Below are 72,089 nucleotides of genomic sequence, written 5' to 3'. Positions count from 1 at the left end.
AATGCCGAAGTGTCCGATACTTTAGTCCATCCATGTACTTAGCATATAGTGTGCTACAATAGTCATGTTTTTATGGTAATATGTTTTCATCTCTTTCAGTTATTTACTGTATTCATCACAGTATGCAATTGCATATGTCAATTACTCTCGAGATAAATTCAAGTTCGTTCATTTAGAGAACCATTTGTCTTAGGTGTCATCACCTAATATGTATCAATTTTAAGATGCAGCTAATGGCTTTGTAGGTCTCAGTGACCGTCACATATCCTCCATTGCATGTTTTATGTCAGTGTACTGAAATGTATTAGGAAGTTTGTTTGTGTTGTTAGAGTCGTTTGTGTAAGTTAATCTTCTCTCTTCATGTTTGGAAATCTTCTTTCTTGATTCATCATGTAATTTCATTTTTGGTGTTTTTAATTTTGTATTGTGTAAATAGTGTGTAAAATAGTTCTGTAGTATGAATGCTTTGTGTTGCTGTGCCTGTGTCCAGTTGAGATAATTGAAGTGTGTTTGATGAATTGTATTAATGCTGTATTTCGGAGACATATTTCTTCATGTGTGGTGCTCTTCTCTCTTGATTCTTCATGTCATTTGTCTGAGAAGTATTTAAAATGAGTGTAATTGTGTTTATGGTATCATATGTAGAGTGATGTAAAGTTGTGTTCTGATCTGTTTGTGTGAGTGGGTTTGTTGTGTAGCTTATATAGTGTTTTGTAGAGACATATATCTCCATGAGACAAAATCTTCTTTCTTCATTCTTCATGTAGTGTTAGTGTAAATGGTTTGATATGTGGAGTGTGAGTGTTGAAAAGGTGTTGTATTACAGTTATCTGTAGAGAAATATACGAGTATGTATGGAGGATATGTGGTATAGATGGTTGTGCCATTTTTACATCGTACATAGAGTTCTATATGTATCTGGAGATTTAGACTTGGATTTATTCTGTCATTGAACTTTGTCGATAATTAACAGCTTGCACATTTGTTTCTGGAAACATGGTAACAATGGTTTTTTACACATAGAGAGTTTTCTGTCAAACTTTTATACTGACATAATAGGAATTCAGATGTTTAGGGTTATTAGGTTTTTCCCATTTCATTTGTAACTAATACATGCCAGAATTGTATACATCATAAATGGTAATCCGTTTCAATGCCGAGGTGTCCGATACTTTAGTCCATCCATGTACTTAGCATATAGTGTGCTACAATAGTCATGTTTCTATGGTAATATGTTTTCATCTCTTTCAGTTATTTACTGTATTCATCACAGTACGCAATTGCATATGTCAATTACACTCGAGATAAATTCAAATTCGTTGATTTAGAGAACCATTTGTGTTAGGTGTCATCACCTAATATGTATCAATTTTAAGATGCAGCTAATGGCTTTGTAGGTCTCAGTGACCGTCACATATCCTCCATTGCATGTTTTATCTCAGTGTACTGAAATGTATTAGGAAGTTTGTTTGTGTTGTTAGAGTCGTTGTTTGTGGAAGTTAATCTTCTTAACAATTTTGTATTAATCTTCTCTCTTCATGTTTGGAAATCTTCTTTCTTGATTCATCATGTAATTTCATTTTTGGTGTTTTTAATTTTGTATTGTGTAAATAGTGTGTAAAATAGTTCTATAGTATGAATGCTTTGTGTTGCTGTGCCTGTGTCCAGTTGAGATAATTGAAGTGTGTTTGATGAATTGTATTAATGTTGTATTTCGGAGACATATTTCTTCATGTGTGGTGCTCTTCTCTCTTAATTCTTCATGTCATTTGTCTGAGAAGTATGTAAAATGAGTGTAATTGGGTTTATGGTATCATATGTAGAGTGATGTAAAGTTGTGTTCTGATCTGTTTGTGTGAGTGGGTTTTTTGTGTAGCTTATATCGTGTTTTGTAGAGACATATAGCTCCATGAGACAAAATCTTCTTTCTTCATTCTTCATTTAGTGTTTATGTAAATGGTTTGATATGTAGAGTGTAAGTGTTGAAAACGTGTTGCATTACAGTTACCTGTAGAGAAATATACATGTATGTATGGAGGATATGTGGTATAGATGGTTGTGCCATTTTTACATCGTACATAGAGTTCTATATGTATCTGGAGATTTAGACTTGGATTTATTCTGTCATTGAACTTTGTCGATAGTTAACAGCTTGCACATTTGTTTCTGGAAACTTTGTAACAATGTTTTTTTACACATAGAGAGTTTTCTGTCACACTTGTATACTGACATAATAGGAATTCAGATGTTTAGGTTTATTTGGTTTTTCCCATTTTCATTTGTAACTAATACATGCCAGAATTGTATACATCATAAATGGTAATCCGTTTCAATGCCGAGGTGTCCGATACTTTAGTCCATCCATGTACTTAGCATATAGTGTGCTACAATAGTCATGTTTTTATGGTAATATGTTTTCATCTCTTTCAGTTATTTACTGTATTCATCACAGTACGCAATTGCATATGTCAATTACACTCGAGATAAATTCTAGTTCGTTCATTTAGAGAACCATTTGTGTTAGGTGTCATCACCTAATATGTATCAATTTTAAGATGCAGCTAATGGCTTTGTAGGTCTCAGTGACCGTCACATATCCTCCATTGCATGTTTTATGTCAGTGTACTGAAATGTATTAGGAAGTTTGTTTGTGTTGTTAGAGTCGTTGTTTGTGGAAGTTAATCTTCTCTCTTCATGTTTGGAAATCTTCTTTCTTGATTCATCATGTAATTTCATTTTTGGTGTTTTTAATTTTGTATTGTGTAAATAGTGTGTAAAATAGTTCTGTAGTATGAATGCTTTGTGTTGCTGTGCCTGTGTCCAGTTGAGATAATTGAAGTGTGTTTGATGAATTGTATTAATGTTGTATTTCGGAGACATATTTCTTCATGTGTGGTGCTCTTCTCTCTTGATTCTTCATGTCATTTGTCTGAGAAGTATGTAAAATGAGTGTAATTGGGTTTATGGTATCATATGTAGAGTGATGTAAAGTTGTGTTCTGATCTGTTTGTGTGAGTGGGTGTGTTGTGTAGCTTATATAGTGTTTTGTAGAGACATATAGCTCCATGAGACAAAATCTTCTTTCTTCATTCTTCATGTAGTGTTAGTGTAAATGGTTTGATATGTGGAGTGTGAGTGTTGAAAAGGTGTTGAATTACAGTTACCTGTAGAGAAATATACGAGTATGTATGGAGGATATGTGGTATAGATGGTTGTGCCATTTTTACATCGTACATAGAGTTCTATATTTATCTGGAGATTTAGACTTGGATTTATTCTGTCATTGAACTTTGTCGATAATTAACAGCTTGCACATTTGTTTCTGGAAACATGGTAACAATGTTTTTTTTACACATAGAGAGTTTTCTGTCACACTTGTATACTGACATAATAGGAATTCTGATGATTAGGTTTATTAGGTTTTTCCCATTTTCATTTGTAACTAATACATGCCAGAATTGTATACATCATAAATGGTAATCCGTTTCAATGCCGAGGTGTCCGATACTTTAGTCCATCCATGTACTTAGCATATAGTGTGCTACAATAGTCATGTTTTTATGGTAATATGTTTTCATCTCTTTCAGTTATTTACTGTATTCATCACAGTACGCAATTGCATATGTCAATTACACTCGAGATAAATTCAAGTTCGTTCATTTAGAGAACCATTTGTGTTAGGTGTCATCACCTAATATGTATCAATTTTAAGATGCAGCTAATGGCTTTGTAGGTCTCAGTGACCGTCACATATCCTCCATTGCATGTTTTATCTCAGTGTACTGAAATGTATTAGGAAGTTTGTTTGTGTTGTTAGAGTCGTTGTTTGTGGAAGTTAATCTTCTTAACAATTTTGTATTAATCTTCTCTCTTCATGTTTGGAAATCTTCTTTCTTGATTCATCATGTAATTTCATTTTTGGTGTTTTTAATTTTGTATTGTGTAAATAGTGTGTAAAATAGTTCTGTAGTATGAATGCTTTGTGTTGCTGTGCCTGTGTCCAGTTGAGATAATTGAAGTGTGTTTGATGAATTGTATTAATGTTGTATTTCGGAGACATATTTCTTCATGTGTGGTGCTCTTCTCTCTTGATTCTTCATGTCATTTGTCTGAGAAGTATGTAAAATGAGTGTAATTGGGTTTATGGTATCAGATGTAGAGTGATGTAAAGTTGTGTTCTGATCTGTTTGTGTGAGTGGGTTTGTTGTGTAGCTTATATAGTGTTTTGTAGAGACATATAGCTCCATGAGACAAAATCTTCTTTCTTCATTCTTCATGTAGTGTTAGTGTAAATGGTTTGATATGTGGAGTGTGAGTGTTGAAAAGGTGTTGAATTACAGTTACCTGTAGAGAAATATACGAGTATGTATGGAGGATATGTGGTATAGATGGTTGTGCCATTTTTACATCGTACATAGAGTTCTATATTTATCTGGAGATTTAGACTTGGATTTATTCTGTCATTGAACTTTGTCGATAATTAACAGCTTGCACATTTGTTTCTGGAAACATGGTAACAATGTTTTTTTTACACATAGAGAGTTTTCTGTCACACTTGTATACTGACATAATAGGAATTCTGATGATTAGGTTTATTAGGTTTTTCCCATTTTCATTTGTAACTAATACATGCCAGAATTGTATACATCATAAATGGTAATCCGTTTCAATGCCGAGGTGTCCGATACTTTAGTCCATCCATGTACTTAGCATATAGTGTGCTACAATAGTCATGTTTTTATGGTAATATGTTTTCATCTCTTTCAGTTATTTACTGTATTCATCACAGTACGCAATTGCATATGTCAATTACACTCGAGATAAATTCAAGTTCGTTCATTTAGAGAACCATTTGTGTTAGGTGTCATCACCTAATATGTATCAATTTTAAGATGCAGCTAATGGCTTTGTAGGTCTCAGTGACCGTCACATATCCTCCATTGCATGTTTTATCTCAGTGTACTGAAATGTATTAGGAAGTTTGTTTGTGTTGTTAGAGTCGTTGTTTGTGGAAGTTAATCTTCTTAACAATTTTGTATTAATCTTCTCTCTTCATGTTTGGAAATCTTCTTTCTTGATTCATCATGTAATTTCATTTTTGGTGTTTTTAATTTTGTATTGTGTAAATAGTGTGTAAAATAGTTCTGTAGTATGAATGCTTTGTGTTGCTGTGCCTGTGTCCAGTTGAGATAATTGAAGTGTGTTTGATGAATTGTATTAATGTTGTATTTCGGAGACATATTTCTTCATGTGTGGTGCTCTTCTCTCTTGATTCTTCATGTCATTTGTCTGAGAAGTATGTAAAATGAGTGTAATTGGGTTTATGGTATCAGATGTAGAGTGATGTAAAGTTGTGTTCTGATCTGTTTGTGTGAGTGGGTTTGTTGTGTAGCTTATATAGTGTTTTGTAGAGACATATAGCTCCATGAGACAAAATCTTCTTTCTTCATTCTTCATGTAGTGTTAGTGTAAATGGTTTGATATGTGGAGTGTGAGTGTTGAAAAGGTGTTGAATTACAGTTACCTGTAGAGAAATATACGAGTATGTATGGAGGATATGTGGTATAGATGGTTGTGCCATTTTTACATCGTACATAGAGTTCTATATTTATCTGGAGATTTAGACTTGGATTTATTCTGTCATTGAACTTTGTCGATAATTAACAGCTTGCACATTTGTTTCTGGAAACATGGTAACAATGTTTTTTTTACACATAGAGAGTTTTCTGTCACACTTGTATACTGACATAATAGGAATTCTGATGATTAGGTTTATTAGGTTTTTCCCATTTTCATTTGTAACTAATACATGCCAGAATTGTATACATCATAAATGGTAATCCGTTTCAATGCCGAGGTGTCCGATACTTTAGTCCATCCATGTACTTAGCATATAGTGTGCTACAATAGTCATGTTTTTATGGTAATATGTTTTCATCTCTTTCAGTTATTTACTGTATTCATCACAGTACGCAATTGCATATGTCAATTACACTCGAGATAAATTCAAGTTCGTTCATTTAGAGAACCATTTGTGTTAGGTGTCATCACCTAATATGTATCAATTTTAAGATGCAGCTAATGGCTTTGTAGGTCTCAGTGACCGTCACATATCCTCCATTGCATGTTTTATCTCAGTGTACTGAAATGTATTAGGAAGTTTGTTTGTGTTGTTAGAGTCGTTGTTTGTGGAAGTTAATCTTCTTAACAATTTTGTATTAATCTTCTCTCTTCATGTTTGGAAATCTTCTTTCTTGATTCATCATGTAATTTCATTTTTGGTGTTTTTAATTTTGTATTGTGTAAATAGTGTGTAAAATAGTTCTGTAGTATGAATGCTTTGTGTTGCTGTGCCTGTGTCCAGTTGAGATAATTGAAGTGTGTTTGATGAATTGTATTAATGTTGTATTTCGGAGACATATTTCTTCATGTGTGGTGCTCTTCTCTCTTGATTCTTCATGTCATTTGTCTGAGAAGTATGTAAAATGAGTGTAATTGGGTTTATGGTATCAGATGTAGAGTGATGTAAAGTTGTGTTCTGATCTGTTTGTGTGAGTGGGTTTGTTGTGTAGCTTATATAGTGTTTTGTAGAGACATATAGCTCCATGAGACAAAATCTTCTTTCTTCATTCTTCATGTAGTGTTAGTGTAAATGGTTTGATATGTGGAGTGTGAGTGTTGAAAAGGTGTTGAATTACAGTTACCTGTAGAGAAATATACGAGTATGTATGGAGGATATGTGGTATAGATGGTTGTGCCATTTTTACATCGTACATAGAGTTCTATATATATCTGGAGATTTAGACTTGGATTTATTCTGTCATTGAACTTTGTCGATAATTAACAGCTTGCACATTTGTTTCTGGAAACATGGTAACAATGTTTTTTTTTACACATAGAGAGTTTTCTGTCACACTTGTATACTGACATAATAGGAATTCTGATGATTAGGTTTATTAGGTTTTTCCCATTTTCATTTGTAACTAATACATGCCAGAATTGTATACATCATAAATGGTAATCCGTTTCAATGCCGAGGTGTCCGATACTTTAGTCCATCCATGTACTTAGCATATAGTGTGCTACAATAGTCATGTTTTTATGGTAATATGTTTTCATCTCTTTCAGTTATTTACTGTATTCATCACAGTACGCAATTGCATATGTCAATTACACTCGAGATAAATTCAAGTTCGTTCATTTAGAGAACCATTTGTGTTAGGTGTCATCACCTAATATGTATCAATTTTAAGATGCAGCTAATGGCTTTGTAGGTCTCAGTGACCGTCACATATCCTCCATTGCATGTTTTATCTCAGTGTACTGAAATGTATTAGGAAGTTTGTTTGTGTTGTTAGAGTCGTTGTTTGTGGAAGTTAATCTTCTTAACAATTTTGTATTAATCTTCTCTCTTCATGTTTGGAAATCTTCTTTCTTGATTCATCATGTAATTTCATTTTTGGTGTTTTTAATTTTGTATTGTGTAAATAGTGTGTAAAATAGTTCTGTAGTATGAATGCTTTGTGTTGCTGTGCCTGTGTCCAGTTGAGATAATTGAAGTGTGTTTGATGAATTGTATTAATGTTGTATTTCGGAGACATATTTCTTCATGTGTGGTGCTCTTCTCTCTTGATTCTTCATGTCATTTGTCTGAGAAGTATGTAAAATGAGTGTAATTGGGTTTATGGTATCAGATGTAGAGTGATGTAAAGTTGTGTTCTGATCTGTTTGTGTGAGTGGGTTTGTTGTGTAGCTTATATAGTGTTTTGTAGAGACATATAGCTCCATGAGACAAAATCTTCTTTCTTCATTCTTCATGTAGTGTTAGTGTAAATGGTTTGATATGTGGAGTGTGAGTGTTGAAAAGGTGTTGAATTACAGTTACCTGTAGAGAAATATACGAGTATGTATGGAGGATATGTGGTATAGATGGATGTGCCATTTTTACATCGTACATAGAGTTCTATATTTATCTGGAGATTTAGACTTGGATTTATTCTGTCATTGAACTTTGTCGATAATTAACAGCTTGCACATTTGTTTCTGGAAACATGGTAACAATGTTTTTTTTACACATAGAGAGTTTTCTGTCACACTTGTATACTGACATAATAGGAATTCTGATGATTAGGTTTATTAGGTTTTTCCCATTTTCATTTGTAACTAATACATGCCAGAATTGTATACATCATAAATGGTAATCCGTTTCAATGCCGAAGTGTCCGATACTTTAGTCCATCCATGTACTTAGCATATAGTGTGCTACAATAGTCATGTTTTTATGGTAATATGTTTTCATCTCTTTCAGTTATTTACTGTATTCATCACAGTACGCAATTGCATATGTCAATTACACTCGAGATAAATTCAAGTTCGTTCATTTAGAGAACCATTTGTGTTAGGTGTCATCACCTAATATGTATCAATTTTAAGATGCAGCTAATGGCTTTGTAGGTCTCAGTGACCGTCACATATCCTCCATTGCATGTTTTATGTCAGTGTACTGAAATGTATTAGGAAGTTTGTTTGTGTTGTTAGAGTCGTTGTTTGTGGAAGTTAATCTTCTCTCTTCATGTTTGGAAATCTTCTTTCTTGATTCATCTTGTAATTTCATTTTTGGTGTTTTTAATTTTGTATTGTGTAAATAGTGTGTAAAATAGTTCTGTAGTATGAATGCTTTGTGTTGCTGTGCCTGTGTCCAGTTGAGATAATTGAAGTGTGTTTGATGAATTGTATTAATGTTGTATTTCGGAGACATATTTCTTCATGTGTGGTTCTCTTCTCTCTTTATTCTTCATGTCATTTGTCTGAGAAGTATGTAAAATGAGTGTAATTGGGTTTATGGTATCATATGTAGAGTGATGTAAAGTTGTGTTCTGATCTGTTTGTGTGAGTGGGTTTGTTGTGTAGCTTATATAGTGTTTTGTAGAGACATATAGCTCCATGAGACAAAATCTTCTTTCTTCATTCTTCATGTAGTGTTAGTGTAAATGGATTGATATGTGGAGCGTGAGTGTTGAAAAGGTGTTGAATTACAGTTACCTGTAGAGAAATATACGAGTATGTATGGAGGATATGTGGTATAGATGGTTGTGCCATTTTTACATTGTACATAGAGTTCTATATTTATCTGGAGATTTAGACTTGGATTTATTCTGTCATTGAACTTTGTCGATAATTAACAGCTTGCACATTTGTTTCTGGAAACATGGTAACAATGTTTTTTTTACACATAGAGAGTTTTCTGTCACACTTGTATACTGACATAATAGGAATTCAGATGATTAGGTTTATTAGGTTTTTCCCATTTTCATTTGTAACTAATACATGCCAGAATTGTATACATCATAAATGGTAATCCGTTTCAATGCCGAAGTGTCCGATACTTTAGTCCATCCATGTAATTAGCATATAGTGTGCTACAATAGTCATGTTTTTATGGTAATATGTTTTCATCTCTTTCAGTTATTTACTGTATTCATCACAGTATGCAATTGCATATGTCAATTACTCTCGAGATAAATTCAAGTTCGTTCATTTAGAGAACCATTTGTCTTAGGTGTCATCACCTAATATGTATCAATTTTAAGATGCAGCTAATGGCTTTGTAGGTCTCAGTGACCGTCACATATCCTCCATTGCATGTTTTATGTCAGTGTACTGAAATGTATTAGGAAGTTTGTTTGTGTTGTTAGAGTCGTTTGTGTAAGTTAATCTTCTCTCTTCATGTTTGGAAATCTTCTTTCTTGATTCATCATGTAATTTCATTTTTGGTGTTTTTAATTTTGTATTGTGTAAATAGTGTGTAAAATAGTTCTGTAGTATGAATGCTTTGTGTTGCTGTGCCTGTGTCCAGTTGAGATAATTGAAGTGTGTTTGATGAATTGTATTAATGCTGTATTTCGGAGACATATTTCTTCATGTGTGGTGCTCTTCTCTCTTGATTCTTCATGTCATTTGTCTGAGAAGTATTTAAAATGAGTGTAATTGTGTTTATGGTATCATATGTAGAGTGATGTAAAGTTGTGTTCTGATCTGTTTGTGTGAGTGGGTTTGTTATGTAGCTTATATAGTGTTTTGTAGAGACATATATCTCCATGAGACAAAATCTTCTTTCTTCATTCTTCATGTAGTGTTAGTGTAAATGGTTTGATATGTGGAGTGTGAGTGTTGAAAAGGTGTTGTATTACAGTTATCTGTAGAGAAATATACGAGTATGTATGGAGGATATGTGGTATAGATGGTTGTGCCATTTTTACATCGTACATAGAGTTCTATATGTATCTGGAGATTTAGACTTGGATTTATTCTGTCATTGAACTTTGTCGATAATTAACAGCTTGCACATTTGTTTCTGGAAACATGGTAACAATGGTTTTTTACACATAGAGAGTTTTCTGTCAAACTTGTATACTGACATAATAGGAATTCAGATGTTTAGGGTTATTAGGTTTTTCCCATTTCATTTGTAACTAATACATGCCAGAATTGTATACATCATAAATGGTAATCCGTTTCAATGCCGAGGTGTCCGATACTTTAGTCCATCCATGTACTTAGCATATAGTGTGCTACAATAGTCATGTTTTTATGGTAATATGTTTTCATCTCTTTCAGTTATTTACTGTATTCATCACAGTACGCAATTGCATATGTCAATTACACTCGAGATAAATTCAAGTTCGTTCATTTAGAGAACCATTTGTGTTAGGTGTCATCACCTAATATGTATCAATTTTAAGATGCAGCTAATGGCTTTGTAGGTCTCAGTGACCGTCACATATCCTCCATTGCATGTTTTATGTCAGTGTACTGAAATGTATTAGGAAGTTTGTTTGTGTTGTTAGAGTCGTTGTTTGTGGAAGTTAATCTTCTCTCTTCATGTTTGGAAATTTTCTTTCTTGATTCATCATGTAATTTCATTTTTGGTGTTTTTAATTTTGTATTGTGTAAATTGTGTGTAAAATAGTTCTGTAGTATGAATGCTTTGTGTTGCTGTGCCTGTGTCCAGTTGAGATAATTGAAGTGTGTTTGATGAATTGTATTAATGTTGTATTTCGGAGACATATTTCTTCATGTGTGGTGCTCTTCTCTCTTGATTCTTCATGTCATTTGTCTGAGAAGTATGTAAAATGAGTGTAATTGGGTTTATGGTATCATATGTAGAGTGATGTAAAGTTGTGTTCTGATCTGTTTGTGTGAGTGGGTTTGTTGTGTAGCTTATATAGTGTTTTGTAGAGACATATAGCTCCATGAGACAAAATCTTCTTTCTTCATTCTTCATGTAGTGTTAGTGTAAATGGTTTGATATGTGGAGTGTGAGTGTTGAAAAGGTGTTGTATTACAGTTATCTGTAGAGAAATATACGAGTATGTATGGAGGATATGTGGTATAGATGGTTGTGCCATTTTTACATCGTACATAGAGTTCTATATTTATCTGGAGATTTAGACTTGGATTTATTCTGTCATTGAACTTTGTCGATAATTAACAGCTTGCACATTTGTTTCTGGAAACATGGTAACAATGTTTTTTTTACACATAGAGAGTTTTCTGTCACACTTGTATACTGACATAATAGGAATTCAGATGATTAGGTTTATTTGGTTTTTCCCATTTTCATTTGTAACTAATACATGCCAGAATTGTATACATCATAAATGGTAATCCGTTTCAATGCCGAGGTGTCCGATACTTTAGTCCATCCATGTACTTAGCATATAGTGTGCTACAATAGTCATGTTTTTATGGTAATATGTTTTCATCTCTTTCGGTTATTTACTGTATTCATCACAGTACGCAATTGCATATGTCAATTACACTCGAGATAAATTCAAGTTCGTTCATTTAGAGAACCATTTGTGTTAGGTGTCATCACCTAATATGTATCAATTTTAAGATGCAGCTAATGGCTTTGTAGGTCTCAGTGACCGTCACATATCCTCCATTGCATGTTTTATGTCAGTGTACTGAAATGTATTAGGAAGTTTGTTTGTGTAGTTAGAGTCGTTGTTTGTGGAAGTTAATCTTCTCTCTTCATGTTTGGAAATCTTCTTTCTTGATTCATCATGTAATTTCATTTTTGGTGTTTTTAATTTTGTATTGTGTAAATAGTGTGTAAAATAGTTCTGTAGTATGAATGCTTTGTGTTGCTGTGCCTGTGTCCAGTTGAGATAATTGAAGTGTGTTTGATGAATTGTATTAATGTTGTATTTCGGAGACATATTTCTTCATGTGTGGTGCTCTTCTCTCTTGATTCTTCATGTCATTTGTCTGAGAAGTATGTAAAATGAGTGTAATTGGGTTTATGGTATCATATGTAGAGTGATGTAAAGTTGTGTTCTGATCTGTTTGTGTGAGTGGGTTTGTTGTGTAGCTTATATAGTGTTTTGTAGAGACATATAGCTCCATGAGACAAAATCTTCTTTCTTCATTCTTCATGTAGTGTTAGTGTAAATGGTTTGATATGTGGAGTGTGAGTGTTGAAAAGGTGTTGAATTACAGTTACCTGTAGAGAAATATACGAGTATGTATGGAGGATATGTGGTATAGATGGTTGTGCCATTTTTACATCGTACATAGAGTTCTATATTTATCTGGAGATTTAGACTTGGATTTATTCTGTCATTGAACTTTGTCGATAATTAACAGCTTGCACATTTGTTTCTGGAAACATGGTAACAATGTTTTTTTTACACATAGAGAGTTTTCTGTCACACTTGTATACTGACATAATAGGAATTCTGATGATTAGGTTTATTAGGTTTTTCCCATTTTCATTTGTAACTAATACATGCCAGAATTGTATACATCATAAATGGTAATCCGTTTCAATGCCGAGGTGTCCGATACTTTAGTCCATCCATGTACTTAGCATATAGTGTGCTACAATAGTCATGTTTTTATGGTAATATGTTTTCATCTCTTTCAGTTATTTACTGTATTCATCACAGTACGCAATTGCATATGTCAATTACACTCGAGATAAATTCAAGTTCGTTCATTTAGAGAACCATTTGTGTTAGGTGTCATCACCTAATATGTATCAATTTTAAGATGCAGCTAATGGCTTTGTAGGTCTCAGTGACCGTCACATATCCTCCATTGCATGTTTTATGTCAGTGTACTGAAATGTATTAGGAAGTTTGTTTGTGTTGTTAGAGTCGTTGTTTGTGGAAGTTAATCTTCTCTCTTCATGTTTGGAAATCTTGTTTCTTGATTCATCATGTACTTTCATTTTTGGTGTTTTTAATTTTGTATTGTGTAAATAGTGTGTAAAATAGTTCTGTAGTATGAATGCTTTGTGTTGCTGTGCCTGTGTCCAGTTGAGATAATTGAAGTGTGTTTGATGAATTGTATTAATGCTGTATTTCGGAGACATATTTCTTCATGTGTGGTGCTCTTCTCTCTTTATTCTTCATGTCATTTGTCTGAGAAGTATTTAAAATGAGTGTAATTGTGTTTATGGTATCATATGTAGAGTGATGTAAAGTTGTGTTCTGATCTGTTTGTGTGAGTGGGTTTGTTGTGTAGCTTATATAGTGTTTTGTAGAGACATATATCTCCATGAGACAAAATCTTCTTTCTTCATTCTTCATGTAGTGTTAGTGTAAATGGTTTGATATGTGGAGTGTGAGTGTTGAAAAGGTGTTGTATTACAGTTATCTGTAGAGAAATATACGAGTATGTATGGAGGATATGTGGTATAGATGGTTGTGCCATTTTTACATCGTACATAGAGTTCTATATGTATCTGGAGATTTAGACTTGGATTTATTCTGTCATTGAACTTTGTCGATAATTAACAGCTTGCACATTTGTTTCTGGAAACATGGTAACAATGGTTTTTTACACATAGAGAGTTTTCTGTCAAACTTGTATACTGACATAATAGGAATTCAGATGTTTAGGGTTATTAGGTTTTTCCCATTTCATTTGTAACTAATACATGCCAGAATTGTATACATCATAAATGGTAATCCGTTTCAATGCCGAGGTGTCCGATACTTTAGTCCATCCATGTACTTAGCATATAGTGTGCTACAATAGTCATGTTTTTATGGTAATATGTTTTCATCTCTTTCAGTTATTTACTGTATTCATCACAGTACGCAATTGCATATGTCAATTACACTCGAGATAAATTCAAGTTCGTTCATTTAGAGAACCATTTGTGTTAGGTGTCATCACCTAATATGTATCAATTTTAAGATGCAGCTAATGGCTTTGTAGGTCTCAGTGACCGTCACATATCCTCCATTGCATGTTTTATGTCAGTGTACTGAAATGTATTAGGAAGTTTGTTTGTGTTGTTAGAGTCGTTGTTTGTGGAAGTTAATCTTCTCTCTTCATGTTTGGAAATTTTCTTTCTTGATTCATCATGTAATTTCATTTTTGGTGTTTTTAATTTTGTATTGTGTAAATAGTGTGTAAAATAGTTCTGTAGTATGAATGCTTTGTGTTGCTGTGCCTGTGTCCAGTTGAGATAATTGAAGTGTGTTTGATGAATTGTATTAATGTTGTATTTCGGAGACATATTTCTTCATGTGTGGTGCTCTTCTCTCTTGATTCTTCATGTCATTTGTCTGAGAAGTATGTAAAATGAGTGTAATTGGGTTTATGGTATCATATGTAGAGTGATGTAAAGTTGTGTTCTGATCTGTTTGTGTGAGTGGGTTTGTTGTGTAGCTTATATAGTGTTTTGTAGAGACATATAGCTCCATGAGACAAAATCTTCTTTCTTCATTCTTCATGTAGTGTTAGTGTAAATGGTTTGATATGTGGAGTGTGAGTGTTGAAAAGGTGTTGTATTACAGTTATCTGTAGAGAAATATACGAGTATGTATGGAGGATATGTGGTATAGATGGTTGTGCCATTTTTACATCGTACATAGAGTTCTATATTTATCTGGAGATTTAGACTTGGATTTATTCTGTCATTGAACTTTGTCGATAATTAACAGCTTGCACATTTGTTTCTGGAAACATGGTAACAATGTTTTTTTTACACATAGAGAGTTTTCTGTCACACTTGTATACTGACATAATAGGAATTCAGATGATTAGGTTTATTTGGTTTTTCCCATTTTCATTTGTAACTAATACATGCCAGAATTGTATACATCATAAATGGTAATCCGTTTCAATGCCGAGGTGTCCGATACTTTAGTCCATCCATGTACTTAGCATATAGTGTGCTACAATAGTCATGTTTTTATGGTAATATGTTTTCATCTCTTTCGGTTATTTACTGTATTCATCACAGTACGCAATTGCATATGTCAATTACACTCGAGATAAATTCAAGTTCGTTCATTTAGAGAACCATTTGTGTTAGGTGTCATCACCTAATATGTATCAATTTTAAGATGCAGCTAATGGCTTTGTAGGTCTCAGTGACCGTCACATATCCTCCATTGCATGTTTTATGTCAGTGTACTGAAATGTATTAGGAAGTTTGTTTGTGTAGTTAGAGTCGTTGTTTGTGGAAGTTAATCTTCTCTCTTCATGTTTGGAAATCTTCTTTCTTGATTCATCATGTAATTTCATTTTTGGTGTTTTTAATTTTGTATTGTGTAAATAGTGTGTAAAATAGTTCTGTAGTATGAATGCTTTGTGTTGCTGTGCCTGTGTCCAGTTGAGATAATTGAAGTGTGTTTGATGAATTGTATTAATGTTGTATTTCGGAGACATATTTCTTCATGTGTGGTGCTCTTCTCTCTTGATTCTTCATGTCATTTGTCTGAGAAGTATGTAAAATGAGTGTAATTGGGTTTATGGTATCATATGTAGAGTGATGTAAAGTTGTGTTCTGATCTGTTTGTGTGAGTGGGTTTGTTGTGTAGCTTATATAGTGTTTTGTAGAGACATATAGCTCCATGAGACAAAATCTTCTTTCTTCATTCTTCATGTAGTGTTAGTGTAAATGGTTTGATATGTGGAGTGTGAGTGTTGAAAAGGTGTTGAATTACAGTTACCTGTAGAGAAATATACGAGTATGTATGGAGGATATGTGGTATAGATGGTTGTGCCATTTTTACATCGTACATAGAGTTCTATATTTATCTGGAGATTTAGACTTGGATTTATTCTGTCATTGAACTTTGTCGATAATTAACAGCTTGCACATTTGTTTCTGGAAACATGGTAACAATGTTTTTTTTACACATAGAGAGTTTTCTGTCACACTTGTATACTGACATAATAGGAATTCTGATGATTAGGTTTATTAGGTTTTTCCCATTTTCATTTGTAACTAATACATGCCAGAATTGTATACATCATAAATGGTAATCCGTTTCAATGCCGAGGTGTCCGATACTTTAGTCCATCCATGTACTTAGCATATAGTGTGCTACAATAGTCATGTTTTTATGGTAATATGTTTTCATCTCTTTCAGTTATTTACTGTATTCATCACAGTACGCAATTGCATATGTCAATTACACTCGAGATAAATTCAAGTTCGTTCATTTAGAGAACCATTTGTGTTAGGTGTCATCACCTAATATGTATCAATTTTAAGATGCAGCTAATGGCTTTGTAGGTCTCAGTGACCGTCACATATCCTCCATTGCATGTTTTATGTCAGTGTACTGAAATGTATTAGGAAGTTTGTTTGTGTTGTTAGAGTCGTTGTTTGTGGAAGTTAATCTTCTCTCTTCATGTTTGGAAATCTTGTTTCTTGATTCATCATGTACTTTCATTTTTGGTGTTTTTAATTTTGTATTGTGTAAATAGTGTGTAAAATAGTTCTGTAGTATGAATGCTTTGTGTTGCTGTGCCTGTGTCCAGTTGAGATAATTGAAGTGTGTTTGATGAATTGTATTAATGCTGTATTTCGGAGACATATTTCTTCATGTGTGGTGCTCTTCTCTCTTTATTCTTCATGTCATTTGTCTGAGAAGTATTTAAAATGAGTGTAATTGTGTTTATGGTATCATATGTAGAGTGATGTAAAGTTGTGTTCTGATCTGTTTGTGTGAGTGGGTTTGTTGTGTAGCTTATATAGTGTTTTGTAGAGACATATATCTCCATGAGACAAAATCTTCTTTCTTCATTCTTCATGTAGTGTTAGTGTAAATGGTTTGATATGTGGAGTGTGAGTGTTGAAAAGGTGTTGTATTACAGTTATCTGTAGAGAAATATACGAGTATGTATGGAGGATATGTGGTATAGATGGTTGTGCCATTTTTACATCGTACATAGAGTTCTATATGTATCTGGAGATTTAGACTTGGATTTATTCTGTCATTGAACTTTGTCGATAATTAACAGCTTGCACATTTGTTTCTGGAAACATGGTAACAATGGTTTTTTACACATAGAGAGTTTTCTGTCAAACTTGTATACTGACATAATAGGAAATCAGATGTTTAGGGTTATTAGGTTTTTCCCATTTCATTTGTAACTAATACATGCCAGAATTGTATACATCATAAATGGTAATCCGTTTCAATGCCGAGGTGTCCGATACTTTAGTCCATTCATGTACTTAGCATATAGTGTGTTACAATAGTCATGTTTCTATGGTAATATGTTTTCATCTCTTTCAGTTATTTACTGTATTCATCACAGTACGCAATTGCATATGTCAATTACACTCGAGATAAATTCAAATTCGTTGATTTAGAGAACCATTTGTGTTAGGTGTCATCACCTAATATGTATCAATTTTAAGATGCAGCTAATGGCTTTGTAGGTCTCAGTGACCGTCACATATCCTCCGTTGCATGTTTTATGTCAGTGTACTGAAATGTATTAGGAAGTTTGTTTGTGTTGTTAGAGTCGTTGTTTGTGGAAGTTAATCTTCTCTCTTCATGTTTGGAAATCTTCTTTCTTGATTCATCATGTAATTTCATTTTTGGTGTTTTTAATTTTGTATTGTGTAAATAGTGTGTAAAATAGTTCTGTAGTATGAATGCTTTGTGTTGCTGTGCCTGTGTCCAGTTGAGATAATTGAAGTGTGTTTGATGAATTGTATTAATGTTGTATTTCGGAGACATATTTCTTCATGTGTGGTGCTCTTCTCTCTTAATTCTTCATGTCATTTGTCTGAGAAGTATGTAAAATGAGTGTAATTGGGTTTATGGTATCATATGTAGAGTGATGTAAAGTTGTGTTCTGATCTGTTTGTGTGAGTGGGTTTTTTGTGTAGCTTATATCGTGTTTTGTAGAGACATATAGCTCCATGAGACAAAATCTTCTTTCTTCATTCTTCATTTAGTGTTTATGTAAATGGTTTGATATGTAGAGTGTAAGTGTTGAAAACGTGTTGCATTACAGTTACCTGTAGAGAAATATACATGTATGTATGGAGGATATGTGGTATAGATGGTTGTGCCATTTTTACATCGTACATAGAGTTCTATATGTATCTGGAGATTTAGACTTGGATTTATTCTGTCATTGAACTTTGTCGATAGTTAACAGCTTGCACATTTGTTTCTGGAAACTTGGTAACAATGTTTTTTTACACATAGAGAGTTTTCTGTCACACTTGTATACTGACATAATAGGAATTCAGATGTTTAGGTTTATTAGGTTTTTCCCATTTTCATTTGTAGCTAATACATGCCAGAATTGTATACATCATAAATGGTAATCCGTTTCAATGCCGAGGTGTCCGATACTTTAGTCCATCCATGTACTTAGCATATAGTGTGCTACAATAGTCATGTTTTTATGGTAATATGTTTTCATCTCTTTCAGTTATTTACTGTATTCATCACAGTACGCAATTGCATATGTCAATTACACTCGAGATAAATTCAAGTTCGTTCATTTAGAGAACCATTTGTGTTAGGTGTCATCACCTAATATGTATCAATTTTAAGATGCAGCTAATGGCTTTGTAGGTCTCAGTGACCGTCACATATCCTCCATTGCATGTTTTATGTCAGTGTACTGAAATGTATTAGGAAGTTTGTTTGTGTTGTTAGAGTCGTTGTTTGTGGAAGTTAATCTTCTCTCTTCATGTTTGGAAATTTTCTTTCTTGATTCATCATGTAATTTCATTTTTGGTGTTTTTAATTTTGTATTGTGTAAATTGTGTGTAAAATAGTTCTGTAGTATGAATGCTTTGTGTTGCTGTGCCTGTGTCCAGTTGAGATAATTGAAGTGTGTTTGATGAATTGTATTAATGTTGTATTTCGGAGACATATTTCTTCATGTGTGGTGCTCTTCTCTCTTGATTCTTCATGTCATTTGTCTGAGAAGTATGTAAAATGAGTGTAATTGGGTTTATGGTATCATATGTAGAGTGATGTAAAGTTGTGTTCTGATCTGTTTGTGTGAGTGGGTTTGTTGTGTAGCTTATATAGTGTTTTGTAGAGACATATAGCTCCATGAGACAAAATCTTCTTTCTTCATTCTTCATGTAGTGTTAGTGTAAATGGTTTGATATGTGGAGTGTGAGTGTTGAAAAGGTGTTGAATTACAGTTACCTGTAGAGAAATATACGAGTATGTATGGAGGATATGTGGTATAGATGGTTGTGCCATTTTTACATCGTACATAGAGTTCTATATTTATCTGGAGATTTAGACTTGGATTTATTCTGTCATTGAACTTTGTCGATAATTAACAGCTTGCACATTTGTTTCTGGAAACATGGTAACAATGTTTTTTTTACACATAGAGAGTTTTCTGTCACACTTGTATACTGACATAATAGGAATTCAGATGATTAGGTTTATTTGGTTTTTCCCATTTTCATTTGTAACTAATACATGCCAGAATTGTATACATCATAAATGGTAATCCGTTTCAATGCCGAGGTGTCCGATACTTTAGTCCATCCATGTACTTAGCATATAGTGTGCTACAATAGTCATGTTTTTATGGTAATATGTTTTCATCTCTTTCAGTTATTTACTGTATTCATCACAGTACGCAATTGCATATGTCAATTACACTCGAGATAAATTCTAGTTCGTTCATTTAGAGAACCATTTGTGTTAGGTGTCATCACCTAATATGTATCAATTTTAAGATGCAGCTAATGGCTTTGTAGGTCTCAGTGACCGTCACATATCCTCCATTGCATGTTTTATGTCAGTGTACTGAAATGTATTAGGAAGTTTGTTTGTGTTGTTAGAGTCGTTGTTTGTGGAAGTTAATCTTCTCTCTTCATGTTTGGAAATCTTCTTTCTTGATTCATCATGTAATTTCATTTTTGGTGTTTTTAATTTTGTATTGTGTAAATAGTGTGTAAAATAGTTCTGTAGTATGAATGCTTTGTGTTGCTGTGCCTGTGTCCAGTTGAGATAATTGAAGTGTGTTTGATGAATTGTATTAATGTTGTATTTCGGAGACATATTTCTTCATGTGTGGTGCTCTTCTCTCTTGATTCTTCATGTCATTTGTCTGAGAAGTATGTAAAATGAGTGTAATTGGGTTTAAGGTATCATATGTAGAGTGATGTAAAGTTGTGTTCTGATCTGTTTGTGTGAGTGGGTTTGTTGTGTAGCTTATATAGTGTTTTGTAGAGACATATAGCTCCATGAGACAAAATCTTCTTTCTTCATTCTTCATGTAGTGTTAGTGTAAATGGTTTGATATGTGGAGTGTGAGTGTTGAAAAGGTGTTGAATTACAGTTACCTGTAGAGAAATATACGAGTATGTATGGAGGATATGTGGTATAGATGGTTGTGCCATTTTTACATCGTACATAGAGTTCTATATTTATCTGGAGATTTAGACTTGGATTTATTCTGTCATTGAACTTTGTCGATAATTAACAGCTTGCACATTTGTTTCTGGAAACATGGTAACAATGTTTTTTTTACACATAGGGAGTTTTCTGTCACACTTGTATACTGACATAATAGGAATTCAGATGATTAGGTTTATTTGGTTTTTCCCATTTTCATTTGTAACTAATACATGCCAGAATTGTATACATCATAAATGGTAATCCGTTTCAATGCCGAGGTGTCCGATACTTTAGTCCATCCATGTACTTAGCATATAGTGTGCTACAATAGTCATGTTTTTATGGTAATATGTTTTCATCTCTTTCAGTTATTTACTGTATTCATCACAGTACGCAATTGCATATGTCAATTACACTCGAGATAAATTCAAGTTCGTTCATTTAGAGAACCATTTGTGTTAGGTGTCATCACCTAATATGTATCAATTTTAAGATGCAGCTAATGGCTTTGTAGGTCTCAGTGACCGTCACATATCCTCCATTGCATGTTTTATGTCAGTGTACTGAAATGTATTAGGAAGTTTGTTTGTGTTGTTAGAGTCGTTGTTTGTGGAAGTTAATCTTCTCTCTTCATGTTTGGAAATCTTCTTTCTTGATTCATCATGTAATTTCATTTTTGGTGTTTTTAATTTTGTATTGTGTAAATAGTGTGTAAAATAGTTCTGTAGTATGAATGCTTTGTGTTGCTGTGCCTGTGTCCAGTTGAGATAATTGAAGTGTGTTTGATGAATTGTATTAATGCTGTATTTCGGAGACATATTTCTTCATGTGTGGTGCTCTTCTCTCTTTATTCTTCATGTCATTTGTCTGAGAAGTATTTAAAATGAGTGTAATTGTGTTTATGGTATCATATGTAGAGTGATGTAAAGTTGTGTTCTGATCTGTTTGTGTGAGTGGGTTTGTTGTGTAGCTTATATAGTGTTTTGTAGAGACATATATCTCCATGAGACAAAATCTTCTTTCTTCATTCTTCATGTAGTGTTAGTGTAAATGGTTTGATATGTGGAGTGTGAGTGTTGAAAAGGTGTTGTATTACAGTTATCTGTAGAGAAATATACGAGTATGTATGGAGGATATGTGGTATAGATGGTTGTGCCATTTTTACATCGTACATAGAGTTCTATATGTATCTGGAGATTTAGACTTGGATTTATTCTGTCATTGAACTTTGTCGATAATTAACAGCTTGCACATTTGTTTCTGGAAACATGGTAACAATGGTTTTTTACACATAGAGAGTTTTCTGTCAAACTTGTATACTGACATAATAGGAATTCAGATGTTTAGGGTTATTAGGTTTTTCCCATTTCATTTGTAACTAATACATGCCAGAATTGTATACATCATAAATGGTAATCCGTTTCAATGCCGAGGTGTCCGATACTTTAGTCCATCCATGTACTTAGCATATAGTGTGCTACAATAGTCATGTTTCTATGGTAATATGTTTTCATCTCTTTCAGTTATTTACTGTATTCATCACAGTACGCAATTGCATATGTCAATTACACTCGAGATAAATTCAAATTCGTTGATTTAGAGAACCATTTGTGTTAGGTGTCATCACCTGATATGTATCAATTTTAAGATGCAGCTAATGGCTTTGTAGGTCTCAGTGACCGTCACATATCCTCCGTTGCATGTTTTATGTCAGTGTACTGAAATGTATTAGGAAGTTTGTTTGTGTTGTTAGAGTCGTTGTTTGTGGAAGTTAATCTTCTCTCTTCATGTTTGGAAATCTTCTTTCTTGATTCATCATGTAATTTCATTTTGGTGTTTTTAATTTTGTATTGTGTAAATAGTGTGTAAAATAGTTCTGTAGTATGAATGCTTTGTGTTGCTGTGCCTGTGTCCAGTTGAGATAATTGAAGTGTGTTTGATGAATTGTATTAATGTTGTATTTCGGAGACATATTTCTTCATGTGTGGTGCTCTTCTCTCTTGATTCTTCATGTCATTTGTCTGAGAAGTATGTAAAATGAGTGTAATTGGGTTTATGGTATCATATGTAGAGTGATGTAAAGTTGTGTTCTGATCTGTTTGTGTGAGTGGGTTTTTTGTGTAGCTTATATAGTGTTTTGTAGAGACATATAGCTCCATGAGACAAAATCTTCTTTCTTCATTCTTCATTTAGTGTTTATGTAAATGGTTTGATATGTAGAGTGTAAGTGTTGAAAACGTGTTGCATTACAGTTACCTGTAGAGAAATATACATGTATGTATGGAGGATATGTGGTATAGATGGTTGTGCCATTTTTACATCGTACATAGAGTTCTATATTTATCTGGAGATTTAGACTTGGATTTATTCTGTCATTGAACTTTGTCGATAATTAAACAGCTTGCACATTTGTTTCTGGAAACATGGTAACAATGTTTTTTTTACACATAGAGAGTTTTCTGTCACACTTGTATACTGACATAATAGGAATTCAGATGATTAGGTTTATTAGGTTTTTCCCATTTTCATTTGTAACTAATACATGCCAGAATTGTATACATCATAAATGGTAATCCGTTTCAATGCCGAGGTGTCCGATACTTTAGTTCATCCATGTACTTAGCATATAGTGTGCTACAATAGTCATGTTTTTATGGTAATATGTTTTCATCTCTTTCAGTTATTTACTGTATTCATCACAGTATGCAATTGCATATGTCAATTACTCTCGAGATAAATTCAAGTTCGTTCATTTAGAGAACCATTTGTGTTAGGTGTCATCACCTAATATGTATCAATTTTAAGATGCAGCTAATGGCTTTGTAGGTCTCAGGACTGTCACATATCCTCCATTGCATGTTTTATGTCAGTGTACTGAAATGTATTAGGAAGTTTGTTTGTGTTGTTAGAGTCGTTGTTTGTGGAAGTTAATCTTCTCTCTTCATGTTTGGAAATCTTCTTTCTTGATTCATCATGTAATTTCATTTTTGGTGTTTTTAATTTTGTATTGTGTAAATAGTGTGTAAAATAGTTCTGTAGTATGAATGCTTTGTGTTGCTGTGCCTGTGTCCAGTTGAGATAATTGAAGTGTGTTTGATGAATTGTATTAATGCTGTATTTCGGAGACATATTTCTTCATGTGTGGTTCTCTTCTCTCTTTATTCTTCATGTCATTTGTCTGAGAAGTATGTAAAATGAGTGTAATTGTGTTTATGGTATCACATGTAGAGTGATGTAAAGTTGTGTTCTGATCTGTTTGTGTGAGTGGGTTTTTTGTGTAGCTTATATCGTGTTTTGTAGAGACATATAGCTCCATGAGACAAAATCTTCTTTCTTCATTCTTCATTTAGTGTTTATGTAAATGGTTTGATATGTAGAGTGTAAGTGTTGAAAACGTGTTGCATTACACTTACCTGTAGAGAAATATACGTGTATGTATGGAGGATATGTGGTATAGATGGTTGTGCCATTTTTACATCGTACATAGAGTTCTATATGTATCTGGAGATTTAGACTTGGATTTATTCTGTCATTGAACTTTGTCGATAGTTAACAGCTTGCACATTTGTTTCTGGAAACTTGGTAACAATTTTTTTTTACACATAGAGAGTTTTCTGTCACACTTGTATACTGACATAATAGGAATTCAGATGTTTAGGTTTATTAGGTTTTTCCCATTTTCATTTGTAGCTAATACATGCCAGAATTGTATACATCATAAATGGTAATCTGTTTCAATGCCGAGGTGTCCGATACTTTAGTCCATCCATGTACTTAGCATATAGTGTGCTACAATAGTCATGTTTTTATGGTAATATGTTTTCATCTCTTTCAGTTATTTACTGTATTCATCACAGTACGCAATTGCATATGTCAATTACACTCGAGATAAATTCAAGTTCGTTCATTTAGAGAACCAATTGTGTTAGGTGTCATCACCTAATATGTATCAATTTTAAGATGCAGCTAATGGCTTTGTAGGTCTCAGTGACCGTCACATATCCTCCATTGCATGTTTTATGTCAGTGAACTGAAATGTATTAGGAAGTTTGTTTGTGTTGTTAGAGTCGTTGTTTGTGGAAGTTAATCTTCTCTCTTCATGTTTGGAAATCTTCTTTCTTGATTCATCATGTAATTTCATTTTTGGTGTTTTTAATTTTGTATTGTGTAAATAGTGTGTAAAATAGTTCTGTAGTATGAATGCTTTGTGTTGCTGTGCCTGTGTCCAGTTGAGATAATTGAAGTGTGTTTGATGAATTGTATTAATGTTGTATTTCGGAGACATATTTCTTCATGTGTGGTGCTCTTCTCTCTTGATTCTTCATGTCATTTGTCTGAGAAGTATGTAAAATGAGTGTAATTGGGTTTATGGTATCATATGTAGAGTGATGTAAAGTTGTGTTCTGATCTGTTTGTGTGAGTGGGTTTGTTGTGTAGCTTATATAGTGTTTTGTAGAGACATATAGCTCCATGAGACAAAATCTTCTTTCTTCATTCTTCATGTAGTGTTAGTGTAAATGGTTTGATATGTGGAGTGTGAGTGTTGAAAAGGTGTTGAATTACAGTTACCTGTAGAGAAATATACGAGTATGTATGGAGGATATGTGGTATAGATGGTTGTGCCATTTTTACATCGTACATAGAGTTCTATATTTATCTGGAGATTTAGACTTGGATTTATTCTGTCATTGAACTTTGTCGATAATTAACAGCTTGCACATTTGTTTCTGGAAACATGGTAACAATGGTTTTTTACACATAGAGAGTTTTCTGTCAAACTTGTATACTGACATAATAGGAATTCAGATGTTTAGGTTTATTAGGTTTTTCCCATTTTCATTTGTAGCTAATACATGCCAGAATTGTATACATCATAAATGGTAATCCGTTTCAATGCCGAGGTGTCCGATACTTTAGTCCATCCATGTACTTAGCATATAGTGTGCTACAATAGTCATGTTTCTATGGTAATATGTTTTCATCTCTTTCAGTTATTTACTGTATTCATCACAGTACGCAATTGCATATGTCAATTACACTCGAGATAAATTCAAGTTCGTTCATTTAGAGAACCATTTGTGTTAGGTGTCATCACCTAATATGTATCAATTTTAAGATGCAGCTAATGGCTTTGTAGGTCTCAGTGACCGTCACATATCCTCCGTTGCATGTTTTATGTCAGTGTACTGAAATGTATTAGGAAGTTTGTTTGTGTTGTTAGAGTCGTTGTTTGTGGAAGTTAATCTTCTCTCTTCATGTTTGGAAATCTTCTTTCTTGATTCATCATGTAATTTCATTTTTGGTGTTTTTAATTTTGTATTGTGTAAATAGTGTGTAAAATAGTTCTGTAGTATGAATGCTTTGTGTTGCTGTGCCTGTGTCCAGTTGAGATAATTGAAGTGTGTTTGATGAATTGTATTAATGTTGTATTTCGGAGACATATTTCTTCATGTGTGGTGCTCTTCTCTCTTGATTCTTCATGTCATTTGTCTGAGAACTATGTAAAATGAGTGTAATTGGGTTTATGGTATCATATGTAGAGTGATGTAAAGTTGTGTTCTGATCTGTTTGTGTGAGTGGGTTATTTGTGTAGCTTATATCGTGTTTTGTAGAGACATATAGCTCCATGAGACAAAATCTTCTTTCTTCATTCTTCATTTAGTGTTTATGTAAATGGTTTGATATGTAGAGTGTAAGTGTTGAAAACGTGTTGCATTACAGTTACCTGTAGAGAAATATACATGTATGTATGGAGGATATGTGTTATAGATGGTTGTGCCATTTTTACATCGTACATAGAGTTCTATATTTATCTGGAGATTTAGACTTGGATTTATTCTGTCATTGAACTTTGTCGATAATTAAACAGCTTGCACATTTGTTTCTGGAAACATGGTAACAATGTTTTTTTTACACATAGAGAGTTTTCTGTCACACTTGTATACTGACATAATAGGAATTCAGATGTTTAGGTTTATTAGGTTTTTCCCATTTTCATTTGTAACTAATACATGCCAGAATTGTATACATCATAAATGGTAATCCGTTTCAATGCCGAGGTGTCCGATACTTTAGTCCATCCATGTACTTAGCATATAGTGTGCTACAATAGTCATGTTTTTATGGTAATATGTTTTCATCTCTTTCAGTTATTTACTGTATTCATCACAGTACGCAATTGCATATGTCAATTACACTCGAGATAAATTCAAGTTCGTTCATTTAGAGAACCATTTGTGTTAGGTGTCATCACCTAATATGTATCAATTTTAAGATGCAGCTAATGGCTTTGTAGGTCTCAGTGACCGTCACATATCCTCCATTGCATGTTTTATGTCAGTGTACTGAAATGTATTAGGAAGTTTGTTTGTGTTGTTAGAGTCGTTGTTTGTGGAAGTTAATCTTCTCTCTTCATGTTTGGAAATCTTCTTTCTTGATTCATCATGTAATTTCATTTTTGGTGTTTTTAATTTTGTATTGTGTAAATAGTGTGTAAAATAGTTCTGTAGTATGAATGCTTTGTGTTGCTGTGCCTGTGTCCAGTTGAGATAATTGAAGTGTGTTTGATGAATTGTATTAATGCTGTATTTCGGGGACATATTTCTTCATGTGTGGTTCTCTTCTCTCTTTATTCTTCATGTCATTTGTCTGAGAAGTATGTAAAATGAGTGTAATTGTGTTTATGGTATCACATGTAGAGTGATGTAAAGTTGTGTTCTGATCTGTTTGTGTGAGTGGGTTTTTTGTGTAGCTTATATAGTGTTTTGTAGAGACATATAGCTCCATGAGACAAAATCTTCTTTCTTCATTCTTCATTTAGTGTTTATGTAAATGGTTTGATATGTAGAGTGTAAGTGTTGAAAACGTGTTGCATTACACTTACCTGTAGAGAAATATACGTGTATGTATGGAGGATATGTGGTATAGATGGTTGTGCCATTTTTACATCGTACATAGAGTTCTATATGTATCTGGAGATTTAGACTTGGATTTATTCTGTCATTGAACTTTGTCGATAGTTAACAGCTTGCACATTTGTTTCTGGAAACTTGGTAACAATGTTTTTTTACACATAGACAGTTTTCTGTCACACTTGTATACTGACATAATAGGAATTCAGATGTTTAGGTTTATTAGGTTTTTCCCATTTTCATTTGTAGCTAATACATGCCAGAATTGTATACATCATAAATGGTAATCCGTTTCAATGCCGAGGTGTCCGATACTTTAGTCCATCCATGTACTTAGCATATAGTGTGCTACAATAGTCATGTTTTTATGGTAATATGTTTTCATCTCTTTCAGTTATTTACTGTATTCATCACAGTACGCAATTGCATATGTCAATTACACTCGAGATAAATTCAAGTTCGTTCATTTAGAGAACCATTTGTGTTAGGTGTCATCACCTAATATGTATCAATTTTAAGATGCAGCTAATGGCTTTGTAGGTCTCAGTGACCGTCACATATCCTCCATTGCATGTTTTATGTCAGTGTACTGAAATGTATTAGGATGTTTGTTTGTGTTGTTAGAGTCGTTGTTTGTGGAAGTTAATCTTCTCTCTTCATGTTTGGAAATCTTCTTTCTTGATTCATCATGTAATTTCATTTTTGGTGTTTTTAATTTTGTATTGTGTAAATTGTGTGTAAAATAGTTCTGTAGTATGAATGCTTTGTGTTGCTGTGCCTGTGTCCAGTTGAGATAAATGAAGTGTGTTTGATGAATTGTATTAATGTTGTATTTCGGAGACATATTTCTTCATGTGTGGTGCTCTTCTCTCTTGATTCTTCATGTCATTTGTCTGAGAAGTATTTAAAATGAGTGTAATTGGGTTTATGGTATCATATGTAGAGTGATGTAAAGTTGTGTTCTGATCTGTTTGTGTGAGTGGGTTTGTTGTGTAGCTTATATAGTGTTTTGTAGAGACATATAGCTCCATGAGACAAAATCTTCTTTCTTCATTCTTCATGTAGTGTTAGTGTAAATGGTTTGATATGTGGAGTGTGAGTGTTGAAAAGGTGTTGAATTACAGTTACCTGTAGAGAAATATACGAGTATGTATGGAGGATATGTGGTATAGATGGTTGTGCCATTTTTACATCGTACATAGAGTTCTATATTTATCTGGAGATTTAGACTTGGATTTATTCTGTCATTGAACTTTGTCGATAATTAACAGCTTGCACATTTGTTTCTGGAAACATGGTAACAATGTTTTTTTTACACATAGAGAGTTTTCTGTCACACTTGTATACTGACATAATAGGAATTCAGATGATTAGGTTTATTAGGTTTTTCCCATTTTCATTTGTAACTAATACATGCCAGAATTGTATACATCATAAATGGTAATCCGTTTCAATGCCGAGGTGTCCGATACTTTAGTCCATCCATGTACTTAGCATATAGTGTGCTACAATAGTCATGTTTTTATGGTAATATGTTTTCATCTCTTTCAGTTATTTACTGTATTCATCACAGTACGCAATTGCATATGTCAATTACACTCGAGATAAATTCAAGTTCGTTCATTTAGAGAACCATTTGTGTTAGGTGTCATCACCTAATATGTGTCAATTTTAAGATGCAGCTAATGGCTTTGTAGGTCTCAGTGACCGTCACATATCCTCCGTTGCATGTTTTATGTCAGTGTACTGAAATGTATTAGGAAGTTTGTTTGTGTTGTTAGAGTCGTTGTTTGTGGAAGTTAATCTTCTCTCTTCATGTTTGGAAATCTTCTTTCTTGATTCATCATGTACTTTCATTTTTGGTGTTTTTAATTTTGTATTGTGTAAATAGTGTGTAAAATAGTTCTGTAGTATGAATGCTTTGTGTTGTTGAGTCTGTGTCCAGTTGAGATATTTGAAGTGTGTTTGATGAATTGTATTAATGTTGTATTTCGGAGTCATATTTCTTCATGTGTGGTTCTCTTCTCTCTTGATTCTTCATGTCATTTGTCTGAGAAGTATGTAAAATGAGTGTAATTGGGTTTATAGTATCATATGTAGAGTGATGCAATATTCTGTTCTGATATATTTGTGTGAGTGGGTCTGTTGTATAGCATGTATAGTGTTTTGTAGAGACATTTTTCTCCATGAGACAAAATCTTTCTTCATTCTTCATTTAGTGTTTATGTAAATGGTTTGATATGTAGAGTGTAAGTGTTGAAAACGTGTTGCATTACACTTATTTGTAGAGAAATATACGTGTATGTATGGAGGATATGTGGTATAGATGGTTGTGCCATTTTTACATCGTACATAGAGTTCTATATTTATCTGGAGATTTAGACTTGGATTTATTCTGTCATTGAACTTTGTCGATAATTAACAGCTTGCACATTTGTTTCTGGAAACATGGTAACAATGTTTTTTTTACACATAGAGAGTTTTCTGTCACACTTGTATACTGACATAATAGGAATTCAGATGATTAGGTTTATTAGGTTTTTCCCATTTTCATTTGTAACTAATACATGCCAGAATTGTATACATCATAAATGGTAATCCGTTTCAATGCCGAGGTGTCCGATACTTTAGTCCATCCATGTACTTAGCATATAGTGTGCTACAATAGTCATGTTTTTATGGTAATATGTTTTCATCTCTTTCAGTTATTTACTGTATTCATCACAGTACGCAATTGCATATGTCAATTACACTCAAGATAAATTCAAATTCGTTGATTTAGAGAACCATTTGTGTTAGGTGTCATCACCTAATATGTGTCAATTTTAAGATGCAGCTAATGGCTTTGTAGGTCTCAGTGACCGTCACATATCCTCCGTTGCATGTTTTATGTCAGTGTACTGAAATGTATTAGGAAGTTTGTTTGTGTTGTTAGAGTCGTTGTTTGTGGAAGTTAATCTTCTCTTTTCATGTTTGGAAATCTTGTTTCTTGATTCATCATGTACTTTCATTTTTGGTGTTTTTAATTTTGTATTGTGTAAATAGTGTGTAAAATAGTTCTGTAGTATGAATGCTTTGTGTTGTTGAGTCTGTGTCCAGTTGAGATATGTGAAGTGTGTTTGATGAATTGTATTAATGTTGTATTTCGGAGTCATATTTCTTCATGTGTGGTTCTCTTCTCTCTTGATTCTTCATGTCATTTGTCTGAGAAGTATGTAAAATGAGTGTGATTGGGTTTATAGTATCATATGTAGAGTGATGCAATATTCTGTTCTGATATATTTGTGTGAGTGGGTCTGTTGTATAGCATGTATAGTGTTTTGTAGAGACATTTTTCTCCATGAGACAAAATCTTTCTTCATTCTTCATTTAGTGTTTATGTAAATGGTTTGATATGTAGAGAGTAAGTGTTGAAAACGTGTTGCATTACACTTACCTGTAGAGAAATATACGTGTATGTATGGAGGATATGTGGTATAGATGGTTGTGCCATTTTTACATCGTACATAGAGTTCTATATGTATCTGGAGATTTAGACTTGGATTTATTCTGTCATTGAACTTTGTCGATAGTTAACAGCTTGCACATTTGTTTCTGGAAACTTGGTAACAATGTTTTTTTACACATAGAGAGTTTTCTGACACACTTGTATACTGACATAATAGGAATTCAGATGTTTAGGTTTATTAGGTTTTTCCCATTTTCATTTGTAGCTAATACATGCCAGAATTGTATACATCATAAATGGTAATCCGTTTCAATGCCGAGGTGTCCGATACTTTAGTCCATCCATGTACTTAGCATATAGTGTGCTACAATAGTCATGTTTTTATGGTAATATGTTTTCATCTCTTTCAGTTATTTACTGTATTCATCACAGTACGCAATTGCATATGTCAATTACACTCGAGATAAATTCAAGTTCGTTCATTTAGAGAACCATTTGTGTTAGGTGTCATCACCTAATATGTATCAATTTTAAGATGCAGCTAATGGCTTTGTAGGTCTCAGTGACCGTCACATATCCTCCATTGCATGTTTTATGTCAGTGTACTGAAATGTATTAGGAAGTTTGTTTGTGTTGTTAGAGTCGTTGTTTGTGGAAGTTAATCTTCTCTCTTCATGTTTGGAAATCTTCTTTCTTGATTCATCATGTAATTTCATTTTTGGTGTTTTTAATTTTGTATTGTGTAAATAGTGTGCAAAATAGTTCTGTAGTATGAATGCTTTGTGTTGCTGTGCCTGTGTCCAGTTGAGATAATTGAAGTGTGTTTGATGAATTGTATTAATGTTGTATTTCGGAGACATATTTCTTCATGTGTGGTGCTCTTCTCTCTTGATTCTTCATGTTATTTGTCTGAGAAGTATGTAAAATGAGTGTAATTGGATTTATGGTATCATATGTAGAGTGATGTAAAGTTGTGTTCTGATCTGTTTGTGTGAGTGGGTTTGTTGTGTAGCTTATATAGTGTTTTGTAGAGACATATAGCTCCATGAGACAAAATCTTCTTTCTTCATTCTTCATGTAGTGTTAGTGTAAATGGTTTGATATGTGGAGTGTGAGTGTTGAAAAGGTGTTGAATTACAGTTACCTGTAGAGAAATATACGAGTATGTATGGAGGATATGTGGTATAGATGGTTGTGCCATTTTTACATCGTACATAGAGTTCTATATTTATCTGGAGATTTAGACTTGGATTTATTCTGTCATTGAACTTTGTCGATAATTAACAGCTTGCACATTTGTTTCTGGAAACATGGTAACAATGTTTTTTTTACACATAGAGAGTTTTCTGTCACACTTGTATACTGACATAATAGGAATTCAGATGATTAGGTTTATGAGGTTTTTCCCATTTTCATTTGTAACTAATACATGCCAGAATTGTATACATCATAAATGGTAATCCGTTTCAATGCCGAGGTGTCCGATACTTTAGTCCATCCATGTACTTAGCATATAGTGTGCTACAATAGTCATGTTTTTATGGTAATATGTTTTCATCTCTTTCAGTTATTTACTGTATTCATCACAGTATGCAATTGCATATGTCAATTACTCTCGAGATAAATTCAAGTTCGTTCATTTAGAGAACCATTTGTCTTAGGTGTCATCACCTAATATGTATCAATTTTAAGATGCAGCTAATGGCTTTGTAGGTCTCAGTGACCGTCACATATCCTCCATTGCATGTTCTATATCAGTGTACTGAAATGTATTAGGAAGTTTGTTTGTGTTGTTTAGAGTCGTTTGAGGAAGTTAATCTTCTCTCTTCATGTTTGGAAATCTTCTTTCTTGATTTATCATGTAATTTCATTTTTGGTGTTTTTAATTTTGTATTGTGAAAAAAGTGTGTAAAATAGTTCTGTAGTATGAATGCTTTGTGTTGCTGTGCCTGTGTCCAGTTGAGATAATTGAAGTGTGTTTGATGAATTGTATTAATGTTGTATTTTGGAGACATATTTCTTCATGTGTGGTGCTCTTCTCTCTTGATTCTTCATGTCATTTGTCTGAGAAGTATGTAAAATGAGTGTAATTGGGTTTATGGTATCATATGTAGAGTGATGTAAAGTTGTGTTCTGATCTGTTTGTGTGAGTGGGTTTGTTGTGTAGCTTATATAGTGTTTTGTAGAGACATATAGCTCCATGAGACAAAATCTTCTTTCTTCATTCTTCATGTAGTGTTAGTGTAAATGGTTTGATATGTGGAGTGTGAGTGTTGAAAAGGTGTTGAATTACAGTTACCTGTAGAGAAATATACGAGTATGTATGGAGGATATGTGGTATAGATGGTTGTGCCATTTTTACATCGTACATAGAGTTCTATATTTATCTGGAGATTTAGACTTGGATTTATTCTGTCATTGAACTTCGTCGATAATTAACAGCTTGCACATTTGTTTCTGGAAACATGGTAACAATGTTTTTTTTACACATAGAGAGTTTTCTGTCACACTTGTATACTGACATAATAGGAATTCAGATGATTAGGTTTATGAGGTTTTTCCCATTTTCATTTGTAACTAATACATGCCAGAATTGTATACATCATAAATGGTAATCCGTTTCAATGCCGAGGTGTCCGATACTTTAGTCCATCCATGTACTTAGCATATAGTGTGCTACAATAGTCATGTTTTTATGGTAATATGTTTTCATCTCTTTCAGTTATTTACTGTATTCATCACAGTATGCAATTGCATATGTCAATTACTCTCGAGATAAATTCAAGTTCGTTCATTTAGAGAACCATTTGTCTTAGGTGTCATCACCTAATATGTATCAATTTTAAGATGCAGCTAATGGCTTTGTAGGTCTCAGTGACCGTCACATATCCTCCATTGCATGTTCTATATCAGTGTACTGAAATGTATTAGGAAGTTTGTTTGTGTTGTTTAGAGTCGTTTGAGGAAGTTAATCTTCTCTCTTCATGTTTGGAAATCTTCTTTCTTGATTCATCATGTAATTTCATTTTTGGTGTTTTTAATTTTGTGTTGTGTAAATAGTGTGTAAAATACTTATGAGTGTAATTGGGTTTATAGTATCATATGTAGAGTGATGCAATATTCTGTTCTGATATATTTGTGTGAGTGGGTCTGTTGTATAGCATGTATAGTGTTTTGTAGAGACATTTTTCTCCATGAGACAAAATCTTTCTTCATTCTTCATTTAGTGTTTATGTAAATGGTTTGATATGTAGAGTGTAAGTGTTGAAAACGTGTTGCATTACACTTACCTGTAGAGAAATATACGTGTATGTATGGAGGATATGTGGTATAGATGGTTGTGCCATTTTTACATCGTACATAGAGTTCTATATGTATCTGGAGATTTAGACTTGGATTTATTCTGTCATTGAACTTTGTCGATAGTTAACAGCTTGCACATTTGTTTCTGGAAACTTGGTAACAATGTTTTTTACACATAGAGAGTTTTCTGTCACACTTGTATACTGACATAAGAGGAATTCAGATGTTTAGGTTTATTAGGTTTTTCCCATTTTCATTTGTAACTAATACTTGCCAGAATAGTATACATCATAAGTGGTAAGCCGTTTCAATGCCGAGGTGCCCGATATTTTAATCCATCCATGTACTTAGCATATAGTGCGCTACATTAGTCATGTTTTTTTGGTAATATCATTTCATCTCTTTCAGTTATTTACTGTATTCATCACAGTACGCAATTGCATATGCCAATTACACTCGAGATAAATTAAATTTTGTTCATTCAGAGAACCATATGTGTTAGGTGTCATCACCTAATATGTATCAATTTTAAGATGCAGCTAATGGCTTTGTAGGTCTCAGTGACCGTCACATATCCTCCATTGCACGTTTTATGTCAGTGTACTGAAATGTATTAGGAAGTTTGTTTGTGTTGTTAGAGTCGTTGTTTGTGGAAGTTAATCTCTCTTCATGTTTGGAAATCTTCTTTCTTGATTCATCATGTAATTTCATTTTTGGTGTTTTTAATTTTGTATTGTGTAAATAGTGTGTAAAATAGTTCTGTAGTATGAATGCTTTGTGTTGCTGTGCCTGTGTCCAGTTGAGATAATTGAAGTGTGTTTGACGAATTGTATTTATGTTGTATTTCGGAGACATATTTCTTCATGTGTGGTTCTCTTCTCTCTTGATTCTTCATGTCATTTGTCTGAGAAGTATGTAAAATGAGTGTAATTGGGTTTATGGTATCATATGTAGAGTGATGTAAAGTTGTGTTCTGATCTGTTTGTGTGAGTGAGTTTGTTGTGTAGCTTATATAGTGTTTTGTAGAGACATATAGCTCCATGAGACAAAATCTTCTTTCTTCATTCTTCATGTAGTGTTAGTGTAAATGGTTTGATATGTGGAGTGTGAGTGTTGAAAAGGTGTTGAATTACAGTTACCTGTAGAGAAATATACGAGTATGTATGGAGGATATGCGGTATAGATGGTTGTGCCATTTTTACATCGTACATAGAGTTCTATATGTATCTGGAGATTTAGACTTGGATTTATTCTGTCATTGAACTTTGTCGATAATTAACAGCTTGCACATTTGTTTCTGGAAACATGGTAGCAATGTTTTTTTACACATAGAGAGTTTTCTGTCACACTTGTATACTGACATAATAGGAATTCAGATGTTTAGGTTTATTAGGTTTTTCCCATTTTCATTTGTAACTAATACATGCCAGAATTGTATACATCATAAATGGTAATCCGTTTCAATGCCGAGGTGTCCGATACTTTAGTCCATCCATGTACTTAGCATATAGTGTGCTACAATAGTAATGTTTATTTGGTAATATCTTTTCATCTCTTTCAGTTATTTACTGTATTCATCACAGTACGCAATTGCATATGTCAATTACTCTCGAGATAAATTCAATTTTGTTCATTTAGAGAACCATATGTGTTAGGTGTCATCACCTAATATGTATCAATTTTAAGACGCAGCTAATGGCTTTGTAGGTCTCAGTGACCGTCACATATCCTCCATTGCATGTTTTTTGTCAGTGTACTGAAATGTATTAGGAAGTTTGTTTGTGTTGTTTAGAGTCGTTTGAGGAAGTTAATCCTCTCTCTTCATGTTTGGAAATCTTCTTTCTTGATTCTTCATGTAATTTCATTTCTGGTGTTTTTAATTTTGTATTGTGTAAATATTGTGTAAAATAGTTCTGTAGTATGAATGCTTTGTTTTCCTGTGCCTGTGTCCAGTTGAGATAATTGATGTGTGTTTGATGAATTGTATTAATGTTGCATTTCGGAGACATATTTCTTCATGTGTGGTTCTCTTCTCTCTTGATTCTTCATGTCATTTGTCTGAGAAGTATGTAAAATGAGTGTAATTGGGTTTATAGTATCATATGTAGAGTGATGTAATATTGTGTTCTGATATGTTTGTGTGAGTGGGTTTGCTGTGTAGCATATATAGTGTTTTGTAGAGACATTTTTCTTCATGAGACAAAATCTTCTTTCTTCATTCTTCATGTACTGTTAGTGTAAAATATTTGATATGTGGATTGTGAGTGTTGAAAATGTGTTATATTACAGTTACCTGTAGAGAAATATACGTGTATGTATGGAGGATATGTGGTATAGATGGTTGTGCCATTTTTACATCGTACATAGTGTTCTATATGTATCTGGAGATTTAGACTTGGATTTATTCTGTCATTGAACTTTGTCGATAGTTAACAGCTTGCACATTTGTTTCTGGAAACTTGGTAACAATGTTTTTTTACACATAGAGAGTTTTCTGTCACACTTGTATACTGACATAATAGGAATTCAGATGTTTAGGTTTATTAGGTTTTTCCCATTTTCATTTGTAGCTAATACATGCCAGAATTGTATACATCATAAATGGTAATCCGTTTCAATGCCGAGGTGTCCGATACTTTAGTCCATCCATGTACTTAGCATATAGTGTGCTACAATAGTCATGTTTTTATGGTAATATGTTTTCATCTCTTTCAGTTATTTACTGTATTCATCACAGTACGCAATTGCATATGTCAATTACACTCGAGATAAATTCAAGTTCGTTCATTTAGAGAACCATTTGTGTTAGGTGTCATCACCTAATATGTATCAATTTTAAGATGCAGCTAATGGCTTTGTAGGTCTCAGTGACCGTCACATATCCTCCATTGCATGTTTTATGTCAGTGTACTGAAATGTATTAGGATGTTTGTTTGTGTTGTTAGAGTCGTTGTTTGTGGAAGTTAATCTTCTCTCTTCATGTTTGGAAATCTTCTTTCTTGATTCATCATGTAATTTCATTTTTGGTGTTTTTAATTTTGTATTGTGTAAATTGTGTGTAAAATAGTTCTGTAGTATGAATGCTTTGTGTTGTTGAGTCTGTGTCCAGTTGAGATAAATGAAGTGTGTTTGATGAATTGTATTAATGTTGTATTTCGGAGACATATTTCTTCATGTGTGGTGCTCTTCTCTCTTGATTCTTCATGTCATTTGTCTGAGAAGTATGTAAAATGAGTGTAATTGGGTTTATGGTATCATATGTAGAGTGATGTAAAGTTGTGTTCTGATCTGTTTGTGTGAGTGGGTTTGTTGTGTAGCTTATATAGTGTTTTGTAGAGACATATAGCTCCATGAGACAAAATCTTCTTTCTTCATTCTTCATGTAGTGTTAGTGTAAATGGTTTGATATGTGGAGTGTGAGTGTTGAAAAGGTGTTGAATTACAGTTACCTGTAGAGAAATATACGAGTATGTATGGAGGATATGTGGTATAGATGGTTGTGCCATTTTTACATCGTACATACAGTTCTATATTTATCTGGAGATTTAGACTTGGATTTATTCTGTCATTGAACTTTGTCGATAATTAACAGCTTGCACATTTGTTTCTGGAAACATGGTAACAATGTTTTTTTTACACATAGAGAGTTTTCTGTCACACTTGTATACTGACATAATAGGAATTCAGATGATTAGGTTTATTAGGTTTTTCCCATTTTCATTTGTAACTAATACATGCCAGAATTGTATACATCATAAATGGTAATCCGTTTCAATGCCGAGGTGTCCGATACTTTAGTCCATCCATGTACTTAGCATATAGTGTGCTACAATAGTCATGTTTTTATGGTAATATGTTTTCATCTCTTTCAGTTATGTACTGTATTCATCACAGTACGCAATTGCATATGTCAATTACACTCGAGATAAATTCAAGTTCGTTCATTTAGAGAACCATTTGTGTTAGGTGTCATCACCTAATATGTGTCAATTTTAAGATGCAGCTAATGGCTTTGTAGGTCTCAGTGACCGTCACATATCCTCCGTTGCATGTTTTATGTCAGTGTACTGAAATGTATTAGGAAGTTTGTTTGTGTTGTTAGAGTCGTTGTTTGTGGAAGTTAATCTTCTCTCTTCATGTTTGGAAATCTTCTTTCTTGATTCATCATGTACTTTCATTTTTGGTGTTTTTAATTTTGTATTGTGTAAATAGTGTGTAAAATAGTTCTGTAGTATGAATGCTTTGTGTTGTTGAGTCTGTGTCCAGTTGAGATATTTGAAGTGTGTTTGATGAATTGTATTAATGTTGTATTTCGGAGTCATATTTCTTCATGTGTGGTTCTCTTCTCTCTTGATTCTTCATGTCATTTGTCTGAGAAGTATGTAAAATGAGTGTAATTGGGTTTATGGTATCATATGTATGTTGTTGTTGTGGTCTTCAGTCCTGAGACTGGTTTGATGCAGCTCTCCATGCTCCTCTATCCTGTGCAAGCTTCTTCATCTCCCAGTACCTACTGCAACCTACATCCTTCTGAATCTGCTTAGTGTATGCATCTCTTGGTCTCCCCCTACGATTTTTACCCTCCACGCTGCCCTCCAATACTAAATTGGTGATCCCTTGATGCCTCAGAACATGTCCTACCAACCGATCCCTTCTTCTGGTCAAGTTGTGCCACAAACTCCTCTTCTCCCCAATCCTGTTCAGTACCTCCTCATTAGTTATGTGATCTACCCATCTAATCTTCAGCATTCTTCTGTAGCACCACATTTCGAAAGCTTCTATTCTCTTCTTGTCCAAACTATTTATCGTCCATGTTTCACTTCCATACATGGCTACACTCCATACAAATACTTTCAGAAAAGACTTCCTGACACTTAAATCTATACTCGATGTTAACAAATTTCTCTTCTTCAGAAACGCTTTCCTTGCCATTGCCAGTCTACATTTTATATCCTCTCTACTTCGACCATCATCAGTTATTTTGCTCCCCAAATAGCAGAACTCCTTTACTACTTTAAGTGTCTCATTTCCTAATCTAATACCCTCAACATCACCCGATTTAATTCGACTACATTCCATTATCCTCGTTTTGCTTTTGTTGATGTTCATCTTATATCCTCCCTTCAAGACACCATCCATCCCATTCAAATGCTCTTCCAAGTCCTTTGCTGTCTCTGACAGAATTACAATGTCATCGGCGAACCTCAAAGTTTTTATTTCTTCTCCATGGATTTTAATACCTACTCCGAATTTTTCTTTTGTTTCCTTTACTGCTTGCTCAATATACAGATTGAATAACATCGGGGAGAGGCTACAACCCTGTCTTACTCCCTTCCCAACCACTGCTTCCCTTTCATGTCCCTCGACTCTTATAACTGCCATCTGGTTTCTGTACAAATTGTAAATAGCCTTTCGCTCCCTGTATTTTACCCCTGCCACCTTTAGAATTTGAAAGAGAGTATTCCAGTTAACATTGTCAAAAGCTTTCTCTAAGTCTACAAATGCTAGAAACGTAGGTTTGCCTTTCCTTAATCTTTCTTCTAAGATAAGTCGTAAGGTCAGTATTGCCTCACGTGTCCCAGTATTTCTACGGAATCCAAACTGATCTTCCCCGAGGTCGGCTTCTACTAGTTTTTCCATTCGTCTGTAAATAATTCGCGTTAGTATTTTGCAGCTGTGGCTTATTAAACTGATTGTTCGGTAATTCTCACATCTGTCAACACCTGCTTTCTTTGGGATTGGAATTATTATATTCTTCTTGAAGTCTGAGGGTATTTCGCCTGTTTCATACATCTTGCTCACCAGATGGTAGAGTTTTGTCAGGACTGGCTCTCCCAAGGCCGTCAGTAGTTCCAATGGAATGTTGTCTACTCCGGGGGCCTTGTTTCGACTCAGGTCTTTGAGTGCTCTGTCAAACTCTTCACGCAGTATCGTATCTCCCATTTCATCTTCATCTACATCCTCTTCCATTTCCATAATATTGTCCTCAAGTACATCGCCCTTGTATAGACCCTCTATATACTCCTTCCACCTTTCTGCTTTCCCTTCTTTGCTTAGAACTGGGTTTCCATCTGAGCTCTTGATGTTCATACAAGTGGTTCTCTTATCTCCAAAGGTCTCTTTAATTTTCCTGTAGGCAGTATCTATCTTACCCCTAGTAAGATAAGCCTCTACATCCTTACATTTGTCCTCTAGCCATCCCTGCTTAGCCATTTTGCATTTCCTGTCGATCTCATTTTTGAGACGTTTGTATTCCTTTTTGCCTGCTTCATTTACTGCATTTTTATATTTTCTCCTTTCATCAATTAAATTCAATATTTCTTCTGTTACCCAAGGATTTCTACTAGCCCTCGTCTTTTTACCTACTTGATCCTCTGCTGCCTTCACTACTTCATCCCTCAAAGCTACCCATTCTTCTTCTACTGTATTTCTTTCCCCCATTCCTGTCAATTGTTCCCTTATGCTCTCCCTGAAACTCTGTACAACCTCTGGTTCTTTCAGTTTATCCAGGTCCCATCTCCTTAAATTCCCACCTTTTTGCAGTTTCTTCAGTTTTAATCTACAGGTCATAACCAATAGATTGTGGTCAGAGTCCACATCTGCCCCTGGAAATGTCTTACAATTTAAAACCTGGTTCCTAAATCTCTGTCTTACCATTATATAATCAATCTGATACCTTTTAGTATCTCCAGGGTTCTTCCATGTATACAACCTTCTATCATGATTCTTAAACCAAGTGTTAGCTATGATTAAACTGTGCTCTGTGCAAAATTCTACCAGGCGGCTTCCTCTTTCATTTCTTAGCCCCAATCCATATTCACCTACTACGTTTCCTTCTCTCCCTTTTCCTACACTCGAATTCCAGTCACCCATAACTATTAAATTTTCGTCTCCCTTCACAATCTGAATAATTTCTTTTATTTCATCATACATTTCTTCAATTTCTTCGTCATCTGCAGAGCTAGTTGGCATATAAACTTGTACCACTGTAGTAGGTGTGGGCTTCGTATCTATCTTGGCCACAATAATCTAAATATGGCGGCCACTGAGTGACGCGCGTTTCTTTGGCTCGCGAGTTTTTCCGCTCATTGAAGGTGTTACAGAGAAGTGCGGCAGTCCACAACGTGTGCATCCGACTAAACAAGAGTTACTTGCCGTGGTGTGTTGTTCTCCGTTGATTACCACAAGTGATAAGTGATAAGTGAGTGAAAAATGGGAAGAGCACGAGTAAGCGGCAGCAGGCGAGGCTACAGGGGCGCAGGCGGCGCGGGCGCCCGGTCTCCGGCGGCAGGTGAGGCCTCGCTTCCCGACATCGGGGAGCTCGTCCGGTCCCAGGTGAGTGCGGCGCTGCACAGCAAAGACACGCTAGACGTAATCGTGCAATCCATCACGGATTCTGTGACGGCCGCGGTCATGGACAAACTGCAAGAGTCTGTCGGGCGCAACAGCACCGAAATCCAGTCTCTCAAAAAGTCCCTGGCCGCACAAGAGAAAAAAGCCGCCGACCTAGAAGCTAAACTGTCTGCGGCCACCGATGAACTCGAGCAGTATCAGCGAAGGAACAGCTTGCGCTTGTTCGGGGTAGCTGAAAACGATCGCGAAAACACCGACGACCTGGTCATTAGCCTCGTGCGTGAAAAACTTGGCGTGCGAATCGACGTGACCGATATTGACAGAAGCCACCGTGTTGGGCGCAGGATACCAGGTGTCATGAAACCCAGGCCCATAATAATTAAATTTGTGTCATATCGGAAAAGAGCTGAAGTGTTTGCTCAGAAAAGAAAACTCGCCAAGAGTGGGGTTACCCTGAGGGAAGATCTGACGCGCGAAAGACTAAAAATTTTGAACACTGCGATCACACAGTTCGGCCTTCAAAATGTATGGACCCAGGATGGCAGGATCGTAGTCAAGATGGAAGGAGGGAGGAAAACGGTGACGAACATGTCCGAACTGAAAGACTGAGCGAAATCTCGCGAGACACAAAGTCTCATATTGTACTCTGTCTAATATAAGTTAATTAGTATTCTTTCTTTTCATTTTTTTACGTAAATATTGCTTCGTTAATTCTATAAGTACCATAAGTACTCTATTTAAAATCAGTCAATTGTTTCACATAGATATTGCTTCTTTATTTGTGTATCATAAGTGCTCATGTATATTCATATTGTCAGTCAAGCGGGAATTAACATTCAACTTTAACAGGAATCTCCTTAAAACCGCCTTTCTATATCTGTTATTTTCATCCTCGTCGCTACCACTACTACTACTATTATCTTTTTCGTAAGCACCACAGCCACTTTCCATCTTTCTTTTCGCTCCCTTCTCCGATACCTCCAGCTTGTCTTTCACCTTTAGCCCACAGACGCTTGAGTCAGTCACGACCTTGGACACACCTGTAAATATGTCTTCCCCCGCGAAATCCAGCTTTTGTCCCTCTTCCGGCCAGCAGGTAGACGGAGCGCGCTCGGTCCTACAGGCGGCCACAATGGGACGGACCGGTTCCGGCGGCGGGCTCTTTGTGGCCCACGCGAACGCTCAGTCGCTAACGGCTCACTTCGACGAGTTCTGTAACCTGTTCTGCCAATCGCTGTTCCATATTATCCTCGTCTCTGAAACTTGGTTGAAACCAAACATCTCTTCCGACGCTATCCGAATCACTGGTTACACTCTCCTAAGGGCAGATCGTGAAACACGACGCGGGGGTGGTGTGGGTGCCTATGTTCGCTCTGATCTGAGACCTACTATACTATGCACATCGGATGCAAAGTGCGAAGGAGAAGCAGAGTTCTTGTTTTTCGAAATAAATACATCAAATCAGAAACTGCTAATTGGAGTAATCTATAAACCTCCAAACGTCGGTGCTATGTCCTCCTTTCAGTCTGCCCTGTCCTCGCTCGTGACACTGTATGAACACATAATCATTATGGGCGACACAAACATCGACTTACAGTTAAAATCTCCCTCTGCAGAAAAACTAAGGAGACTGTTCCACTCCAATGATATGAGTTTAACACCGCTGGACCCAACTCATCACACGCCACACAGCCATACACTCATAGATATAATGGCAACAAAGCGACCAGATAAAATAATTCGCGCCAATCAGACATCCGCTCCAGGACTCTCTGCTCATGACGTGATATTCTTAAATTACTCAGTGCATACTACCAAAGAAAAATCTCACCTGGTAACCTACAGAAACCTAAAAAATGTTAACCATGACGCTCTTCAAAAGGATTGCTCAGACATCCCTTGGTATGATATAAGCAATGAACCGACTTTAGACGGAAAAATTCGGGAATTATGTCGCAAAATCATTGCACTGTATGATAAACATGCTCCTCAACGCACTGTCAAGGTAAAGAGAGCTCCCGCTCCGTGGCTCACCACTGCATTACGCCAGTTAATGAATAAACGTGATGCTGCACATAGGGCCTTCAAGCGTAACCCAACTCCCGAGGCGTACGAAGCTTATAGGAAACTCCGAAATAGAACCAAGCAGAGCGTGAGGAATGCCAAAATCAGACATGCCCGCTCTGTCGTATGCGGCATATCAAAACCTGCTGCACTGTGGAAAAAGCTGCGCAGTTTCGGTATAGGGAAGCGAAGATCTGACGCTGTTTATCAAGCGTCTGCAGAAGAATTAAACGATTTCTTCTCAACAGCTGTAAACTGCCACGCAGCGACAAATTACCAGCCCCAAGATATCAATCTCTCGAGAGACAAGTTTTTCCTAAAACATGTCACTACCGGCACAGTACACAAGGCAATTACGAGAATCTCTTCCGAGGCAGTAGGAAATGATGGAGTGAGCATTGGCATGATCAAGAACGTCGTAGACACTATTACTCCAGTTATCACAGACATCTTCAACCTGTCTCTTGTCAGTAGTACATATCCTACTGAGTGGAAGCAAAGTTTAGTTCAACCTATACCCAAGACTGACAACCCTAAGTCGCCAGGTGACTACAGGCCGATCAGCATACTACCTGCAATATCTAAAGCCCTAGAATACATCGTCCATGAACAGCTGACGGATTACCTCAAAACTCATAACATCCATGACAAATATCAGTCAGGCTTTCGAAAGCACCATAGTACAGCAACTGCACTAATCAAAGTAACTGATGACATTAAACATGCTATGGACGGACGTGAAGCTACCATCCTAACACTGCTTGACTTTAGCAAGGCTTTTGATACAGTTGACTTTGATATATTACTAATTAAAATGAAGCAGCTGAATTTCTCAAACAGCGCAATACACTGGTTCGACAGCTACCTCAAAAACAGAAGTCAACAAGTCATTTGTGGGTCGGAAAAGTCATCATGGAAAAACGTGCGCTCTGGAGTTCCCCAAGGCTCCGTCCTTGGTCCATTACTCTTCTCACTGTACATTAATGATATTTCTTCAGTGATTCACTCCTGCAACTACCATCTATATGCCGACGACATCCAACTGTACATAAGTGCAAGCCCCAAGAACATTGCTGACGCAGTAGCGAGTATGAACGCGGATCTTTGCTCTGTTTCTCGATGGGCACAGAATCTAGGTCTGAAACTAAACCCCAAGAAATCCCAGGTCATACTTATATCTCATCCAAAGTTAATCAGTCGGCACTTTCACGAAACAGTCCCTCAAATACACCTCAATGGTACCCAACTACCATACCAAAAAACAGTAAAAGACCTTGGAATAATCTTGGATGAACACCTAAACTGGGAAGAACAAACAGTTACAGCTTGCCGGAAATCGCTCTCCTCCCTACATGCAATTCAGAAATTTAGAAAAATATTTCCAACCCATGTTAAACAAAAATTAGTCCAAACACTAGTCTTGCCTAATCTTTACTACTGTGATGTAGTTCAACACGGCACAAATAGTGAAAATTCGAGACGCCTCGAGCTAGTGATGAACGCTTGCGTTAGATACGTATGCAATATACGGTTGTATGATCATATCAGTCCTTCATACTCCCAGCTAGGTTGGATACGCCCACATAAGGCACGCGATCTCCACACGATGTGCTTACTTCATCGATTTCTTAGCCACTGGTGCCCCCAATACTTATCTTCTCACATTAAACACCTATCATCATTCCACAACCGCAATACCAGATCGGATACGTCTAGCATCTTGGCTGTACCTTTACATAACACAAAATCTTTCTCCATGTCATTCTCCATCTCAGCCAGCGCTCCCCTGTGATCTGCGTCTTATCCGGAACCACTCAACATTCAAGAGTGAACTCAAGACTTACATATTAGGGATGGTTTAGCCACGATTGTTGGGCCCCTCTCATCTCTTTCTTTCTCCTCTCCATCATAGCTTCGAATTTTACCATTCTATTTCTCTTCCTCTAACCTATCTACCTCTTCTATATCTCTTTCACCCCATTCTATCGTCTTATGTCTCTGCTTGATGAGAATAACTCACAAGCTGCAAGAATATAACGAGAAAATTCCCAACTAGCAATAGGACTGACATTCATAACAGAAAAATATGTTTACTTTCATATACATAGTCATTATTATTATTATTATTACTATTATTATTATTCTTGATTGTTATAATTAATTTTTGATTGTTATAATTATCATCGTACTACGTTTATAATCTCTATTTTTTTCTTAACATTAATACTGTATAACATGTAATATGTCCTTAATGCTCTGTAGAAACTGAAATTTGTTGAATCTGAGTATGCCTGGTTAGGTGTAAGAGAGGGCCTGAAGGCCCTAATCTTGCCAGGTAAAATAAATGCATAAATAAATAAATAAAATAAATAAATAATGCGTTCACTAAGCTGTTTGTAGTAGCTTACCCGCGTTCCTATGTTCCTATTCATTATTAAACCTACTCCTGCATTACCCCTATTTGACTTTGTGTTTATAACCCTGTAGTCACCTGACCAGAAGTCTTGTTCCTCCTGCCACCGAACTTCACTAATTCCCACTATATCTAACTTTAACCTATCCATTTCCCGTTTCAAATTTTCTAACCTACCTGCCCGATTAAGGGACCTGACATTCCACGCTCCGATCCGTAGAACGCCAGTTTTCTTTCTCCTGATAACGACATCCTCTTGAGTAGTCCCCGCCCGGAGATCCGAATGGGGGACTATTCTACCTCCAGAATATTTTACCCAAGAGGACGCCATCATCATTTAATCATACAGTAAAGCTGCATGCCCTCGGGAAAAATTACGGCCGTAGTTTCCCCTTGCTTTCAGCCGTTCGCAGTACCAGCACAGCAAGGCCGTTTTGGTTATTGTTACAAGGCCAGATCAATCAATCATCCAGACTGTTGCCCTTGAAACTACTGAAAAGGCTGCTGCCCCTCTTCAGGAACCACACGTTTGTCTGGCCTCTCAACAGATACCCCTCCGTTGTGGTTGTACCTACGGTACGGCTATCTGTATCGATGAGGCACGCAAGCCTCCCCACCAACGGCAAGGTCCATGGTTCATGGGGGGGTAGAGTGATGCAATATTCTGTTCTGATATATTTGTGTGAGTGGGTCTGTTGTATAGCATGTATAGTGTTTTGTAGAGACATTTTTCTCCATGAGACAAAATCTTTCTTCATTCTTCATTTAGTGTTTATGTAAATGGTTTGATATGTAGAGTGTAAGTGTTGAAAACGTGTTGCATTACACTTACCTGTAGAGAAATATACGTGTATGTATGGAGGATATGTGGTATAGATGGTTGTGCCATTTTTACATCGTACATAGAGTTCTATATGTATCTGGAGATTTAGACTTGGATTTATTCTGTCATTGAACTTTGTCGATAGTTAACAGCTTGCACATTTGTTTCTGGAAACTTGGTAACAATGTTTTTTTACACATAGAGAGTTTTCTGACACACTTGTATACTGACATAATAGGAATTCAGATGTTTAGGTTTATTAGGTTTTTCCCATTTTCATTTGTAGCTAATACATGCCAGAATTGTATACATCATAAATGGTAATCCGTTTCAATGCCGAGGTGTCCGATACTTTAGTCCATCCATGTACTTAGTATATAGTGTGCTACAATAGTCATGTTTTTATGGTAATATGTTTTCATCTCTTTCAGTTATTTACTGTATTCATCACAGTACGCAATTGCATATGTCAATTACACTCGAGATAAATTCAAGTTCGTTCATTTAGAGAACCATTTGTGTTAGGTGTCATCACCTAATATGTATCAATTTTAAGATGCAGCTAATGGCTTTGTAGGTCTCAGTGACCGTCACATATCCTCCATTGCATGTTTTATGTCAGTGTACTGAAATGTATTAGGAAGTTTGTTTGTGTTGTTAGAGTCGTTGTTTGTGGAAGTTAATCTTCTCTCTTCATGTTTGGAAATCTTCTTTCTTGATTCATCATGTAATTTCATTTTTGGTGTTTTTAATTTTGTATTGTGTAAATAGTGTGTAAAATAGTTCTGTAGTATGAATGCTTTGTGTTGCTGTGCCTGTGTCCAGTTGAGATAATTGAAGTGTGTTTGATGAATTGTATTAATGTTGTATTTCGGAGACATATTTCTTCATGTGTGGTGCTCTTCTCTCTTGATTCTTCATGTCATTTGTCTGAGAAGTATGTAAAATGAGTGTAATTGGGTTTATGGTATCATATGTAGAGTGATGTAAAGTTGTGTTCTGATCTGTTTGTGTGAGTGGGTTTGTTGTGTAGCTTATATAGTGTTTTGTAGAGACATATAGCTCCATGAGACAAAATCTTCTTTCTTCATTCTTCATGTAGTGTTAGTGTAAATGGTTTGATATGTGGAGTGTGAGTGTTGAAAAGGTGTTGAATTACAGTTACCTGTAGAGAAATATACGAGTATGTATGGAGGATATGTGGTATAGATGGTTGTGCCATTTTTACATCGTACATAGAGTTCTATATTTATCTGGAGATTTAGACTTGGATTTATTCTGTCATTGAACTTTGTCGATAATTAACAGCTTGCACATTTGTTTCTGGAAACATGGTAACAATGTTTTTTTTACACATAGAGAGTTTTCTGTCACACTTGTATACTGACATAATAGGAATTCAGATGATTAGGTTTATTAGGTTTTTCCCATTTTCATTTGTAACTAATACATGCCAGAATTGTATACATCATAAATGGTAATCCGTTTCAATGCCGAGGTGTCCGATACTTTAGTCCATCCATGTACTTAGCATATAGTGTGCTACAATAGTCATGTTTTTATGGTAATATGTTTTCATCTCTTTCAGTTATTTACTGTATTCATCACAGTACGCAATTGCATATGTCAATTACACTCGAGATAAATTCAAATTCGTTGATTTAGAGAACCATTTGTGTTAGGTGTCATCACCTAATATGTGTCAATTTTAAGATGCAGCTAATGGCTTTGTAGGTCTCAGTGACCGTCACATATCCTCCGTTGCATGTTTTATGTCAGTGTACTGAAATGTATTAGGAAGTTTGTTTGTGTTGTTAGAGTCGTTGTTTGTGGAAGTTAATCTTCTCTTTTCATGTTTGGAAATCTTCTTTCTTGATTCATCATGTACTTTCATTTTTGGTGTTTTTAATTTTGTATTGTGTAAATAGTGTGTAAAATAGTTCTGTAGTATGAATGCTTTGTGTTGTTGAGTCTGTGTCCAGTTGAGATATTTGAAGTGTGTTTGATGAATTGTATTAATGTTGTATTTCGGAGTCATATTTCTTCATGTGTGGTTCTCTTCTCTCTTGATTCTTCATGTCATTTGTCTGAGAAGTATGTAAAATGAGTGTAATTGGGTTTATAGTATCATATGTAGAGTGATGCAATATTCTGTTCTGATATATTTGTGTGAGTGGGTCTGTTGTATCACATGTATAGTGTTTTGTAGAGACATTTTTCTCCATGAGACAAAATCTTTCTTCATTCTTCATTTAGTGTTTATGTAAATGGTTTGATATGTAGAGTGTAAGTGTTGAAAACGTGTTGCATTACACTTACCTGTAGAGAAATATACGTGTATGTATGGAGGATATGTGGTATAGATGGTTGTGCCATTTTTACATCGTACATAGAGTTCTATATGTATCTGGAGATTTAGACTTGGATTTATTCTGTCATTGAACTTTGTCGATAGTTAACAGCTTGCACATTTGTTTCTGGAAACTTGGTAACAATGTTTTTTTACACATAGAGAGTTTTCTGTCACACTTGTATACTGACATAATAGGAATTCAGATGTTTAGGTTTATTAGGTTTTTCCCATTTTCATTTGTAGCTAATACATGCCAGAATTGTATACATCATAAATGGTAATCCGTTACAATGCCGAGGTGTCCGATACTTTAGTCCATCCATGTACTTAGCATATAGTGTGCTACAATAGTCATGTTTTTATGGTAATATGTTTTCATCTCTTTCAGTTATTTACTGTATTCATCACAGTACGCAATTGCATATGTCAATTACACTCGAGATAAATTCAAGTTCGTTCATTTAGAGAACCATTTGTGTTAGGTGTCATCACCTAATATGTATCAATTTTAAGATGCAGCTAATGGCTTTGTAGGTCTCAGTGACCGTCACATATCCTCCATTGCATGTTTTATGTCAGTGTACTGAAATGTATTAGGAAGTTTGTTTCTGTTGTTAGAGTCGTTGTTTGTGGAAGTTAATCTTCTCTCTTCATGTTTGGAAATCTTCTTTCTTGATTCATCATGTAATTTCATTTTTGGTGTTTTTAATTTTGTATTGTGTAAATAGTGTGCAAAATAGTTCTGTAGTATGAATGCTTTGTGTTGCTGTGCCTGTGTCCAGTTGAGATAATTGAAGTGTGTTTGATGAATTGTATTAATGTTGTATTTCAGAGACATATTTCTTCATGTGTGGTGCTCTTCTCTCTTGATTCTTCATGTCATTTGTCTGAGAAGTATGTAAAATGAGTGTAATTGGGTTTATGGTATCATATGTAGAGTGATGTAAAGTTGTGTTCTGATCTGTTTGTGTGAGTGGGTTTGTTGTGTAGCTTATATAGTGTTTTGTAGAGACATATAGCTCCATGAGACAAAATCTTCTTTCTTCATTCTTCATGTAGTGTTAGTGTAAATGGTTTGATATGTGGAGTGTGAGTGTTGAAAAGGTGTTGAAATACAGTTACCTGTAGAGAAATATACGAGTATGTATGTAGGATATGTGGTATAGATGGTTGTGCCATTTTTACATCGTACATAGAGTTCTATATTTATCTGGAGATTTAGACTTGGATTTATTCTGTCATTGAACTTTGTCGATAATTAACAGCTTGCACATTTGTTTCTGGAAACATGGTAACAATGTTTTTTTTACACATAGAGAGTTTTCTGTCACACTTGTATACTGACATAATAGGAATTCAGATGATTAGGTTTATTTGGTTTTTCCCATTTTCATTTGTAACTAATACATGCCAGAATTGTATACATCATAAATGGTAATCCGTTTCAATGCCGAGGTGTCCGATACTTTAGTCCATCCATGTACTTAGCATATAGTGTGCTACAATAGTCATGTTTTTATGGTAATATGTTTTCATCTCTTTCAGTTATTTACTGTATTCATCACAGTATGCAATTGCATATGTCAATTACTCTCGAGATAAATTCAAGTTCGTTCATTTAGAGAACCATTTGTCTTAGGTGTCATCACCTAATATGTATCAATTTTAAGATGCAGCTAATGGCTTTGTAGGTCTCAGTGACCGTCACATATCCTCCATTGCATGTTCTATATCAGTGTACTGAAATGTATTAGGAAGTTTGTTTGTGTTGTTTAGAGTCGTTTGAGGAAGTTAATCTTCTCTCTTCATGTTTGGAAATCTTCTTTCTTGATTTATCATGTAATTTCATTTTTTGTGTTTTTAATTTTCTATTGTGTAAATAGTGTGTAAAATAGTTCTGTAGTATGAATGCTTTGTGTTGCTGTGCCTGTGTCCAGTTGAGATAATTGAAGTGTGTTTGATGAATTGTATTAATGTTGTATTTCGGAGACATATTTCTTCATGTGTGGTGCTCTTCTCTCTTGATTCTTCATGTCATTTGTCTGAGAAGTATGTAAAATGAGTGTAATTGGGTTTATGGTATCATATGTAGAGTGATGTAAAGTTGTGTTCTGATCTGTTTGTGTGAGTGGGTTTGTTGTGTAGCTTATATAGTGTTTTGTAGAGACATATAGCTCCATGAGACAAAATCTTCTTTCTTCATTCTTCATGTAGTGTTAGTGTAAATGGTTTGATATGTGGAGTGTGAGTGTTGAAAAGGTGTTGAATTACAGTTACCTGTAGAGAAATATACGAGTATGTATGGAGGATATGTGGTATAGATGGTTGTGCCATTTTTACATCGTACATAGAGTTCTATATTTATCTGGAGATTTAGACTTGGATTTATTCTGTCATTGAACTTTGTCGATAATTAACAGCTTGCACATTTGTTTCTGGAAACATGGTAACAATGTTTTTTTTACACATAGAGAGTTTTCTGTCACACTTGTATACTGACATAATAGGAATTCAGATGTTTAGGTTTATTAGGTTTTTCCCATTTTCATTTGTAACTAATACATGCCAGAATTGTATACATCATAAATGGTAATCCGTTTCAATGCCGAGGTGTCCGATACTTTAGTCCATCCATGTACTTAGCATATAGTGTGCTACAATAGTCATGTTTTTATGGTAATATGTTTTCATCTCTTTCAGTTATTTACTGTATTCATCACAGTACGCAATTGCATATGTCAATTACACTCGAGATAAATTCAAATTCGTTGATTTAGAGAACCATTTGTGTTAGGTGTCATCACCTAATATGTGTCAATTTTAAGATTCAGCTAATGGCTTTGTAGGTCTCAGTGACCGTCACATATCCTCCGTTGCATGTTTTATGTCAGTGTACTGAAATGTATTAGGAAGTTTGTTTGTGTTGTTAGAGTTGTTGTTTGTGGAAGTTAATCTTCTCTCTTCATGTTTGGAAATCTTCTTTCTTGATTCATCATGTAATTTCATTTTTGGTGTTTTTAATTTTGTATTGTGTAAATAGTGTGTAAAATACTTATGAGTGTAATTGGGTTTATAGTATCATATGTAGAGTGATGCAATATTCTGTTCTGATATATTTGTGTGAGTGGGTCTGTTGTATAGCATGTATAGTGTTTTGTAGAGACATTTTTCTCCATGAGACAAAATCTTTCTTCATTCTTCATTTAGTGTTTATGTAAATGGTTTGATATGTAGAGTGTAAGTGTTGAAAACGTGTTGCATTACACTTACCTGTAGAGAAATATACGTGTATGTATGGAGGATATGTGGTATAGATGGTTGTGCCATTTTTACATCGTACATAGAGTTCTATATGTATCTGGAGATTTAGACTTGGATTTATTCTGTCATTGAACTTTGTCGATAGTTAACAGCTTGCACATTTGTTTCTGGAAACTTGGTAACAATGTTTTTTACACATAGAGAGTTTTCTGTCACACTTGTATACTGACATAAGAGGAATTCAGATGTTTAGGTTTATTAGGTTTTTCCCATTTTCATTTGTAACTAATACTTGCCAGAATAGTATACATCATAAGTGGTTATCCGTTTCAATGCCGAGGTGCCCGATATTTTAATCCATCCATGTACTTAGCATATAGTGCGCTACATTAGTCATGTTTTTTTGGTAATATCATTTCATCTCTTTCAGTTATTTACTGTATTCATCACAGTACGCAATTGCATATGTCAATTACACTCGAGATAAATTTAATTTTGTTCATTCAGAGAACCATATGTGTTAGGTGTCATCACCTAATATGTATCAATTTTAATATGCAGCTAATGGCTTTGTAGGTCTCAGTGACCGTCACATATCCTCCATTGCATGTTTTATGTCAGTGTACTGACATGTATTAGGAAGTTTGTTTCTGTTGTTTAGAGTCATTGTTTGAGGACGTTAATCTTCTCTCTTCATGTTTGGAAATCTTCTTTCTTGATTCATCATGTAATTTCATTTTTGGTGTTTTTAATTTTGTATTGTGTAAATAGTGTGTAAAATAGTTCTGTAGTATGAATGCTTTGTGTTGCTGTGCCTGTGTCCAGTTGAGATAATTGAAGTGTGTTTGACGAATTGTATTTATGTTGTATTTCGGAGACATATTTCTTCATGTGTGGTTCTCTTCTCTCTTGATTCTTCATGTCATTTGTCTGAGAAGTATGTAAAATGAGTGTAATTGGGTTTATGGTATCATATGTAGAGTGATGTAAAGTTGTGTTCTGATCTGTTTGTGTGAGTGAGTTTGTTGTGTAGCTTATATAGTGTTTTGTAGAGACATATAGCTCCATGAGACAAAATCTTCTTTCTTCATTCTTCATGTAGTGTTAGTGTAAATGGTTTGATATGTGGAGTGTGAGTGTTGAAAAGGTGTTGAATTACAGTTACCTGTAGAGAAATATACGTGTATGTATGGAGGATATGTGGTATAGATGGTTGTGCCATTTTTACATCGTACATAGAGTTCTATATGTATCTGGAGATTTAGACTTGGATTTATTCTGTCATTGAACTTTGTCGATAGTTAACAGCTTGCACATTTGTTTCTGGAAACTTGGTAACAATGTTTTTTTACACATAGAGAGTTTTCTGTCACACTTGTATACTGACATAATAGGAATTCAGATGTTTAGGTTTATTAGGTTTTTCCCATTTTCATTTGTAGCTAATACATGCCAGAATTGTATACATCATAAATGGTAATCCGTTACAATGCCGAGGTGTCCGATACTTTAGTCCATCCATGTACTTAGCATATAGTGTGCTACAATAGTCATGTTTTTATGGTAATATGTTTTCATCTCTTTCAGTTATTTACTGTATTCATCACAGTACGCAATTGCATATGTCAATTACACTCGAGATAAATTCAAGTTCGTTCATTTAGAGAACCATTTGTGTTAGGTGTCATCACCTAATATGTATCAATTTTAAGATGCAGCTAATGGCTTTGTAGGTCTCAGTGACCGTCACATATCCTCCATTGCATGTTTTATGTCAGTGTACTGAAATGTATTAGGAAGTTTGTTTCTGTTGTTAGAGTCGTTGTTTGTGGAAGTTAATCTTCTCTCTTCATGTTTGGAAATCTTCTTTCTTGGTTCATCATGTAATTTCATTTTTGGTGTTTTTAATTTTGTATTGTGTAAATAGTGTGCAAAATAGTTCTGTAGTATGAATGCTTTGTGTTGCTGTGCCTGTGTCCAGTTGAGATAATTGAAGTGTGTTTGATGAATTGTATTAATGTTGTATTTCGGAGACATATTTCTTCATGTGTGGTGCTCTTCTCTCTTGATTCTTCATGTCATTTGTCTGAGAAGTATGTAAAATGAGTGTAATTGGGTTTATGGTATCATATGTAGAGTGATGTAAAGTTGTGTTCTGATCTGTTTGTGTGAGTGGGTTTGTTGTGTAGCTTATATAGTGTTTTGTAGAGACATATAGCTCCATGAGACAAAATCTTCTTTCTTCATTCTTCATGTAGTGTTAGTGTAAATGGTTTGATATGTGGAGTGTGAGTGTTGAAAAGGTGTTGAAATACAGTTACCTGTAGAGAAATATACGAGTATGTATGTAGGATATGTGGTATAGATGGTTGTGCCATTTTTACATCGTACATAGAGTTCTATATTTATCTGGAGATTTAGACTTGGATTTATTCTGTCATTGAACTTTGTCGATAATTAACAGCTTGCACATTTGTTTCTGGAAACATGGTAACAATGTTTTTTTTACACATAGAGAGTTTTCTGTCACACTTGTATACTGACATAATAGGAATTCAGATGATTAGGTTTATTTGGTTTTTCCCATTTTCATTTGTAACTAATACATGCCAGAATTGTATACATCATAAATGGTAATCCGTTTCAATGCCGAGGTGTCCGATACTTTAGTCCATCCATGTACTTAGCATATAGTGTGCTACAATAGTCATGTTTTTATGGTAATATGTTTTCATCTCTTTCAGTTATTTACTGTATTCATCACAGTATGCAATTGCATATGTCAATTACTCTCGAGATAAATTCAAGTTCGTTCATTTAGAGAACCATTTGTCTTAGGTGTCATCACCTAATATGTATCAATTTTAAGATGCAGCTAATGGCTTTGTAGGTCTCAGTGACCGTCACATATCCTCCATTGCATGTTCTATATCAGTGTACTGAAATGTATTAGGAAGTTTGTTTGTGTTGTTTAGAGTCGTTTGAGGAAGTTAATCTTCTCTCTTCATGTTTGGAAATCTTCTTTCTTGATTCATCATGTAATTTCATTTTTGGTGTTTTTAATTTTGTATTGTGTAAATAGTGTGTAAAATACTTATGAGTGTAATTGGGTTTATAGTATCATATGTAGAGTGATGCAATATTCTGTTCTGATATATTTGTGTGAGTGGGTCTGTTGTATAGCATGTATAGTGTTTTGTAGAGACATTTTTCTCCATGAGACAAAATCTTTCTTCATTCTTCATTTAGTGTTTATGTAAATGGTTTGATATGTAGAGTGTAAGTGTTGAAAACGTGTTGCATTACACTTACCTGTAGAGAAATATACGTGTATGTATGGAGGATATGTGGTATAGATGGTTGTGCCATTTTTACATCGTACATAGAGTTCTATATGTATCTGGAGATTTAGACTTGGATTTATTCTGTCATTGAACTTTGTCGATAGTTAACAGCTTGCACATTTGTTTCTGGAAACTTGGTAACAATGTTTTTTACACATAGAGAGTTTTCTGTCACACTTGTATACTGACATAAGAGGAATTCAGATGTTTAGGTTTATTAGGTTTTTCCCATTTTCATTTGTAACTAATACTTGCCAGAATAGTATACATCATAAGTGGTAAGCCGTTTCAATGCCGAGGTGCCCGATATTTTAATCCATCCATGTACTTAGCATATAGTGCGCTACATTAGTCATGTTTTTTTGGTAATATCATTTCATCTCTTTCAGTTATTTACTGTATTCATCACAGTACGCAATTGCATATGTCAATTACACTCGAGATAAATTAAATTTTGTTCATTCAGAGAACCATATGTGTTAGGTGTCATCACCTAATATGTATCAATTTTAAGATGCAGCTAATGGCTTTGTAGGTCTCAGTGACCGTCACATATCCTCCGTTGCATGTTTTATGTCAGTGTACTGAAATGTATTAGGAAGTTTGTTTGTGTTGTTAGAGTCGTTGTTTGTGGAAGTTAATCTCTCTTCATGTTTGGAAATCTTCTTTCTTGATTCATCATGTAATTTCATTTTTGGTGTTTTTAATTTTGTATTGTGTAAATATTGTGTAAAATAGTTCTGTAGTATGAATGCTTTGTGTTGCTGTGCCTGTGTCCAGTTGAGATAATTGAAGTGTGTTTGACGAATTGTATTTATGTTGTATTTCGGAGACATATTTCTTCATGTGTGGTTCTCTTCTCTCTTGATTCTTCATGTCATTTGTCTGAGAAGTATGTAAAATGAGTGTAATTGGGTTTATGGTATCATATGTAGAGTGATGTAAAGTTGTGTTCTGATCTGTTTGTGTGAGTGGGTTTGTTGTGTAGCTTATATAGTGTTTTGTAGAGACATATAGCTCCATGAGACAAAATCTTCTTTCTTCATTCTTCATGTAGTGTTAGTGTAAATGGTTTGATATGTGGAGTGTGAGTGTTGAAAAGGTGTTGAATTACAGTTACCTGTAGAGAAATATACGAGTATGTATGGAGGATATGCGGTATAGATGGTTGTGCCATTTTTACATCGTACATAGAGTTCTATATGTATCTGGAGATTTAGACTTGGATTTATTCTGTCATTGAACTTTGTCGATAATTAACAGCTTGCACATTTGTTTCTGGAAACATGGTAGCAATGTTTTTTTACACATAGAGAGTTTTCTGTCACACTTGTATACTGACATAATAGGAATTCAGATGTTTAGGTTTAATAGGTTTTTCCCATTTTCATTTGTAACTAATACATGCCAGAATTGTATACATCATAAATGGTAATCCGTTTCAATGCCGAGGTGTCCGATACTTTAGTCCATCCATGTACTTAGCATATAGTGTGCTACAATAGTAATGTTTATTTGGTAATATCTTTTCATCTCTTTCAGTTATTTACTGTATTCACGCACTAGGCAATTGCATATGTCCATTACTCTCGAGATAAATTCAAGTTCGTTCATTTAGAGAACCATTTGTGTTAGGTGTCATCACCTAATATGTATCAATTTTAATATGCAGCTAATGGCTTTGTAGGTCTCAGTGACCGTCACATATCCTCCATTGCATGTTTTATGTCAGTGTACTGACATGTATTAGGAAGTTTGTTTCTGTTGTTTAGAGTCATTGTTTGAGGACGTTAATCTTCTCTCTTCATGTTTGGAAATCTTCTTTCTCGATTCATCATGTAATTTCATTTTTGGTGTTTTTAATTTTGTATTGTGTAAATAGTGTGTAAAATAGTTCTGTAGTATGAATGCTTTGTGTTGCTGTGCCTGTGTCCAGTTGAGATAATTGAAGTGTGTTTGATGAATTGTATTAATGTTGTATTTCGGAGTCATATTTATTCATGTGTGGTTCTCTTCTCTCTTGATTCTTCATGTCATTTGACTGAGAAGTATGTAAAATGAGTGTAATTGGGTTTATAGTATCATATGTAGAGTGATGTAATATTGTGTTCTGATCTGTTTGTGTGAGTGGTTTTGTTGTGTACCATATATAGTGTTTTGTAGAGACAGATTTCTTCATGAGACAAAATCTTCTTTCTTCATTCTTCATGTAGTGTTAGTGTAAATGGTTTGATATGTGGAGTGTGAGTGTTGAAAAGGTGTTGTATTACAGTTATCTGTAGAGAAATATACGAGTATGTATGGAGGACATGTGGTATGGATGGTTCTGCCATTTTTACATCGTACATAGAGTTCTATATGTATCTGGAGATTTAGACTTGGATTTATTGTGTCATTGAACATTGTCGATAGTTAACAGCTTGCACATTTGTTTCTGGAAACTTGGTAACAATGTTTTTTACACATAGAGAGTTTTCTGTCACACTTGTATACTGACATAAGAGGAATTCAGATGTTTAGGTTTATGAGGTTTTTCCCATTTTCATTTGTAACTAATACTTGCCAGAATAGTATACATCACAAGCGGTAAGCCGTTTCAATGCCGAGGTGCCCGATATTTTAATCCATCCATGTACTTAGCATATAGTGCGCTACAATAGTCATGTTTTTTTGGTAATATCATTTTATCTCTTTCAGTTATTTACTGTATTCATCACAGTACGCAATTGCATATGTCAATTACACTCGAGATAAATTAAATTTTGTTCATTCAGAGAACCATATGTGTTAGGTGTCATCACCTAATATGTATCAATTTTAAGATGCAGCTAATGGCATTGTAGGTCTCAGTGACCGTCACATATCCTCCATTGCATGTTTTATGTTAGTGTACTGAAATGTATTAGGAAGTTTCTTTGTGTTGTTTAGAGTCGTTTGAGGAAGTTAATCCTCTCTCTTCATGTTTGGAAATCTTCTTTCTTGATTCTTCATGTAATTTCATTTCTGGTGTTTTTAATTTTGTATTGTGTAAATATTGTGTAAAATAGTTCTGTAGTATGAATGCTTTGTTTTCCTGTGCCTGTGTCCAGTTGAGATAATTGATGTGTGTTTGATGAATTGTATTAATGTTGCATTTCAGAGACATATTTCTTCATGTGTGGTTCTCTTCTCTCTTGATTCTTCATGTCATTTGTCTGAGAAGTATGTAAAATGAGTGTAATTGGGTTTATAGTATCATATGTAGAGTGATGTAATATTGTGTTCTGATATGTTTGTGTGAGTGGGTTTGCTGTGTAGCATATATAGTGTTTTGTAGAGACATTTTTCTTCATGAGACAAAATCTTCTTTCTTCATTCTTCATGTACTGTTAGTGTAAATGGTTTGATATGTGGATTGTGAGTGTTGAAAATGTGTTATATTACAGTTATCTGTAGAGAAATATACGAGTATGTATGGAGGATATGTGGTATAGATGGTTGTGCCATTTTTACATCATACATAGTGTTCTATATGTATCTGGAGATTTAGACTTGGATTTATTGTGTCATTGAACTTTGTCGATAGTTAACAGCTTGCACATTTGTTTCTGGAAACATGGTAAAATTGGTTTTTTACACATAGAGAGTTTTCTGTCAAACTTGTATACTGACATAATAGGAATTCAGATGTTTAGGTTTATTAGGTTTTCCCCATTTTCATTTGTAACTAATACATGCCAGAATTGTATACATCATAAATGGTAATCCGTTTCAATGCCAAGGTGTCCGATACTTTAGTCCATCCATGTACTTAGCATATATTGTGCTACAATAGTCATGTTTTTATGGTAAAATGTTTTCTTCTCTTTCAGTTATTTACTGTATTCACGCACTAGGCAATTGCATATGTCCATTACTCTCGAGATAAATTCAAGTTCGTTCATTTAGAGAACCATTTGTGTTAGGTGTCATCACCTAATATGTATCAATTTTAATATGCAGCTAATGGCTTTGTAGGTCTCAGTGACCGTCACATATCCTCCATTGCATGTTTTATGTCAGTGTACTGACATGTATTAGGAAGTTTGTTTCTGTTGTTTAGAGTCATTGTTTGAGGACGTTAATCTTCTCTCTTCATGTTTGGAAATCTTCTTTCTCGATTCATCATGTAATTTCATTTTTGGTGTTTTTAATTTTGTATTGTGTAAATAGTGTGTAAAATAGTTCTGTAGTATGAATGCTTTGTGTTGTTGTGCCTGTTTCCAGTTGAGATAATTGAAGTGTGTTTGATGAATTGTATTAATGTTGTATTTCGGAGACATATTTCTTCATGTGTGGTTCTCTTCTCTCTTGATTCTTCATGTCATTTGTCTGAGAAGTATGTAAAATGAGTGTAATTGTGTTTATGGTATCATATGTAGAGTGATGTAAAGTTGTGTTCTGATCTGTTTGTGTGAGTGGGTTTGTTGTGTAGCTTATATAGTGTTTTGTAGAGACATATAGCTCCATGATACAATATCTTCTTTCTTCATTCTTCATATAGTGTTAGTGTAAATGGTTTGATATGTGGAGTGTGAGTGTTGAAAAGGTGTTGTATTACAGTTACCTGTAGAGAAATATACGAGTATGTATGGAGGATATGTGGTATAGATGATTCTGCCATCTTTACATCGTACATAGAGTTCTATATTTATCTGGAGATTTAGACTTGGATTTATTCTGTCATTGAACTTTGTCGATAATTAACAGCTTGCACATTTGTTTCTGGAAACATGGTAACAATGTTTTTTTTACACATAGAGAGTTTTCTGTCACACTTGTATACTGACATAATAGGAATTCAGATGTTCAGGTTTATTAGGTTCTTTCCTATTTTCATTTGTAAATAATACATTCCAGAATTGTATACATCATAAGTGGTAATCCGTTTCAATGCCGAGGTGTCCGATACTTTAATCCATCCATGTACTTAGCATATAGTGCGCTACAATATTCACGTTTTTTTGGTAATATCTTTTCATCTCTTTCAGTTATTTACTGTATTCATCACAGTACGCAATTGCATTTAGAGAACCATTTGTGTTAGGTGTCATAACCTAATGTGTATCAATTTTAAGATGCAGCTAATGGCTTTGTTGGTCTCAGTGACCATCACATATCCTCCGTTGCATGTTTTATGTCAGTGTACTGAAATGTATTAGGAAGTTGGTTTGTGTTGTTTAGAGTCGTTGTTTGTGGAAGTTCATCGTCTCTCTTCATGTTTGGAAATCTTCTTTCTTGATGCATCATATAAATTCATTTTTGGTGTTTTTAATTTTGTATTGTGTAAATAGTGTGTATTATAGTTCTGTAGTATGACTGCTTTGTGTTGCTGTGCCTGTGTCCAGTTGAGATAATTGAAGTGTGTTTGATGAATTGTATTAATGTTGTATTTCGGAGACATATTACTTCATGTGTGGTTCTCTTCTCTCTTGATTCTTCATGTCATTTGTCTGAAAAGTATGTAAAATGAGTGTAATTGGGTTTATAGTTTCATATGTAGAGTGATGTAAAGTTGTGTTCTGATCTGATTGTGTGAGTGGGTTTGTTGTGTAGCTTATATAGTGGTTTGTAGAGACATATATCTCCATGAGACAAAATCTTCTTTCTTCATTCTTCATGTAGTGTTAGTGTAAATGGTTTGATATGTGGAGTGTGAGTGTGTTGCAAAGGTGTTGTATTACAGTTATCTGTAGAGAAATATACGAGTATGTATGGAGGATATGTGGTATAGATGATTCTGCCATTTTTACATCGCGAATAGAGTTCTATATGTATCTGGAGATTTAGACTTGGATTTATTGTGTTATTGAACTTTGTCGATAATTAACAGCTTGCACATTTGTTTCTGGAAACTTGGTAACAATGTTTTTTTTTTACACATAGATAGTTTCTGTCACACTTGTATACTGACATAATAGGAATTCAGATGTTTAGGTTTATTAGGTTTTTTCCCATTTTCATTTGTAACTAATACATGCCAGAATTGTAAACATCATAAGTGGTAATCCGTTTCAAAGCCGAGGTGTCCGATACCTTAATCCTTCCATGTACTTAGCCTATAGTGCGCTACATTAGTCATGTTATATTGGTATTATCTTTTCATCTATTTCAGTTACTTACTGTATTCACACACTAGGCAATTGCATATGACAATTACTCTCGAGATAAATTCAAGTTCGTTCATTTAGAGAACCATTTGTGTTAGGTGTCATCACCTAATATGTATCAATTTTAAGATGCAGCTAATGGTTTTATAGGTCTCAATGACCGTCACATATCCTCCACTGCATGTTTTATGTCAGTGTACTGAAATGTATTAGGAAGTTTGTTTTTGTTGTTAGAGTCGTTGTTTGTGGAAGTTAATCTTCTCTCTTCATGTTTGGAAATCTTCTTTCTTGATTCATTTAATTTTATTTTTTGTGTTTTTCATTTTTTATTGTGTAAATAGTGTGTAAAATAGTTCTGTAGTATGAATGCTTTGTGTTGCTGTGCCTGTGTCCAGTTGAGATAATTGAAGTGTGTTTGATGAATTGTATTAATGTTGTATTTCGGAGTCATATTTCTTCATGTGTGGTTCTCTTCTCTCTTGATTCTTCATGTCATTTGTCTGAGAAGTATGTAAAATGAGTGTAATTGGGTTTATAGTTTCATATGTAGAGTGATGTAATATTGTGTTCTGACATGTTTGTGTGAGTGGGTATGGTGTATAGCATATGTAGTGTTTTGTAGAGACTTTTTTCTTCATGAGACAAAATCTTCTTTCTTCATTCTTCATGTAGTGTTAGTGTAAATGGTTTGATATGTGGAGTGTGAGTGTTGAAAAGGTGTTGTATTACAGTTACCTGTAGAGAAATATACGAGTATGTATGGAGGATATGTGGTATAGATGATTCTGCCATTTTTACATCGTACATAGAGTTCTAAATGTATCTGGAGATTTTGACTTGGATTTATTCTGTCATTGAACTTTGTCGATAGTTAACAGCTTCGACATTTGTTTGTGGAAACATGGCAACAATGTTTTTTTACACATAGAGAGTACATTTTTTTTCATGAGACTAAATCTTCTTTCTTCATTCTTCATGTAGTGTTAATGTAAATGATTTGATATGTGGAGTGTGAGTGTTGAAAAGGTGTTGTATTACAGTTATGTGTAGAGAAATATACGAGTATGTATGGAGGATATGTGGTATAGATGGTTGTGCCATTTTTACATCGTACATATGTATCTGGAGATTTAGACTTGGATTTATTCTGTCATTGAACTTTGTCGATAGTTAACAGCTTGCACATTTGTTTCTGGAAACTTGGTAACAATGTTTTTTTACACATAGAGAGTTTTCTGTCACACTTGTATACTGACATAAGAGGAATTCAGATGTTTAGGTTTATTAGGTTTTTCCCATTTTCATTTGTAACTAATACATGCCAGAATTGTATACATCATAAGTGGTAATCCGTTTCAATGCCGAGGTGTCCGATACTTGAATCCTTCCATGTACGTAGCATATAGTGCGCTACTTTAGTCATGTTATTTTGGTATTATCTTTTCATCTATTTCAGTTATTTACTGTATTCACGCAGTACGCAATTGCATAGGTCAATTACTCTCGAGATAAATTCAAGTTCGTTCATGTAGAGAACCGTTTGTGTTAGGTGTCATCAACTAATATGTATCAATTTTAAGATGCAGCTAATGGCTTTGTAGGTCTCAGTGACCGTCACATATCCTCCATTGCATGTTTTATGTCAGTGTACTGAAATGTATTAGGAAGTTTGTTTGTGTTGTTAGAGTCGTTGTTTGTGGAAGTTCATCTTCTCTCTTCATGTTTGGAAATCTCCATTCTTGATTCGTCATGTAATTTCATTTTTTGTGTTTTTAATTTTGTATTGTGTAAATACTGTGTAAAATAGTTCTGTAGTGTGAATGCTTTGTGTTGTTGGGTCTGTGTCCAGTTGAGATATTTGAAGTGTGTTCGATGAATTGTGTTAATGTTGTATTTCGGAGTCATATTGCTTCTTGTGTGGTTCTCTTCTCTCTTGATTCTTCATGTCATTTGTCTGAGAAGTATGTAAATTGAGTGTAATTGGGTTTATAGTTTCATATGTAGAGTGATGTAATATTGTGTTCTGATATGTTTGTGTGAGTGGGTCTGTTGTATATAGCATATATAGTGTTTTGTAGAGAAATTTTTCTTCATGACACAAAATATTCTTTCTTCATTCTCCATGTAGTGTTAATGTGAATGGTTTCATATGTGGGATGTGAGTGTTGAAAAGGTGTTGTATTACAGTTATCAGTAGAGAAATATACGAGTATGTATGGAGAATATGTGGTATAGATGGTTGTGCCATTTTTACATCGTACATAGAGTTCTATATGTATCTGGAGATTTAGACTTGGATTTATTGTGTCATTGAACATTGTCGATAATTAACAGCTTGCACATTTGTTTCTGGAATCATGGTAACAATATATCCGGTACTTTAATCCATCCATGTACTTAGCATATAGTGCGCTACAATGGTCATGTTTTTTTGGTAATATCTTTTCATCTCTTTCAGTTATTTACTGTATTCATCACAGTACGCAATTGCATATGTCAATTACTCTCGAGATAAATTCAAGTTCGTTCGTTTAGAGAACCAGTTGTGTCAGATGGTATCACCTAATATGTATCAATTTTAAGATGCAGCTAATGGCTTTGTAGGTCTCAGTGACCATCACATTTCCTCCATTGCATGTTTTATGTCAGTGTACTGAAATGTATTAGGAAGTTTGTTTGTGTTGTATAGAATCGTTGTTTGAGGAAGTTCATCCTCTCTCTTCATGTTTGGGAATCTTCTTTCTTGATTCATCATGTAATTTCATTTTTTGTGTTTTTAATTTTGTATTGTGTAAATACTGTGTAAAATAGTTCTGTAGTATGAATGCTTTGTGTTGCTGTGCCTGTGTCCAGTTGAGATAATTGAAGTGTGTTTGATGAATTGTATTAATGTTGTATTTCGGAGACATATTTCTTCATGTGGGGTTCTCTTCTCTCTTGATTCTTCATGTCATTTGTCTGAGAAGTATGTAAAATGAGTGTAATTGGGTCTATAGTTTCATATGTAGAGTGATGTAAAGTTGTGTTCTGATCTGTTTGTGTGAGTGGGTTTGTTGTGTAGCTTATATAGTGTTTTGTAGAGACATATATCTCCATGAGACAAAATCTTCTTTCTTCATTCTTCATGTAGTGTTAGTGTAAATGGTTTGATATGTGGAGTGTGAGTGTAGAAAAGGTGTTGTATTACAGTTACCTGTAGAGAAATATACGAGTATGTATGGAGGATATGTGGTATAGATGGTTCTGCCATTTTTACATCGTACATAGAGTTCTATATGTATCTGGAGATTTTGACTTGGATTTATTCTGTCATTGAACTTTGTCGATAGTTAACAGCTTGCACATTTGTTTCTGGAAACTTGGTAACAATGTTATTTTACACATAGAGAGTTTTCTGTCACACTTGTATACTGACATAATAGGAATTCAGATGTTTACGTTTATTAGGTTTTTTCCTATTTTCATTTATAACTAATACATGCCAGAATTGTATACATCATAAGTGGTAATCCGTTTCAATGCCGAGGTGTCCGATTCTTTAGTCCATCCATGTACTTAGCATATAGTGTGCTACAATAGTCATGTTTTTATGGTAATATGTTTTCATCTCTTTCAGTTATTTACTGTATTCATCACAGTACGCAACTGCATATGTCAATTACTCTCGAGATAAATTCAAGTTCGTTCATTTAGAGAACCATTTGTGTTAGGTGTCATCACCTAATATGTATCAATTTTAAGATGCAGCTAATGGCTTTGTAGGTCTCAGTGAGTGTCACATATCCTCCATTGCATGTTTTATGTCAGTGTACTGAAATGTATTAGGAAGTTTGTTTGTGTTGCGTAGAGTCGTTTGAGGAAGTTAATCTTCTCTCTTCATGTTTGGAAATCTTCTTTCTTGATTCATCATGTAATTTCATTTTTTGTGTCTTTAATTTTGTATTGCGTAAATAGTTTGTAAAATAGTTCTGTTGAATGAATGCTTTGTGTTGCTGTGCCTGTGTCCAGTTGAGATAATTGAAGTGTGTTTGATGAATTGTATTAATGTTGTATTTCGGAGACATATTACTTCATGTGTGGTTCTCTTCTCTCTTGATTCTTCATGTCATTTGTCTGAAAAGTATGTAAAATGAGTGTAATTGGGTTTATAGTTTCATATGTAGAGTGATGTAAAGTTGTGTTCTGATCTGATTGTGTGAGTGGGTTTGTTGTGTAGCTTATATAGTGGTTTGTAGAGACATATATCTCCATGAGACAAAATCTTCTTTCTTCATTCTTCATGTAGTGTTAGTGTAAATGGTTTGATATGTGGAGTGTGAGTGTGTTGCAAAGGTGTTGTATTACAGTTATCTGTAGAGAAATATACGAGTATGTATGGAGGATATGTGGTATAGATGATTCTGCCATTTTTACATCGCGAATAGAGTTCTATATGTATCTGGAGATTTAGACTTGGATTTATTGTGTTATTGAACTTTGTCGATAATTAACAGCTTGCACATTTGTTTCTGGAAACTTGGTAACAATGTTTTTTTTTTACACATAGATAGTTTCTGTCACACTTGTATACTGACATAATAGGAATTCAGATGTTTAGGTTTATTAGGTTTTTTCCCATTTTCATTTGTAACTAATACATGCCAGAATTGTAAACATCATAAGTGGTAATCCGTTTCAAAGCCGAGGTGTCCGATACCTTAATCCTTCCATGTACTTAGCCTATAGTGCGCTACATTAGTCATGTTATATTGGTATTATCTTTTCATCTATTTCAGTTACTTACTGTATTCACACACTAGGCAATTGCATATGACAATTACTCTCGAGATAAATTCAAGTTCGTTTATTTAGAGAACCATTTGTGTTAGGTGTCATCACCTAATATGTATCAATTTTAAGATGCAGCTAATGGTTTTATAGGTCTCAATGACCGTCACATATCCTCCACTGCATGTTTTATGTCAGTGTACTGAAATGTATTAGGAAGTTTGTTTTTGTTGTTAGAGTCGTTGTTTGTGGAAGTTAATCTTCTCTCTTCATGTTTGGAAATCTTCTTTCTTGATTCATTTAATTTTATTTTTTGTGTTTTTCATTTTTTATTGTGTAAATAGTGTGTAAAATAGTTCTGTAGTATGATTGCTTTGTGTTGCTGTGCCTGTGTCCAGTTGAGATAATTGAAGTGTGTTTGATGAATTGTATTAATGTTGTATTTCGGAGTCATATTTCTTCATGTGTGGTTCTCTTCTCTCTTGATTCTTCATGTCATTTGTCTGAGAAGTATGTAAAATGAGTGTAATTGGGTTTATAGTTTCATATGTAGAGTGATGTAATATTGTGTTCTGACATGTTTGTGTGAGTGGGTATGGTGTATAGCATATGTAGTGTTTTGTAGAGACTTTTTTCTTCATGAGACAAAATCTTCTTTCTTCATTCTTCATGTAGTGTTAGTGTAAATGGTTTGATATGTGGAGTGTGAGTGTTGAAAAGGTGTTGTATTACAGTTACCTGTAGAGAAATATACGAGTATGTATGGAGGATATGTGGTATAGATGATTCTGCCATTTTTACATCGTACATAGAGTTCTAAATGTATCTGGAGATTTTGACTTGGATTTATTCTGTCATTGAACTTTGTCGATAGTTAACAGCTTCGACATTTGTTTGTGGAAACATGGCAACAATGTTTTTTTACACATAGAGAGTACATTTTTTTTCATGAGACTAAATCTTCTTTCTTCATTCTTCATGTAGTGTTAATGTAAATGATTTGATATGTGGAGTGTGAGTGTTGAAAAGGTGTTGTATTACAGTTATGTGTAGAGAAATATACGAGTATGTATGGAGGATATGTGGTATAGATGGTTGTGCCATTTTTACATCGTACATATGTATCTGGAGATTTAGACTTGGATTTATTCTGTCATTGAACTTTGTCGATAGTTAACAGCTTGCACATTTGTTTCTGGAAACTTGGTAACAATGTTTTTTTACACATAGAGAGTTTTCTGTCACACTTGTATACTGACATAAGAGGAATTCAGATGTTTAGGTTTATTAGGTTTTTCCCATTTTCATTTGTAACTAATACATGCAAGAATTGTATACATCATAAGTGGTAATCCGTTTCAATGCCGAGGTGTCCGATACTTGAATCCTTCCATGTACGTAGCATATAGTGCGCTACTTTAGTCATGTTATTTTGGTATTATCTTTTCATCTATTTCAGTTATTTACTGTATTCACGCAGTACGCAATTGCATAGGTCAATTACTCTCGAGATAAATTCAAGTTCGTTCATGTAGAGAACCGTTTGTGTTAGGTGTCATCAACTAATATGTATCAATTTTAAGATGCAGCTAATGGCTTTGTAGGTCTCAGTGACCGTCACATATCCTCCATTGCATGTTTTATGTCAGTGTACTGAAATGTATTAGGAAGTTTGTTTGTGTTGTTAGAGTCGTTGTTTGTGGAAGTTCATCTTCTCTCTTCATGTTTGGAAATCTCCATTCTTGATTCGTCATGTAATTTCATTTTTTGTGTTTTTAATTTTGTATTGTGTAAATACTGTGTAAAATAGTTCTGTAGTGTGAATGCTTTGTGTTGTTGGGTCTGTGTCCAGTTGAGATATTTGAAGTGTGTTCGATGAATTGTGTTAATGTTGTATTTCGGAGTCATATTGCTTCTTGTGTGGTTCTCTTCTCTCTTGATTCTTCATGTCATTTGTCTGAGAAGTATGTAAATTGAGTGTAATTGGGTTTATAGTTTCATATGTAGAGTGATGTAATATTGTGTTCTGATATGTTTGTGTGAGTGGGTCTGTTGTATATAGCATATATAGTGTTTTGTAGAGAAATTTTTCTTCATGACACAAAATATTCTTTCTTCATTCTCCATGTAGTGTTAATGTGAATGGTTTCATATGTGGGATGTGAGTGTTGAAAAGGTGTTGTATTACAGTTATCAGTAGAGAAATATACGAGTATGTATGGAGAATATGTGGTATAGATGGTTGTGCCATTTTTACATCGTACATAGAGTTCTATATGTATCTGGAGATTTAGACTTGGATTTATTGTGTCATTGAACATTGTCGATAATTAACAGCTTGCACATTTGTTTCTGGAATCATGGTAACAATATATCCGGTACTTTAATCCATCCATGTACTTAGCATATAGTGCGCTACAATGGTCATGTTTTTTTGGTAATATCTTTTCATCTCTTTCAGTTATTTACTGTATTCATCACAGTACGCAATTGCATATGTCAATTACTCTCGAGATAAATTCAAGTTCGTTCGTTTAGAGAACCAGTTGTGTCAGATGGTATCACCTAATATGTATCAATTTTAAGATGCAGCTAATGGCTTTGTAGGTCTCAGTGACCATCACATTTCCTCCATTGCATGTTTTATGTCAGTGTACTGAAATGTATTAGGAAGTTTGTTTGTGTTGTATAGAATCGTTGTTTGAGGAAGTTCATCCTCTCTCTTCATGTTTGGGAATCTTCTTTCTTGATTCATCATGTAATTTCATTTTTTGTGTTTTTAATTTTGTATTGTGTAAATACTGTGTAAAATAGTTCTGTAGTATGAATGCTTTGTGTTGCTGTGCCTGTGTCCAGTTGAGATAATTGAAGTGTGTTTGATGAATTGTATTAATGTTGTATTTCGGAGACATATTTCTTCATGTGGGGTTCTCTTCTCTCTTGATTCTTCATGTCATTTGTCTGAGAAGTATGTAAAATGAGTGTAATTGGGTCTATAGTTTCATATGTAGAGTGATGTAAAGTTGTGTTCTGATCTGTTTGTGTGAGTGGGTTTGTTGTGTAGCTTATATAGTGTTTTGTAGAGACATATATCTCCATGAGACAAAATCTTCTTTCTTCATTCTTCATGTAGTGTTAGTGTAAATGGTTTGATATGTGGAGTGTGAGTGTAGAAAAGGTGTTGTATTACAGTTACCTGTAGAGAAATATACGAGTATGTATGGAGGATATGTGGTATAGATGGTTCTGCCATTTTTACATCGTACATAGAGTTCTATATGTATCTGGAGATTTTGACTTGGATTTATTCTGTCATTGAACTTTGTCGATAGTTAACAGCTTGCACATTTGTTTCTGGAAACTTGGTAACAATGTTATTTTACACATAGAGAGTTTTCTGTCACACTTGTATACTGACATAATAGGAATTCAGATGTTTACGTTTATTAGGTTTTTTCCTATTTTCATTTATAACTAATACATGCCAGAATTGTATACATCATAAGTGGTAATCCGTTTCAATGCCGAGGTGTCCGATTCTTTAGTCCATCCATGTACTTAGCATATAGTGTGCTACAATAGTCATGTTTTTATGGTAATATGTTTTCATCTCTTTCAGTTATTTACTGTATTCATCACAGTACGCAACTGCATATGTCAATTACTCTCGAGATAAATTCAAGTTCGTTCATTTAGAGAACCATTTGTGTTAGGTGTCATCACCTAATATGTATCAATTTTAAGATGCAGCTAATGGCTTTGTAGGTCTCAGTGAGTGTCACATATCCTCCATTGCATGTTTTATGTCAGTGTACTGAAATGTATTAGGAAGTTTGTTTGTGTTGCGTAGAGTCGTTTGAGGAAGTTAATCTTCTCTCTTCATGTTTGGAAATCTTCTTTCTTGATTCATCATGTAATTTCATTTTTTGTGTCTTTAATTTTGTATTGCGTAAATAGTTTGTAAAATAGTTCTGTTGAATGAATGCTTTGTGTTGCTGTGCCTGTGTCCAGTTGAGATAATTGAAGTGTGTTTGATGAATTGTATTAATGTTGTATTTCGGAGACATATTTCTCCATGTGTGGTTCTCTTCTCTCTTGATTCTTCATGTCATTTGTCTGAGAAGTATGTAAAATGAGTGTAATTGTGTTTATGGTATCATATGTAGAGTGATGTAAAGTTGTGTTCTGATATGTTTGTGTGAGTGGGTTTGATGTGTAGCATATATAGCGTTTTGTAGAGACAGTTTTCTTCATGAGACATAATCTTCTTTCTTCATTCTTCATGTACTGTTAGTGTAAATGGTTTGATATGTGGAGTGTGAGTGTTGAAAAGGTGTTGTATTACAGTTATCTGTAGAGAAATATACGAGTATGTATGGAAGATATGTGGTATAGATGGTTGTGCCATTTTTACATTGTACATAGAGTTCTATATGTATCTGGAGATTTTGACTTGGATTTATTCTGTCATTGAACTTTGTCGATAGTTAACAGCTTGCACATTTGTTTCTGGAAACTTGGTAGCAATGTTATTTTACACATAGAGAGTTTTCTGTCACACTTGTATACTGACATAATAGGAATTCAGATGTTTTGGTTTATTAGGTTTTTCCCATTTTCATTTGTAACTAATACATGCCAGAATTGTATACATCATAAATGGTAATCCGTTTCAATGCCGAGGTGTCCGATACTTTAGTCCATCCATGTACTTAGCATATAGTGTGCTACAATAGTCATGTTTTTATGGTAATATGTTTTCATCTCCTTCAGTTATTTACTGTATTCATCACAGTACGCAATTGCATATGTCAATTACTCTCGAGATAAATTCAAGTTCGTTCATTTAGAGAACCATTTGTGTTAGGTGTCATCACCTAATATGTATCAATTTTAAGATGCAGCTAATGGCTTTGTAGGTCTCAGTGACCGTCACATATCCTCCATTGCATGTTTTATGTCAGTGTACTGAAATGTATTAGGAAGTTGGTTTGTGTTGTTTAGAGTCGTTGTTTGTGGAAGTTCATCGTCTCTCTTCATGTTTGGAAATCTTCTTTCTCGATTCATCATGTAATTTCATTTTTTGTGTTTTTAATTTTGTATTGTGTAAATAGTGTGTAAAATAGTTCTGTAGCGTGAATGCTTTGTGTTGTTGAGTCTGTGTCTAGTTGAGATATTTGAAGTGTGTTTGATGAATTTTATAAATGTTGTATTTCGGAGTCATATTGCTTCATGTGTGGTTCTCTTCTCTCTTGATTCTTCGT

Source organism: Schistocerca nitens, unplaced genomic scaffold, assembly GCF_023898315.1.
Source record: "Schistocerca nitens isolate TAMUIC-IGC-003100 unplaced genomic scaffold, iqSchNite1.1 HiC_scaffold_528, whole genome shotgun sequence".
Lineage (NCBI taxonomy): Eukaryota > Metazoa > Arthropoda > Insecta > Orthoptera > Acrididae > Schistocerca > Schistocerca nitens.
Note: the sequence above shows the minus strand (reverse complement) of the source record.